General features: G+C 40.7%; 1 protein-coding gene across 3 annotated transcripts; it reads right to left on the bottom strand.

Moving 5' to 3' along the window:
• Positions 1-29,803: 29,803 nt before the first annotated feature.
• CLTA (clathrin light chain A) lies at positions 29,804-54,727 on the bottom strand. Of its 3 annotated transcripts, XM_063455333.1 has the most exons (7): positions 54,377-54,727; positions 42,678-42,706; positions 40,809-40,926; positions 38,361-38,472; positions 37,141-37,194; positions 33,825-33,860; positions 29,804-30,512 (listed from the first exon to the last, which is right to left on the bottom strand). In XM_063455333.1, the coding sequence occupies exons 1-7, from the start codon at positions 54,546-54,548 to the stop codon at positions 30,341-30,343; spliced, it is 693 nt and encodes a 230-aa protein (XP_063311403.1). In that variant the 5' UTR covers positions 54,549-54,727; the 3' UTR covers positions 29,804-30,340. The 3 variants fall into 3 exon arrangements, with proteins under 3 accessions (XP_063311403.1, XP_063311404.1, XP_063311406.1); XM_063455334.1 differs by lacking the exon at positions 33,825-33,860; XM_063455336.1 differs by lacking the exons at positions 33,825-33,860; positions 37,141-37,194 and having other exon boundaries at positions 54,377-54,725.
• Positions 54,728-72,089: the final 17,362 nt, after the last annotated feature.

Below are 72,089 nucleotides of genomic sequence, written 5' to 3'. Positions count from 1 at the left end.
AAGTGTTTTGAAACTTACTGTGTGTAATAATTTAGAACAGTGCATTGTAAGTTTTTTATGTTAAAAAAATACTGTTATCATTAGGAGGTTTGTTCAATAAAATTTGAATTGTACTCTTAATAGTTGATAACATGACAATTATGCTGACTGTTATTTACATCAATTATTTAGGTAAATAAGAAATAAAATTTGCATAATAATTTGGAACAGGGTGTAGTGATAACTTCACTGGCCACTCCTCAGATGGCTGTTAGAGATACTTCCTGGGTCATGGCTGCCTAAAATGCATCCACACATTCAGTATCTCCTCCCTCTGCATGCAGACACTTTTTTTTTTTTTACTCCTTCAGGGCACTCTGACAGCCAAGTCTTGAGAGAAGATTTTTACTCATATTGTAGAAAGAAGACTTCTGATGGTCTGTATATTTTTTTAAACAGGTATTAATTTAATTGCCCCCCCCCCCTTACTAATATTAGGGTAAGAAAGATAGCTTGGATAATTTATTTTTATTATGGGAAGGGGGAGGTGTGGCTACCTTTATTATGGGAAGTGGTTTGGGTGCCACTAGCCACTCAGTAGTAGAAGGGTAATCAAGAAAAACTCCATTATTTGAGTTGGGATGATGGCATCAAGCCATATTTGCAGCCGGTCTGCTGCTCTGATCTGGGTGATTTTTGGATATGTTGTTTACCCAGATCCGGGCTATCCGGGGATGTACGCTTGTTTAAAACACTAGAAAACTATGGTTTTGGGATGGCAATGTTGAATGCAATACGGGCCCTATATGCGAATCCATCAGCCAGGGTTAAAGGACCTAATTTTTTCTCAGAAAGCTTCCAAATTAAAAATGGGACACGTCAAGGGTGTCCACTTAAACCCTTACTGTATATCCTTGCATTAGAACCATTCAAATAAACCAGCACATTAAGGTAAACTGAACTTATATGCAGATGATCTATTATTATCTTTAGAAGACCCTGAACATTCACTGAAAGCATTAATTTCAGAAATAGATGTATATGCTAAGTATTCAGGTTACAAAATTAATTTAGATAAATCAGTATTTTTAACAAAAAATTAGCAAATAAAAGTGGCGGAAGTATATACGAAAAAATATGGTCATCAAATTAAATACTTGGGAATTCATTTCACCTCTTCTTTAAGCTCTCTTGTTGAAAATAATTTTCGGATTTTAATACAACAATCGAATAAAAAATTGATTAGTTGGAAAAAGCTGAATTTCTCTTGGTGGGGAAGGATAAATTTAGTACATGCTTACATTTTACCTAGTTCTATTTCTTCAGGTTAATTCCTCTAAAATGCTCAGAATATTGGCTTAAAGTAATTCACTCTCTATTTATAAAATGGAAATGATTAACTCTAAACACTAAACAAGGTGGTATGAGCATGCCAGATATTTTTTTAAATATTATAAAGCTAGTAGACTTATGCATGCCATGATTACACAGAAAAGTTGTTCCCAAAAAGAGAAGTGGTTTCAAATAGAACAAGATCTATCCTCAAATAAGAACTTACCATCTCTATTCTGGTCATTAGTATTGCAGAGAGAAAATCAAAACCGTTCTTCAGATCAAAAATCTCTTGGATATATTGGACAAATGGAATCATATAAAGAAAAAACTCAATTTAACAAACAAACTGCTGGATTCCTTACCTTAAAAATTCTTGAAGGAAATATCGATAATATAAATCTAAATAACTGGTATAGTTTTGAAATTTATAACATAAAAGATATCATTACTGTAAATAAGGTCAAACCATTCTCTACATTGGTTAGTGAAAACAATCTACCAGGGAGAGAATTATGTAATTATTTAAGAATAAGTGGTGACATTTCTAAGTATCTCCCAAGTAGTAATTTAGAGTCAGTGGAATATTTAGACTCGCTATATAATCAATCTAATTTTAAAAGATACATCTCAAAATGTGTACAAATACTATCAAAGATGAGCGAAGGCAAAAATGACACTGCAAAAAGAAAGTGGGGACAAGATCTAGGTCTAGAACTGTGTTCTCATGAATGGACGTCCTCTCTAGTATTAACTTAACATATTCATGCTTTGACCCTGAGAAAGATACAATATACGATTCACAATAGATGGTATTGGGTACCAAGTACATTAGCCAAATTAAAGAACTGCGTAAATCCAGTTACAAAGTGCTGGCGATGTAGTATGTACTTAGGTACATTTTTTCACATATGGTGGACTTGTCATCTGATAATTCATTTTTGGAAAGAGGTCTTCTTGTTTATAAAAACTAACTAAATGACCTCCATTTGTTTAAATATACATAGGGATTAAGGAGAAAGCGCAGGTAACTTTTTTCCTTAGGTTTTTACTATATGTATTGGAGCTGATGTGTACTGTGGTCGTTGCTGCCGCCCAGGAGTGATGGGAGTGAGCGCAAGACTTTTCTTTTTGTATTTGTTTATAAAAACACTTTGTGGCACTTTAATCTCAATACTGTGCATAAAAATTCTCTCCCTATAATCCTTGACATGATTACAGCAGCCAAATTAATAGTTGCTAGGAAATGGAAAACTGCCAGTTTGCTTCGATGTGACGGATTATATAAACAGATTATTTGGCAATGTAAAATGGAGTTAGGCTGTGCAAGAACAGAGAATTGGAATTCAAATACGGTTAGAATGTGGTTATTTTGGATTAAAAAGTTCGAACCCCATTAATGCTCATATATTGTTCTGCGCATTTCAAGCAAATTTAATAACATGCTTGCGCTGTGTTTGCTTTTAAATTGTCTCTGGTGTCTCTACAAGTGGGATACCAGAGGACAAAAGGGCCAGGAAAGTGTATGGTGCATGTGTTTGGAGCCTGCTTGTGGGATTGCGTGTGTGTAGAGTGTGGCGTGGTATTGTGTAAATAGGTCAATTTAATTTGTGTTTGTGGTGTAATACGTGTGGCTAGGGGCTGTAGCGAGTATGTGTATAGGTGACGTACTGCGTGTAGGGGTTGTAGAGAGGGTGTGTTTAGAGAATGTTGTATGTGTTTGCTGACAAGGAATGTAGTGTGTGTGTGTAGGTGGTGCAGTGTGTGTGTGTGTGTGTGTAGGAGATCTAGTGTGTAAAGGACCCAGAGTGTGTATAGGAGATTGTGTGTGTGTGTGTGTGTGTGTGTAGAGCATTAAGAGTGCATATAGGGTAAGGGATCTAGCATGTATCTAGAGTGTAATGTGTGTAGTGGTGCTGTAGTGTGTGTATATATGTATTTATATATATATATATATATATATATATATATATGGACGTATTGTATGTGTGAAGGGCGCAGTGTGTGTGTATGTAAGAGGGGTGCTGTGTGTGATGGTGTTTTTATCTGCCGTCACATTCTAGGTTTCTAATTTTCTTTGTCTGTTAACTCACTGAGGGTTATTTTATATATTTTATATATATGTATATGTATATGTGCAATTACAAAATAAATAAGGTAAAAAGTTAAGAATAAATGTGCTACTATCACCTATGTGAGTCACTTATTCACATAAAATATAAAACATACAGTGAAAAAAACTTGGATGGTGAGAGCACTCTTAATAAAATTCCACGTTACCCTTATTGCACACTATGGTATATCAATGCTTTAAATATCCTGTTAGTGAAACAGAGAAAAGCACAGCATAGGGTAATAACGTAAAACATTCACAGTGTAACTTATTCTATAACTAGTTACACTCACATGGTCTAGAGCCACTTAATAGAAGCTGGCTCAGACTAGGCGTATATAAGGTGAAAAATACGTGGCAATCAGACTCCAAACTGCTTTTCCTTTGTGGTCCTTCAAAATGTTGTTGCTTGATAAATTTCCAGAATGCAGGAAAATAGTGCAAACAATTTATTGGACACACTTAAAAACAGTTAAAATATAATTATGTCTGTATAGTCCACTTGTATATAGATCAGACTTAACGCGTTTCGGCAGAGCCTTTATCAAAAGTCCTTCCTTCACCTTCCCCTGATGGTTTAAATATCTTCAAATTTGGCGCCTTTTTCCTTCCGTCTTACTTACGTTCTAAATTCCGACGTGGCCGCATCATCCATTTCGGCGTGCATCCTTGCGGATGTCTTTTTAACTTATTGTTTTTAAAAATAAGAGAATATGTTTTAAGATAACTACAATATGATCAGCCATTCTAGCGTTAGTCTACATATATGTATATGTGAAGTTTTCTCTTAAATTGCCCTCTTTAGTTAATTGGAAATACATTTTTACTATGGGCAAAAGCAATAGGATCGGAGAAAGATCCGTCCCTTAATAGATACGTCATGACGTTATGACGAAGACAACGCCATGACGTCATCAAAAAAAGACGGAAGCCGCAAGGATGCACGTCGAAATGGATGATGCGGCCACGTCGGAATTTAGAACGGAAGTAAGATGACATCAAGACGGAAGGAAAAAGGCACCAAATTTGAAGATATTTAAACCATCAGGGGAAGGTTAAGGAAGGACTTTTGATAAAGGTTCTGCCGAAACGCATTAAGTCTGATCTATATACAAGTGGACTATACAGACATAATTATATTTTAACTGTTTTTAAGTGTGTCCAATAAATATGTATATATATATATATATATATATATATATATATATATATATATATATATGTGTGTGTGTGTGCTGTATATGTTTGGGAGTGTGCTGTGTGTGTCGGCGGGTGCTGTGTGTGGGTGTGAATGTATTTTTTATTTACATTTCTATATATTTTTTTCTTAATAATAATAAAAAAATAAGTTGTACCCCCCTCCCTTCTTACCTTTAGCCTGGGAGGGGGGGGGGAGCCGTGCTGCCATGGGGGGATGCCGTGCTGCCATCCTTCCCTGGTGGTCTTTTATGGTGAGAGTGAACTCTAGCCTACAGGCTAGAGTTCACTCTCGCGAGATCTGAGCGTTGCCACGGTAACCGATGGCCAGTGTGGGCCTGCTGTTATGTTTTGTCAAGTAATGAATGTAATGTTATTTCAAATAAAGAAAAAATGTATTAACCCCCCCAAAAATATATATACAGCCTGTCCCTGTAGACGTCGACAATTCTTCAGAATTTAGAGAGCATCAAGGTATACATCCATTGTAAAAGCTCATTATTCTGGTTAATTTATTGCAGCAATAGGGGTCCCCTAGTTACAGGAGATTGTAATATGTTGCTAAACTTGTTTTGTGATAATCTCCCTTTTGTAGCAATAGTGTTATGCCACATACCACACAGTTTTCTCATGCCAAGTTCTTTAGATGTATTTCATCATATTCCTCCAATTTTCTTTGACCTTTTTTTGACTCTGCTCCCAACATAAACCGTCGGTGCAGCCATTTTTCTTCAACAGCTTTATGCAATGAAAAACGCACACAATTGTCACGTCAAAGAGTTTTTAATAATGTGAATTTATTCATTTGTTTTTACAGGTAAATCTTTGTAAGGTGTAAAAAAAAAAAAACATTCATTTATGTAAAATTCCACACTTCTTTAACCTGGGCACCTCCACCTTAACTTCCAATGATCGTTTCCTATGCACCTGGCAGACAGCATAGAGAAAACATACAGAAAAGAGGATAAAGTAAGGAATGTTTCCATTTCTCCTGCTCCTTTTGAATGTTTGCCCTGGTTTTGCATTGACTGAACTGGATTGTGATGTATATTACCAATACATTTAAAGGGGTACAATAGTCACCAGAACAACTACAGCTTAATGTTGTTGTTCTGGTGTCTACTGCCTGTCCATGCAGACTTTTTAATGTAAACACTGCCTTTACTGAAAAGGCAGATTTTACATGACTCCTTAGAAACACCTCCTGTGGCAGTCACTCAGATGGCCACTAGAGTTGCTTGCATGGTCAGTGCTGCACAGTGCTCTTAATGGAGACGCTGAACGTTCCTCATAGAGATAAATTCAATGCTTCTCTATGAGGAAATGCTGATTGGAGCAGCACTACATTTTGCCACGCATGTGCTATAGCCTCCTATTGCTTTCCTACGTGAAAGCATTGGATTGGCTGAGAACATCAAATTTGATTAATTCCGTCAAGGACGCTGAGCGTGGGTTACAAAATTCTTACTTGTCCGCTTGCTACTGGAGAGTGGAATTTAAGACCTTATAAGCAGTAACACAGGGGAGAGAGTGCAGGTGGCATGAAGAAGGGGCATGGATACATATGTACTCCTGTATTCATGCACATATAGCACTTCATTCACACACACACACACACACACACACCCGTATTCATGCTCATATAACCCTACACACACACCTGTATTCATGCTCATATAACCCTACATTCACACACACAGACACACCTGTATTCATGCACATATAGGCCTGCTTTCACACACACACACACACACACACACACACACCTGTATTCATGCACATATAGGCCTGCTTTCACACACACACACACACACACACACACACACATTGATCTGTCACACAGACTACTGTGCACTCGTAGACGCACGGAACCACTACACAAATATTATAAAAGATGGGAAAAGAACCGTAGACAAAGACTGAGCAAGATGCAAGAGATTATGATGAATGGAACATGTGGTTAAGTGAGAGGAAGAAGCCTGGTAATCATTTCCTCACATCTGGTGATTGTGGGCTTAGAACAGAAGGAGAGACCGTTTAATGTTCCAAGCTTTTCACTGAAAAAAACCTGCAAAGTCAGTAGCTCTGGGGTTGGTGGGAGGGAGGGGGAGCAGCAATGGAATTAAGTAATGTGTTAAATGTGTGGGAGAGGAATCTGGGATTATAAGAAGGTGGTGACTAGGGAATTGAAAAAGCTAAGTTTATGGAGAGAGTAAGCACCGCAAGAACTTATAATGCAAGGAGTCAGGTAAAATACAAGGCGTTATCCACCTACATTTAACATTGAGGTTTGTCTGTCAAAATAAATGTATTATTGATGCAGTAGTCTTTAGATACTACTGTTTTTACGCTTCTTTTTACTTGTGTTTTATATTGATGGTCGCTGAAGAAGTCGCCATCGGTGAAAAAAAATTTTTTTTGTGTTTTTTTTTAATGATATTTTTGCACTTTTAATTGCTGAAAATACATTTTGCCATTCATCCTGGAGTTTTGGTTGAAGTCTTTTTACAGAGCATGAAGGCTTTTAGTGTCCAATGAGAGAAACCTATTTTAGTCCCCAACTATATCAGGGGATGCATCCTGAAGCCCTCTATACTGCTTCTGTCTAGTAAGTGCAATTTGATTTTTTTCAGTAGGTACTATCTGTTTAATGGTGTTATGCAATTGTGTTTTTATGTTTTTATTTATTTTTTTAATTTAGCCGGTATCCCTTTGTATTTGGTCTATATATTTCTGTCTGACAGGCTATAGGGGATAGTCTCTGGGACGACCTCGTAAATAAGTTAAGCATTGCAGATATCATACTCATTTATTGTTAACAAGTGGTGGTGTAGTATATTGTTTCTGTTTAAAAATATCTCAAAATATAGATTTACTCTCTCTTAGTGAACCTTTGAAGGGACACTATAGGTATAAAAACAACTTTAGCTAAGTGAAGCAGGTATGGTGTACAGATCTTGCCTCTGCAGTCTCACTGCTCAACTCTCTGTCATTTAGAAGTTAAATCACTTTGTTCATACAACCCTAGTCACACCTCCCTATAGTATGTGACTTGCACAGCCTTTCTAAACATTTCCTGGAAAGGAACCTAGATATTCAAGATTCCTTTACAGCACAGTCTGTTTAATCTGGATTATTTTATCCCCTGCTCTGCCTCCCATATGTGATTAAAGTTCAATTTACAGAGCAGGGGAAAAAAATGTCTAAAGGAAGTTAACATGTGATTAAAAAGGAAAACTTTTTGGGGGGCAAGTGTCACGGGTGGCGGTACAGAAACCGGGACCCCTGAGTGCCTGATGAGAAGTTGGGAGTCTTTAGCGTGGAAGTTGATTATCAGGGTCTGGTGCAGGGTAACCACATGCCCTCTGGTGTTGAGCACCAGCGTTTGTGCGGCCACACAGCGTTTGTGCGGTCCCTGATACAGCTACTGCGGATCACAAGAGCTAGGAAATATGCAGACCTCCCAGGAGCTGAATAGGGAGGCTCTGCAGCAGACGACATGTATCCAGTACAGAAACAAGGCAAGACTAGAACAGGCACCAAACAAAAAAAACAAGACAAAACTAGTAGATCCCAGAACCAGAGAAGGATAGAAAGCTAAACCCAGAACATTAACTATCCCTTACTGAAATAGTGAGTGATATACTAAAGTGCCTGAATAAAAGCAGCTCAACACAAAAAGTGGAATACCTTAATCCACAATAAAGTGCAAAATATAAGAATAAAAAGGTATAAACAATATACCAGCAAGTGGAGCGCTATAATGAATATTAATATAAATAATGAGGGGGTATACTCACCCCTCCAACATAGTGATACAATGTGTCCAAATGTACATACAAAGTAAAACAACAAAAAGAGAGAATATAGTGCAGATGGTTTACAAAAATAAAAAATGAATAATAGTAGCAATTGGTTGAAACCACTCACGTGGGTTGGAGCCTATAAGCTATTGGCTCCGTAAGTGACTCCTTTTTGCTCTTGAGGCAGCAACACACCCCTTTATCCCAAACGATGTTCTCCTTAGACAGAGCCTTGAATTCCTGGCTCTGAGGTTTGTTGGCAATATGCTAATTTATTGGGATAGCATTCCCCACATAGTGTTCCTGGAGGCTAGAAAGGACTATATGGACTGATATAAAAAATAACGATTTATTGTAGAGATAAAAAATAATAAAAACAATATTAAGACTTCTCAAAAGCATATAAGCTAAAAGGTAGAAAGTCCAAGTATAAAAGTCCAAAACTCCAGCTACCTATTTTTTATATCAGTCCATATAGTCCTTTCTAGCCTCCAGGAACACTATGTGGGGAATGCTATCCCAATAAATTAGCATATTGCCAACAAACCTCAGAGCCAGGAATTCAAGGCTCTGTCTAAGGAGAACATCGTTTGGGATAAAGGGGTGTGTTGCTGCCTCAAGAGCAAAAAGGAGTCACTTACGGAGCCAATAGCTTATAGGCTCCAACCCACGTGAGTGGTTTCAACCAATTGCTACTATTATTCATTTTTTATTTTTGTAAACCATCTGCACTATATTCTCTCTTTTTGTTGTTTTACTTTGTATGTACATTTGGACACATTGTATCACTTTGTTGGAGGGGTGAGTATACCCCCTCATTATTTATATTAATATTCATTATAGCGCTCCACTTGCTGGTATATTGTTTATACCTTTTTATTCTTATATTTTAAACCCAGAACATGTACACAATACATAAAGGGAACATTAACTAAACAGGGGCAGGACAGGACTGTACATGGACTGGGATTACAAAATAAAACAAGACAAGATATAATAGGCAAAACAAGAGGAGACATAACTAAGCACTATATATGAAAAGTATGGGGATTTAGTTACATTATATGATCATACATTGCTTAAGCCTGCCACAACGCCAATGTACCCCATATTCGGCAGGTCCTACTCTGCCTAATGCAAGCTAAACCAACCGAAGAAAACACACATAGTACTTACCTGCAAGAAAGGGCAGAAGACTTGAGCAGCTGCCTGCAGGAACACTGAAACAAAAGGAATGGTGAAAAACGGGTGTGGCAACATAAAACAAACATTTAAAGGAAACCTGGACATTGGGAATTCCAGGGACGGATTACAGGAATGAACCCAGAAATACCCAGCATAAAGAAAACCAGACATGGAATTGAAAACCAGAAAAAACGTGAAAAACTAAGCAAGATTGTAAAAAGAGTACTGGATACCAGAAGCCAAGGCCAGACATCTCCACAGAACAGAGCAGGATGTGACAGCGAGATATTACCAGTTGGTATATACCGCTGCCAGCTACTGTACATAAATGCGCGCTCGCACACCCACACACACACACTCTCACTGCATAAAATAACACTTTGCGCTATATAAAATCATGTTTTGTGTGCAACTCACCATTTCCAGTGTGTTTTTTTTTCTGGAATTTTTGGATTAAAGGGACACTTTAGACACCCAAACCACTTCATTTCATTGATGTGGTCTGGGTGCAGTGTCCCTGTCTACCTTTTTTCTTCAATATAAAACATTGCAGTCTTTGAAACACTACAATAATTGCATTGCAGAACTAAGACTGCCTCTAGTGGCTGTCTGGGATTTACTGGACTCCGGGTCCCTTAAATGACACTGGACTATGAGGGAGGGGGAGGCCAGACGGCTCTATAGTGTTAGGAATACAACTTTATATTCCTAATATTACAGATACCTTTTAAGGGCATGGCAAGAAAAGTGTAATGGAATTGGTGAGTTACTCAAAAAAATGATTTCCCTCAATCCATAGGAACCCAACATTAACTCTGAGAGATGGGCATCCAATTAGTAAACCTTCTCCATTCCACTTACGATGACAGACAGACAGAGCCAGGCCAACACAGTAGCTTGCAACTGCCCTAAATTGTGTCAGTGTTGTATTCATTTTACTACTGCATGTAGCTTCACAAAAACGTCTCTAGAACAGACCAAACACCACCAGATCTAGTCGTACAAAATAAAATAATAATGAATAAAAGCAATTGATACCTAATGTTGATTTGTTGCTTATGTCTTATAAACCCATTACTTGAATACAGTAAAAAATCTAATAATTTCTATATGAACTACTAAATACGAGGTATTCTGTTTCCTAGAGCGGTTAGTTTAAAATCATTGGCTTTGTTTTACTGCAAAATCACAATACTTCCTGAGTGGAGCCCTTCATTTTATAGGAATGCTGTAGGAAGAGAGATATGGTACAAACCCACCTATTCAAAACCCATGTTGTGTTCTGCTCATTGTAGTGCATATCGAGAACAATATAAAATAAATGCTTATTAAAGTTGATTTGTGAAATATCTTGACCAAACTACTTACTATAGCTAGTTTAGCAACGGCAAGCATGGAATGTATTACATTTGACTTACACCTGTTTACTTAACTTAAACTCTATGCGTGTTATTAATTTTTTTGACAAGCTTGCTTAATATAAAATGAGGCTACCATTTCTAGGAGATGTACTGTTATGTTAAAGTGAGCCCACTCTGTACAAATAATGTGCATCCCCTCTTCTCTGTTCTGTACCCTACTTAACTCCTGCCTCAATAAAAGAAAGATTGACAAAAAAAAAAAAATGCTTATTCTTTCCAGTAGATGGCAGCAATGTTGGACACATAGCAGTTTTTCCACATATAAATAAAAATTGCGATGACAGGAGAGAGGCAAAATGCATCTATACATAGGTTCTTTTTTTATTGTTTAGTGTGTTTATATTTAGTAAATCTTCAAACGAAAGGATAAGGGCACTCCAAAGGTTCAATTGTAGGCAATTTATTGTCACCAAAATGTGCAAAACAACGTTTCGACCAGTGTGGTCTTTATCAAGCTTGATAAAGACCACACTGGTCGAAACGTTGTTTTACACATTCTGGTGACAATAAAATGCCTGAAATTAAACCTTTGGAGTGCCCTTATCCTTTATTTAGAAGTATTACATTTGGGATTTGGTGCTGAACCCGGATCTGATTGCACCCTGGTTCTAAGGTTGGAAGACTGAGGGGGAAAGTGAATATGCTGTGTATTGTGGAAGATGGGCTAAAAAAAAGCCCTACTGTACATGAAATCACTGTTTTATTGTTCATCTACATACTTATTATACATTCATTGTTTCTAAATAAAAAGCATTTGATATTTTTATGTTTATATTGTTTACATACATTTTTTGATCATTTAATATCTTGAATTATTTTTTTGAAATGTATCCAAAAATATTAAATAATTTGAAAAGCCTGTGCAAAAATATTAAATTGAGGCCATAGATGTTGAAAAACACATCTTTTCATGCAAAAGTTCTTGGATTTACCATCTTACCCACCTAAAGATGCTTAAGTTGTCACATAAAAGTTGCACCCAGAAGTTACACTTAAAATTTCAAATGCAGTCCGAGAAAATATTCTATTCATATAGTCAGACAGGTGTTCCTCTTCAAAAAAAAGGATTTTACTTTAAGTGACTGCATGCTGCATCTACAAGCTTAGTTAGGATTTCCAAAGCTTAATGAAATTCAAAGTGTAGAGAAACGGCTTTTAAATATCAATCCTGCATATACACAATACATAGTGCAGATCTACGATGCCTAAGACATTTAAAGGGATATTCAAAGTGTGTGTGTGCGTGCGCGTGTGCGTGTGCCAGTGAGTGTGTGACACAAGGGGGTAACCACAAAATTAGGATAAAGACACAAAAACATGAAAAAAATGCCAAACAGGGGGTACAATATACAAAAAAGGAAAAAGAGAAAGAAACTGTCTGTAACAGTATGTGTGTGACTGTAACTGTGCATGTGACAGTGTGTCCTATGTGCATGTGACAGTGTGTGACTGTATGTGACTGTCTGCCTGTAACTTTGTGTGTGCATGTATCTGTCTCTCTCTCTCTCTCTCTCTCTCTCTCTCTATATATATATATATATATATATATATATCAATACATAAAAAGCTGCAGATCTCTTGTCTGACGCCTGCACATGTCCTTTCCTTCAAACCCAGCTCAGACTTTCTGTGACTATCAAATTACAGACTTCCCAATGAAAGGTAAGGCAGGTGCTCTGGGCAATTGCCTGCCTCTTGAGTTTAGCTCCAGTGAGTTAAACAACCAGAAAGTAACAAGGCCTGTTTTCTAATTGACAACCAGTGGGTGTTACAAGGTGCGCTCTGCCCTGATGCCAGCTCTTCTGCTGGAAGGGGGTCAGTGGGTATTGCAGTCTCATCCACTAACCCCAGGACCCGGTTGGGAATTTGCTGTGGAGAGGAGGGATCGCCTACCTCCTCCTCCTGGCATTCCTGCGGGGTTAGTTGGGGATCTGGACTGGCCTCCAGCATCCCTGTAGGTTTGGTACAAAGACCGCAGTCCCATCTGCACCATTGGGGTCAGAGGTGCTGTCCTCCTGTAATTGGGAAGAGGGACCAGCTGTCTCCTTTTCCGGTAAATCTGGGTGCTGCTGGGGAGGGAGACCGGCTGTCTCCAATCCCTGTGTTGCACACTGCCGCTGGGGAGTGAGACTGACTGTCTCCACTCCCTGTAAATCTGCCGCTGGGGAAAGAGGACAATATGCTCCTCTCCCCGTAATGCATACTGCCGCTGGGGAGAGGGACCGGCCGTCTCCTCTCCCTATAACACACACTTCCGCTGGGGAGTGAGACCGACCGTCTCCACTCCCTGTAACTCACCCTGCCGCTGGGAACGGAGGACGATACTATCCTTTCCCTGTGACTCTGTCTGCCATGGTGGAGAGAGACTGACTGTCTCTTTTCCCAATAACACACTCTGCTGCTGGGGAGTGAGGCCGATTGTCTCATACACTGCCACTGGGGAGAGAGACCTAACGTCTCTTATCCCAATAACATACTCTTCTGCTGGGGAGTAGGACCGACTGTCCCTACTCCCGGTAACTCCGGCTGTAGCTGGGGATCTGGGCCGGCTGCCCAGCATCCCTGTACTGCCAGTGGAGAGACCTCGGTCCCATCTCCACCTGCCTCCCAGGACCAGTCTATGAAGTCCCCTACTTCGGGTACCTCCGGCTGCCGCTGGGGAGAGAGACCAGTTGTCTCCTCTCCCTGTGACGGGTACTGTCGCTGGGGAGGGATGCTAACATCCTCTGATGTCAAGATAATTAAATCTGTGGACGCATCCTCCCAGATCAATTGCACTACCTCTGCCGAAGGGCCACTGTAAACCTCTTTTCACTGGAGACCTCCTCCCTTCGTTTTAGCCATCAGGAACTCATGGTTTCTCTTGGCTTGTATCTCGATGGTCACCTGGTTCCAGGTCGCCTGAAAGGTCTCCATCAACACATTAGAGTCATACCTGGCCAGTCGCTGCCACACCTCAAACAGAAACTCTGAGGAAGTTCCTTGCTTGCCGGCTCCCACATCTGTGGGTACCTCTGCTAGCGTTGGCCTTAATTATAAATCCACAAACGGTGTCTCCAGGGTGCTTCTCCTCTCATTAGGAAGCCATCCCACTTCGGCCACCAAATGTGACGCACCGCCTGCCCCCGACCGAGTGCCTTTGCCAAACGATGCTCCTAGTGCTCACCGAGGACTCCAAGCACTCCACCAGACACCATCAGCACTGTAGACCCCACAAACTGTTGCAGCTTGGTTGGGGTCTCGCCGTCCTCCACCCACCCTGGACCCAAGACCAGGATCCAGCTTTCAGTGTGTGAACTTCTCCTACTCCAGAAAGTATAGCAGGAACAGCTCTTATAAGAGCTAGTGATTATAATCCAAGGAAGTATAATGAGTATAGCAATCCCCAAAGTCAATATAGCTGTCCCCTCCACACATGAGATGAGGCTCTATGTTGAGGGTGAAGAGGAACTGATTTTAATGGTGCCACACTTGGCCTTTTATGACAATCCCCATGCAAGGGGCACTCCTACATGGACCTTGTGGGGAACTCCGTTACGAAGTCACAGACCAAAAATAACAGTGTTAGGTGATAATTGCGTAAAGCACTATACTAAACTCAATTATTTCCAAACACAAAAAACACACATTTTTACAAACCCCCCAAAATACATTAAAACACATAAAATCCTCACATAGCCCTGATCTGGGTCACCAACATATCCAAAAAATCACCCAGATCAGTTCAGGGGTTCAGGAATTTCCTGAAAGTCATAGTTTTTACCGACCGCACGCATGGTCCCATGCCCAAAACGGTTCCATAGAATAGCGGCTAAGTGCCGCTGGGGGACCGACCGGGAACCGCAAAGTCTTCATGCCGAAAATAGTTCCAGGGCATTCGCAGCTAAATCCCCCTGAAGTCTATTCGCGGTTTTGGTCCATACGAACGGCCGCCAGGGAGCTAGCATTCAGTTCTATGGAAAGTGCCAAATCAGGGGAACCAGAGGGAATAAAATATGGGTCTTTACAGTCTTTGACTTGGCCCGTAGTCTTTTGGCAGAGGCTGGCCAGCAAGCACCCTCCAAGCATCCGTGACAAGGTTCAGTTCGACACACAAGGTTAATTTATAAAACTGCCAATTTCTATTGAAATCTGCACTTTTTGTAAAATAAAAGTATACACATTCTTCACACATAAAGAACTACAGCAAGCAGAAGTAATTTAGGGGTAGAAGTAAATAACACACAGGAGGCTTCTGCAGGCTCTAAACAGCTATTAACTGAGCATGAGATTATGCTGGTCTCATGCATATAAGGCGTAACTTCGGCTGCATAAACAAGCAACCCAAAAGGCAGATGTCACGATACCTTACCTGTCATCCTCGGACCCACGCAGTACAGCATCCTCCTTCACTGAGCGGCACGGCACCTCTGACGCCGGCCGCTCACTCAGAGCGGAATTTCTAAGTTCGGCGCATGCGCGCCACTGCCGTCGGCTGGAAGCCGACAAGATCATGACGCAACCACGCACCCGGACCTTTTGGGGGCGTGGTTTTAAAGCAAAACACACCACACTATAAAAGGGCTGTCTTGACAGCAGTAAGACGCCCTAGTGTGGTTCTTGCTGGTTCCCATAGTGCTCTTTATGTAATATTGGTATTCTCTCCTGGTATTTGACTTTTGGCTACTCTAATTGACTATTCTACTCTCTGGTTCCCTGTACTTTGGCTTGTTAATCGTTATTCCGTCTTCTGTTATCCCTTGACCTCTGGCTATCCCATTTGACTACTCTAACGTGAGTCCGGCCATTCTAAGGTCCGGTATACGTTCTATAGTTAGGTTGCACTCTGCGTGAAGGGGTCACTGTCGTGACATTACACTAGGGCCATGGACCCTGCAGGTGTTAACCCTCTTGGGCTTGGTGCGGACAATAGGTTTGAGGAGTTGGACCATCGTATGGACCAAATCGCCCTCGCCGTACAGACATTAATCAACCGCACTGCTTATCTCCAGCCGGAGGAGCAGACTCCTAGTCTGAGACCCCAAGAACATCCCATGGAAGTGCTACCTACAGGCACTTCCAATCAGGCTACAGCACCTCTCAGGTATGGGGGTGATCCTAACGGATGCAGGGGGTTCCTAAATCAGATAAGCATATATTTTGAACTCCATCCTAGAGCTTACCCTACCGATAGAGCTAAGATTGGGTATATTATCACCCTGTTAGTAGATAAGGCTTTAACCTGGGCTAATCCCTTGTGGGAGAATGACAACCCCATAGTCTTTAAATACACTAACTTTGTTGCAGCTTTCAGGAGAACTTTTGATACTCCAGGCAGAAAGACTAACGCTGCCAAATCCTTATTGCGTCTAAGACAAAATACCCGTTCTCTAGTAGATTATGCCTTGGAATTCCGTACTTTAGCTGCAGAAGTCAGATGGAACGAACAAGCATTCGTAGATGTGTTCCTGAATGGAGTGTCTGATAGAATCCTAGATGAAGTGGCCACAAGAGATTTACCAGATACTCTAGAGGAGCTAATAACATATTTAGCTCATATTGATGAACGTCTTAGGTATAGACAGAATACCAGAGAGAGACCTAGGAGAATACCGGAACGTCTTGCTCTAACCTATCCCTCGTCCGAAACCCCTCCAGAACCCATGCAATTAGGGGCTACAAGATTGTCTGAGACAGAGAGACAATACCGTAGGAGGGAAGGTTCACAAGGGGGACAGGCCTTGGGTGTTATGTGTATGTCCTCCTTCAATGATAAAAAAGATCTCCGGCTTCTTCTACCTATTACTTTAGAATGGGAGGGAAAGAAAATATCCACCCTTGCTTTAATTGATTCTGGGGCTGCTGAGAATTTTGTAGATCTCTCATTCGGGCAGAAAAATACCCTTCCATTCCAAAAAAGATCGGCACCCTTGGCCGTTGAGGCCATAGATGGTAGACCATTATCGATACCTCTTATTACCCAGGAGACCATTCCTCTAGTATTATCTACAGGTCTTCTTCATAGGGAGGTTATCATGCTGCAACAGATAACATCTCCTATTTTTCCTGTAATACTTGGGTTTCCTTGGTTAGTCCAGCATAATCCGTCGATTGACTGGGAAAAGAAGGAGATCATTAAGTGGGGAGATTCTTGTCACAGTAAATGCATTACTCCGATTAAACCAGTAGGCTTAATCAATATACCTACTATGGAACCATTGACCACCCAAATACCCAACCAATATATTGATCTTAAAGATGTCTTTGAACCTAAAGAGGCAGAAAAATTACCTCCCCATCGTCCCTATGATTGTCCTATTGAATTGTTGCCTGGTACTATGCCTCCACGAGGTACGGTTTATCCCCTGTCGATGGCCGAGAATAAAGTATTAGAGGAGTACATTGCCGAGAATTTAAAGAAAGGGTTTATCACTAAATCTTCATCGCCCGCGGGTGCTGGGTTTTTCTTTGTATCTAAGAAAGAAGGGGATTTAAGACCCTGTATTGATTACAGAGGTTTGAATAAGATTACTATCCGTAATGCTTATCCTATTCCCTTAGTGACTGAACTATTTGACAGGTTAAAAGGAGCTACTGTCTTTTCTAAACTAGATTTGCGGGGAGCATATAATTTAATCAGAATAAAAGAAGGGCATGAATGGAAGACTGCTTTTAATACTCGTTATGGTCATTATGAGTATCGAGTTATGCCCTTCGGCTTATGCAACGCCCCAGCAGTCTTTCAGGATTTCATTAATGATGTGTTGCGAGACTTTTTACAAATGTTTGTAATCGTATATTTGGATGATATCCTGATTTACTCTAAAAACATGAACGAACACTATGAACATGTCAGATTGGTTCTTTCAAGGTTATTAGAGAATGGTCTCTATTGTAAATTGGAGAAATGTTTGTTCCACAAGGAAGAAGTGCATTTCCTGGGATATATCATTTCTAGTACGGGTTTCCAAATGGAGCCGAAAAAGTTAGAAGCCATTCAGCAATGGCCCTTACCAGTTGGACTTAAAGCAATCCAACGCTTCTTGGGGTTTGCCAATTACTATAGAAAATTCATAAAAGGATTCTCTTCAATAACAGCCCCTATTACTGCTATGACTAAGAAGGGAAGAAATCACAGGGAATGGTGTACTGAAGCTAAAAGAGCTTTTGATTTATTGAAAGAAGCCTTTTCCTCAGCACCAGTATTAAGACACCCTGATCCTTCTCGTCCTTTCATACTGGAAGTAGATGCATCCGAGTCAGGGATAGGAGCAATACTATCTCAAAGACCTTCGGATGATCAACCATTGCATCCTTGTGCGTTTTTTTCTAAAAAATTAACGGAAACTGAGAAGAGATACGATATAGGGGAGAGAGAGTTGTTGGCAATTATTTCTGCCCTTAAAGAATGGCGATACTTGCTTGAAGGGTCACCCATCCCTGTTACCATTTTTACAGATCATAAAAACCTCTCTTACTTCAGTGAAGCCAAGAAAATGTCTGACAGACAAGTACGTTGGTCTTTATACCTCAATCGTTTCAATTATGTTGTTACATACAGACCAGGGTCAAAAAATACTAAGGCTGATGCTCTATCCCGCCAATATGAACCTGTTACTTCCTCCAATGAAGTTATGTCCTCTTTAATCCCTCATAATCGTATTGTAGCAACTGTCTATGCTAAAGTCTCATCGGGATTAATAGAGATCTCTACATTCCAAGATCGTACTACCTTGACTGCTCCACAAGGAAAACTATATGTGCCATTAACCTATCGGAATAGAGTACTATCCCTCATGCATGACTCCAAAATGGCAGGGCATCAAGGGATACATAAAACCACATCATTGCTGGCGGAACGGTTCTGGTGGCCTTCCTACAAGAAGGATGTGCGTGAGTTTGTCCTTGCTTGTAATATTTGTTCCACTACAAAATCGCCTAAGGGTCGTCCTATAGGACTCCTCATGCCCTTACCTATTCCAGAGACTCCATGGTCAAGTATTGCTATGGATTTCGTAGTAGACCTACCCCCTTCTAAGAACTACACTGTCGTATTAACGATAATTGACAGATTCTCCAAGATGTCTCATTTGGTTCCTCTTTATAAATTACCTACATCATCTGAACTGGCGTATATATTTATAAGAGAAGTGGTCCGTTTACATGGGGTACCCCATAATATTGTCTCTGATAGAGGGCCTCAATTTATTTCTCGTTTCTGGAAATCATTTTGTGGACAGTTAGGTATCAACCTTAACCTTTCCTCTTCTTATCATCCCCAATCTAATGGGGTTACAGAAAGGATGAACCAATGCCTGGAACAATACATCCGTTGTTTCACTTCGGTTCATCAAGATGACTGGGCGGACTTGTTACCATGGGCAGAATTTGCTCACAATCATCATGTCCATGAATCCACTTCACACAGCCCGTTTTTTTATAAATTATGGGTTTAATCCTACAACTTTACCGAGTTCCATTCATTCTACCGGAGTGCCAAGTGTAGATGACACCGTTAGGAACATGAGGGAGACTTGGTTAGGGGTTAAACAAATATGGACTCAAAGGGCTAGTGTGTATAAAGCCAATGCGGATAGGCATCGGAAACCTGCTCCCACGTTCATGATCGGGGATAAAGTGTGGTTAAGTACCCGTAACATTAGACTTAAGGTCCCATCTATGAAATTCGCTCCCAGATTCATTGGTCCATTTCAGGTTCTCAAACGTATCAACCCTGTTTGTTACAGTCTTCGTTTGCCCTCTAATATGAAAATACCGAATTCGTTCCATGTCTCACTTCTCAAACCATTAATTTGTAATCGGTTTACTCGTAATACCCCTCCTCCTCTTCCTGAAGTTGTGGAGGGACAAAACGAATATGAGGTGAGCTCTATTTTGGATTCTCGTTTTTCTAGGGGTAAACTTTAATACCTTTTAGACTGGAAGGGTTATGGTCCTGTGGATCGTTCGTGGGTGGACGCTTCTGATGTGCACGCCCCCCGCCTGATTCGTTTATTTGAAAGGAGGCGTTCTAACCGCCCTGGGGGCGTTCCTTGTGGGGGGGGGTACTGTCACGATACCTTACCTGTCATCCTCGGACCCACGCAGTACAGCATGCTCCTTCACTGAGCGGCACAGCACCTCTGACGCCGGCCGCTCACTCAGAGCGGAATTTCTAAGTTCGGCGCATGCGCGCCACTGCCGTCGGCTGGAAGCCGACAAGATCATGACGCAACCACGCACCCGGACCTTTTGGGGGCGTGGTTTTAAAGCAAAACACACCACACTATAAAAGGGCTGTCTTGACAGCAGTAAGACGCCCTAGTGTGGTTCTTGCTCGTTCCCATAGTGCTCTTTATGTAATATTGGTATTCTCTCCTGGTATTTGACTTTTGGCTACTCTAATTGACTATTCTACTCTCTGGTTCCCTGTACTTTGGCTTGTTAATCGTTATTCCGTCTTCTGTTATCCCTTGACCTCTGGCTATCCCATTTGACTACTCTAACGTGAGTCCGGCCATTCTAAGGTCCGGTATACGTTCTATAGTTAGGTTGCACTCTGCGTGAAGGGGTCACTGTCGTGACAGCAGAGAATTGAACAATTAGAATGTATGAGTATGAATTATACACCAAAAGTACTCCATTAAGTTAAAGTTGTTTTGGTACTTATTGTAGGTCTCTGCACGGCATTCATGACACCGATATCTCATGGCATAGAGAGACATCATAACCACTACAATAAGCTTCAATGGTGATAGTGAGCTCCAACTGGCGATAGTGAGCTTGAACTGGTATAACAAAAAAAAAGATAAAGTAGGACCTGCCAAAGATGCGGTACATTGACGCTGTGGCAGGTTTATGCAATGTATGATCATATAATGTAACTAAACCCCAATTTTTTCCCCCAGATTTAAAAAAACTACCACCAATAAATATATATATGTATATATATATATATATATATACACGGTATATATATTTAGGAGTCTAGCCAACTCCTTGGTTTTGCACCCCTCCCTGTCACAGTTGCCTCATCTCAGGACCATATTTAGCCTTGTACTACAGAGAACTCGAGATGGATTTTTTTTCCTCAAGTAAGTAACTCATTCAGCAGACATTTGGCTGTTAGAGTAGGATCTGCCAAAGATGGGGTACATTGAAGCTGTTGCAGGCAGGTTAATGTAATGTATGATCATATAATGTAACTAAACCCCCTTTTTTGCCTAGATTAGGTGTTTTTAAAAAACTAACAAAATCTGTCAGCACCAACGTTGCTGTTTAGTAGATAAGGGAGTGCGCTGGATTTTCATTTTTATAAAAACAAAGATAAAACCATGTTTAAAGTGTAATAGTTTATGTCATCTAGCCATGGGGTGCTGCTTTGCCCTTTATTCTCAGGATTCTTAGGAATTCACTGTTCTGTCAAGAAGTGCTTGAAAATGGTACCAGGCAAAATGTGGAATTTCTAAGCTTCCAGTTTAAGTATAGGATGGTTATGATTTGATCATCAAAACAGAAAATTGCTCCTTCGCTGTAATGTTTTTTTCTGATTAATCACCACAGCATAATTATGTTCTCACTCTTCTTCCATGAAGGCTGTGGATATAGATACACAGACTGTCTGACAGGGAGTGGGTAGTCCAATTAATACTAATTTCAGAGTTCTGTTTTTTCTGCTGACGGAGAGGAGCTGCCCATAAGTTCATGCAGTCATCGTGCTTAATCTGGAAATGTCTTAAACAATTTTTAGTTTTCATCGATATGAGAGTGATTGTCAAAAACAGCAAAACCAACCCGCCCAAAAAATATTTGCTCAAAGCACGCACAAGGCACACAAAGATAGCATATATTCACAATACCACCAAGACAGTAAATTAACTTGCCTCATATTACAACACGCTATATAACCTCACAGATGATGCAGGAACTATACCACCCCTCACCCCCCCCCCCCCCCCTACTGGAGCCATACAAGATTTCCTATCACGGATGGACCTCCCCAAGTTATCACCTGCAGACCTTGACTCTATCTCCATGCCATGCACCACCACGGAAATTGAGAAAGCAATCAAATATTTACCCAAACATAAAGCACACGGCCCGGATAGCTACACAAACCTTTATTTATTACGCACATATATTACCCCTACAACTAACTATGCTTTTTAATGACTGCTATTCCAAGGGAGCTTTGCCCCTGGACATGCAATGGGCTCATATTTCCACCCTACCGAAACCAGGCAAAGCCCTGACACAATACCAAAACTTCAGACCCATATCCCTGTTAAATGGGGATGTTAAACTATAAGCCAAACTTCATGCAAACCGACTGTCCAACATCCTCCCAAAATGAACACATAATGACCAATCAGGCTTCATACGCACCAAAATAATCCAAATAACCAAACACACATACATACCACATGGGGCATGGGTCTTCTCCTAGCGCTTGACGGGGAGAAGGCCTTTGACAGACTAAACTGGGACTATATGAAACACGCCCTGAGCACTACCAGACCTTTATACCTACTACAAAGTAGCCAACCTGGAGACAGCAGTGAAATAACACACCCCCAGAGGCGTGCTCCAGTGGGTAGACATGGAGAATGCAAAATCCAATAACACATCCCTGGTAAATATTTTGTGGACCCCTAAAACATTACACCCCAGGGGCACAACCCTCTTCCCTACCACAATCCTGGCTCTTCGCCACTGGGACACTCAACGCCCCAGGCAAGGCACGACGCACAAATTTCACCCTCGTTCCCCACTAATGACCCTACAAGCAGTATCACCCTGGCTTTCACAACTCATGGGTCAAACTGGGTATATCCACGCTTGATCAGGTAATGCACCACAATCATATCAAGCCATTCCCAGAACTGCAGAGAGAATTTAACCTAACTCCTCTGTATTCCCATATATGCAACTCAAAAGCGTTATACCCACACATATCTGCTCACATATTGTCCTGGATGACTCAAGCAATATTGATTTTAATATATTGTATGATAGCTGTTGGCAGGCCCCAACCAAATCCAAATCCCTATCTTTGTGTTATCAAACTATTCTTCAGACAGTACCACCAAATCCCCCGGCATTCGTAGCCCAATGGCTCGCTGAGTGTGACCTGCTCATGTCCGACACAGAAGTGTTGTCATCTCTTACCGCCCTCAAGGGAATTACGCAATTTTACTCCCACGTTGAGGCACTGAAAAAGTTAATTTACAGGTGGTACCTGACACCCAATAAACTCCACAAAATGTACCCGTCGGTCTCGCCATATTGCTGGAGATGCGGGGTTGACAAAGGTACAATGACTCATATCTGGTGAACCTGACCTTTGTGGGACGAGGTGCAGAACACCTAACAGGCCAGTAACATTACTGAACCACTTATTGACATACACACTGGGTTATTCCTTAGATACCCTCGAACAACACCGATGTCCACAAAACTTATAATAGCGATCTTTGCATTGGCAGTGAGAAACCTAATCGTGAACCAGTGGAAGCAAACACTATGACCTTTCAAACACCAACTGCTATCCAAAATTCACCAATTCTATATCTACATATCCAAATTGATATTTCCCGAGATTTGACCCACTATACCAGGGACGTGACTCAGAGGAGAAGTCGGGAGACATGGAGACATGGTATGGGTTCGAACAGTGAAAAATACCCTTGCGGTTCCATCACTATATGGCACCAACGTGGAATAATTTCCCGCAGTTTTTATGGAAACCCCTGACCGGAGGAGTAGGCCTGGTTGTTACACTTGGCCACAGGTGGGATAGATATGGCTAATATACAAAGAGTGAACGGATTAACCCGCATGCCACTAATTCTCTCCCCTACTAGTTTGTGATTAAACCATGTCGAATGCCCCATGTAGAGCCCCCCAATGTTACTGTCTTCCTACCAAATAACAGTGTATCACATAATACTGTTTTTATGACACACTGTACCTCGAGACTTGTATTGTATTGTGACAATGCATACCCACCCGCCTACCCCTATCTTTCTCTTTTTTCCTTTAGCAGGGCAGCATAGTAGGCATTGTTAACGGGTTAACAAATCAATGATTTAAAATTGTTTGAAATACACATTGAAAGTTATGGTTCAGTGTTTGCAGATGACACAAAACTCTGTAAAGTAATACAATATGAGTAAGATATTACTTCACTGCAGAGAGATTTAGATAGATCGAGGGACATGGCACTCCAACGGCAGATAGCATTTAATGTAGATAAATGAAAAGTTATGCACTTTGGGGTAAATAACGCATAAGCAACTTATACCTTAAATGGTAGTAAATTAGGGAACACAACACATCAGAATGATTTTGAATTGTTATAGACCACAAACTAGGCAACAATGTGCAATGTCAATTATCAACTGCTTAGGCCAGAAATGCATTGTCATGTATAAAAAGGGAATTAATTCTCTGATGAAAATGAAAATATATTTTTGCCTCCTTATAAATAAACAGTAAGACCACACTTTAAATATGGTGTGCAATTTTGGGCACCTGTTCTAAAGGAGGATATTATGGTACTAGAAAATGTGCAGAGGCAGGCTACAAAATTAATATAAGGAACCTGGTTTTTGTTCATCCTCCATCTTGTTTTTTTGGCTTTGACGAAATTTGCATTCTCTTATCTCCCAGAGGCAGCGGGAAGCTCATATCTGCTTTCCTGTGGTGCCCCCTGGCCCTGTCTTTAGTTTCACCGGTTCTTAGCTGGATTCTTGTCACGGCCTGATATCCACTTTTTGCAATATCGGGCTGCACCCGAAACAGTTGTGTCCTTCATACTGCTGCTTCTGGCCTGGTTCTCTTTGCAGTGTGCTCAACATACTGTGCTGCTCCCTGGTCTGGGGTGTCTTATCTATACCCCTGCCTTGGTGGTTTTTGTGCCATGCCTGTGTTGTTAGTCTGCTGCAGACTTTCTTCTGGATTTTAGCATGTTCCAGACTATGCAGTCTGTCACCCCTGTGTATTAAGGGGACTGTCACTACCCTGAACTTGAGGCCTCTGACCCTTTCTCCTCCCTTGAACCCTGGGATCATGCCCCCTACCCGTTGCCCCTGGGGATGCTGCTGTGGCAATTCAGCACTCCTTGTCTGAAGCAACTAGGTCTGCCATTGGGACAATGTCTTCAACCATTTCACAATCCACTGCCCTGCCATTGCTACAGGTTGATCCAGCTCCCTCTGTGGACCTCCCCACCCCCTCCTGGATGGCCCCTTTGACCCATAAACCCAGCAACCAAAAGTTACAGGCAAGAAGGCAATTGCTAAGACAAACTGGCACCTGCCTCTACTTTGATTGATAGTCACAAAACCCTCCATGACATCCATATGATATGAGTCCATATTAAATGCAAACAAGCCTTGCCACTTCAGGCAGAATAGAGGTAGAAATGGAAAAGTGCTAGACTTCGAATCTGATATTGGGTCTCATGAGGAGGCTTTGATGGAATCAGTCTTAGAGTGTGACAACAGCTGCTACGTATGTTGGCAAATGCCCTAAGCCCAGCCCCACCCCAACACAGATTGAGCATGGCGATTCTAAACCTGGAACCCATGTGGAGGTCATTTTTGATCCCTTAGGGGATGCAATTTTTCAACTGCACCACGCTAGTTCAGCAGAGTCGACCATATTGCTCTGTATTTACAGATAGGCGTCCCCTAAATAAAGTCACACAGAGCTGGCCCACATAAAGTATGCAACACACCTGACGTGGAAACCAAAACTGGTGTTAAATCCCCATAAGGGGCTTGAATCGGCCTTAAAGGCCTGTCAGGACAAGTAATTAGCTTGACAAAAACCCTGCTGGGTTGAAACGTTGCTGTTGTTTTGCTATAAATAAAGCTGCTATTTTGGTTTTTATCCTTGCTGGATAAAGTGCTGGATCAATATTTATTTTCTATATCTGGAAGTGAGACCTAACTGTCCTCAGGTCCTGAGTACCCTGGAAGCCTGGAGAGTGCAGTATCCGTTATCTTTTCTACATGAAGGACAAGTAATTAGACATCTTCGGTCCCCTGACCGTGCTCTTCAAACTTGCTGGTGCTGCCATTTGTGATGGCCGTCCAAATGATCTGCACTTAATGCGGGGATGGGTGCAACATATCATATGCCACGCAGGAAAAAATAACATTTCCCTGGCCATAGAGAAAATCTTGTACAAAAAAATCGCTAATTTGGCTCTAACGGAAATGGGTAAGGATGATGAGAGCTTGTTTTTTGGGAAGTGCTTTATCAAGGACATGTGCAGATATGTAGGGGCTTTCACGGCCCATAAAAAAGCTCAACACTCCATGCGCAAAGTCTTTGCCAGGAGGGTTTCCACCAAGGCTGGCTGTTTCAGGGGTCACTGCGCCAGACATGCCACATCAGGCTCAATCAGACAGAGTTGAGGCCTCACCTCTTCTCACAGAGGTAGCTTTCAGGACATAAGTACCCCACCCCTTCTCCCCGCAGAAGTGATGACTGTTCGAGGGGTTCCAGAGGAACAGCTCATTTCAGATGCCCCTATTTGGTGAGTCACCATCTAAAATGCCTTTCTCTGTAGTTACACGTATGGGGAAGGCCCATCCATCTTTCGCTAGATGTGTCTACTGTCACTTCAGACGCTTGGGTGTTCCAAACGGTTTCGGGGGTTCCACATCGAGTTTGTATGGTCCCCAAGGCAGTTGTGTCCTCCTCATTCTATTGCTTTTGCTTCTGCGCGATTTGGATAGTAAGCTGGATCTCAAGAATGTGTACATCACAGTCCAAACTTCCACAGAGTCCAGGAACTTCCTGCAGTTTTTTAGGAAAGGAGAGAGATGGAGGTTTACCTGCCTGCCCTTTAGACTCTCATCACCAAGTTGTTGCGACCAGTTATGGCATTGTTTGGAAGTGAGACCTAACTGTCCTCAGGTCCTGAGTACCCTGGAAGAGGGTTCAGGCTGATAGAGTAACTAAACATCTTCATCTTGTCACAGCATCCAGCAATCCCCCGGCTACATCTCCAATGGGCTGTGAATCTCCTGTCTCTTAGGATGTTGATTCTGTCCTGACGCTTTACGAGTTTTGGCCTCCGAATGCTGACCTGTTCCTTTGCCAGTTGTCAGCTAAACTGGTGAATTTGCTTTGCGTGGTGCAAGTATGTGTCAGACGTTCAGCTCTGGAGTCAGACACCCTTGCTTTTAATCTGAAAGGCATGCAGTTTAATATTTTGAAACCTACTTAGACCTCCTGGCAGTCCATGATTTACCTGGCGTTCCTTTTGTGCCCGGTCTCTTGTCTTCAGGTATAGAAATACAAGACTGCTTCATAGCGTCCTCATACTTTTCTATTGTTTCTTGCTTTGCACCCCCATTTTCAACCAGTTTCTAGTCCTACCTTTGCTCACTGGGTTCTCTGTGGGAGTGGATTTCAATCGATTTGAAGCCCACTCGGTTTGCAGAGCATCTGCCTCAAAGGTAGTGTCTCTGGGCAGCCGCTAACTGGTCGCAGGAGTCCACCTCCCACGAATTTTACTTTAGACATATCGGTCATATTTTTTCTTCAGTGGTTACGCAGCTTTGAACTCGCACAATATGAGCCTATGTGTCTTGAAATAAAGTTACATGATTTTGACATATCATGATGAAAAGCCATGATTTTATGTGTATTGTCCCACACTTTGAGATCTTTTGCTTTGCTTTTCCCACCCTTGTTTTCTCATTGCCCACTTATGTTTGAGATGTTGCATATATTTCTTTTCATTTCCACATGCAATTTTTATGTTCTTACATTTGCGTGCTATTCACTAGTTAAGTTGACTTTTATTCTTGCATTTGCAAGCTTTATGTTGACTTGTGGTTTCCATTTACTGTACAACCTGCTTTTAAACCATTGGTTACTGCTAATGTTCCTCGAGACTGAGTTATAGACTGATATAGGGGTGGCTATTCATCAGGGCTTGCGTTTGAGAGGTTACATTTAGGTTATTTTTCCTATTGTCATTTAAATTGTGGGGCGACAGTTTCTTGATTCAAGGAGAGATCTGACTGCTTTTCTAGGCTCTAGTAAGCATTTTGTCCCAGTATGCTGCAAAATTGGAAAGCACTTCAAACTGGGTTTTTCTTTGCCTTCTTTTGGATCAACAGCAAAAACAGATGTGAGAAATGTTGAACTTAATGGATGCACACCTCTTTTCAGCCTATGTAACTATATAAACTATGTAACATTGCATCGAGAGGCTGAGACAGCAAATGTGTATGAAAAATCTTACACACAACTAGTGCTTTCACTCTGAATACGATACTGGATATTAAAATCTTGGAAGTCCCTAGTTGTGGTGAGCACAAAAAGTAACAAGAAACCTGGGGGGATCTGAACACTGATTGAGCAGGTCACATGTTCACGGAGCTCTGGATCAGGCACCGGATACGCTCAGCTAGTGACTTTCAAGATTTAGTAAAGATTTGGGGAATAATCAACCCTTGCTTGGGATAGAGCATTGTTGTTTTTGACCCAAATTGGAGGTCCGCTCAGGAGCACAAGGTGGGGTACACAGCCAATCACCACTCCCAAGTCACTTCCTCCATAGAACTATGGATGGATCTGTAAATGCAATTGTGGGGTAAATCTTGTTCTCCGAGCCTCCAGCACGACAAAGTAGCAGATACAGGTGAGGTCACAGTTGGTAAGCCAGCTTTGGATTTCAAGCATAGGCCGCCTGTTTAAGAGACTGCTGTCACGAGTTACAGAACAGAGGGAAGATATGGATGTCCATACTGGGCAAATCTACTGTTACCAGCATCCTATGGCAGTGCCTACCAAGGCCAAAAGCCCCTTGGGTTTTTCCACCAATTCACCACCCACATTTGCAGTGGGTCATTCTATAATTTGGATCCTTGCACAGTTCCTGAAAGGGAAGGACTTGGCCTCTATGAGCAGTTAGGTCTGTGAAGAAAGGTGTCAGCTCTATTACAAGCCTGTGGCTAGTGTGTGCTCTCCCTTGGCCCCACTGCAGTGCTTCAATAATAATAATAATAATAATAATAATACCCTTCCTAGTTTAGGGGTTGGTTGAAAGCCTCTCATCCCCATTTTGTTGCTCACCTTTAAGCATCATGTATTTCTCCCTGAGCATGTGTTTGTATTGTGTGACATCTCAGTGGTTTTACTACTTTTATATCTTTTGCAGTCATTTTGCATTATATTATTCTTTAAAACTTGTGCAACCTACTAGATGTGTGAGATAATGACAGATAATTTAGCTTTTTGTTTATCATGTTTATGGAGCCTGGTGCAAGCTAAAAGGTGGTTTTTTCCTTTTCTTAGAAACACCAATTTTGGCAAATGCAAGTGCATTGGCAGTAGTAGAAGCAGAGGAATAGGGACTGTAGTAGGTGTAAGTAGGGGACATGGTAGGAAACATATGCAGAGGGGAACAGGGGTTGTAGTGGGTGTAGGGGCAGAGGAGGAAGATGGGCTTCACTGGGGGAATGGTGGATAGTCGCTGTAGTGGATGCAGGGTAGATAGTGGGTGGAGAGGGATAGGGGTTTTGATAGTAGATAGTGGGGAGGATGGAGGGAATGAAATGTATTAAAAAAAAAAAAAAGTTACATTTACTAACATTTATTCTGCTCGCCTGCACCCAAGATGGGTGGGTTAACATTACTTTGTTTATTAATCCTCGTTTCATATTCCCACTTTATTATTAGAAAGCACTAAATTATTTTCATACGAAAATGTTCCTTCTGTTTTGCAAAGTAAACATTCTTAATTTTTTTCCCTACATATTTTGCTCAGTTTAGATGTGGAGTGTCTCAGTTTTTAGTGAGGATAGCATAATTTGTAAACAAAATGCATGGTGAATGCCAAGCAAACGTTCTTTTATATTTTTATTTAATTATAGGAATATATCATTTATGATAGGGAGGACTTCCATAGAAGTTGGACATTGACAAAATGTAACCCGGAATACAGAATACATTTGTAATGATGCTACTGTTTGTAGATTGTTCAGATCACTATTACAAGCGTTTATCCACAAATCCAAAACTGATGAGAATTAGTATGATGCAGAAAAACACTGTGAGACTATGACTGAGACATGTTGAGTTCCAAATCTCATGTCTAACTAAGTACAAGGGAGAAATGAGACAGATTTCCAATCACACACAATGATCAATATCAAATACAATAGGTGTTTGGTCCAGAAGATTGGGGTTAGGGAGAGGGGAAAAAGAAAAAAAAAATTGGTAAAATAACCAAATTTCAAACATAGCTCCTCTGAGTACAGCTTAAAATATCGGAAGTGTCACGTTCTTCTTGTGTTCTCATTTCAGCGAACCAGTGGAGCCTGCTTTAGAGAAATCAGCACGGAACGCATGCGGGAAACATCTTTAGCCTGCTTGCTAGACTTGGGGTTAAAGTCACAAAGGCGAGCTACACGCTCCCACTCTGTGCCGGGAGTTGTTTCTTCAACGTCGCTCACAAAAGCTTCCTCAGCAGCCCTACAAAAAGTAGCAAGTAGATAATCAGAATAACAGTTTTAAAAAAAAAATGCTGTAAAAACCTAATGTAGTAATACTCGTACAAATCTAAGTGCTGCAGCAATTAAGATCTCCAGTAACCAAGTGGAATACCAACTAGATATTTAATTTAACAATGGTAGAGTTCCATCCTCCTCAATAAATGTAATTGTTCTATGTATGATGTAGATGGTTACATTGTTAACTCCAAAATGACCATAATGACAAGAAATTGGCACCTGGCAATCCTGCAAGTGTTTTTCACTGCAATGTTCTGCTTATTGTGGCCTGCTAATCATAGATATAGTCAGATGGCAGCATTGCATGACTCATGCGTAGCACACATTAAGTGATCGACTTGCCAACCACCAAACTAATACATATGCTTCAGTCAGCTTCTTCCTTCTACCAGCACCACCACACAAGCAGTGTTAATTTTGGCAGCAAATTTCAATTTAGTTTTAGTCAGTCTTTTGACAAAAAGTTATTTTAGTTTCAGTCGTATTTTAGTCATCTGAATTGTTTTAGTCAACTAAATCTCCATAGATTTTAGTCTACATGACTAAAACCTAATGGGTTTAGTTAAAGCCTCTGTCTCATTTGGCCCTTCCCCAGCCCCTCTTTTTCTCTTTGTGTCCTTTCAGCACCTCTAGGTCTCTCTCTTCCAAAGCCCTGGTCTGTCTCTTTTGTCCCTTCCACAGCCCCTCTAGAGTGCCAGGAAAACAAATTCGTGCCCCCACCGTCATGGCCCCCCTCCCGCCGGGAGGAAGGGGTTAAACACTTACCTTTCTCCAGCGCCGGGCTCCCTCGGCGCTGGGGACTCTCCTCCCTCTTCTGACGTCACCGGCTGAAGGCGCATGCGAGGCAAGAACCGCGCGCGGAGTCAGTCCATAAGAAAGCATTCTTAATGCTTTCCTATGGACGCTGGCGTCTTCAGCGGCTGTCAATGAGACAGCCACTAGAGGCTGGATTAACCCTATTATAAACATAGCAGTTTCTCTGAAACTGCTATGTTTACAGCAGGCAGGGTTAACCCTAGAGGTACCTGGCACCCAGACCACTTCATTAAGCTGAAGTAGTCTGGATGTCTATAGTGGTCCTTTAATTTTGGCAGAAATTTTTGATTTAGTTTTAGTCACAGTCTTTTGACTAAAATGCCATTTTAGTTTTAGTCGTATTTTAGTAATCTGAATTGTTTTAGTTTCATTTTAGTCGACAAAACTAACTGCACACAAGCAGACAAGTCTTTGGCAAAGACACCACGAGTACCATAAGTATTGTGATAGATGCAGAGGCTGTGTGTCACACAAGTGTAGTATATGTGATGGGAACTATGTAGCATAGTACCTGGATCCAGATTATTTTAAACAAGATACTGGTACTTACAACTTGCCTACGTTTGTGGACAATTCTAGCAGTCACAATTTTTGGAAAGTATACTGCCTTATGAAACAGTATGTTAGGACCACTAAGTTGTATAAAAAAAAAAAAATATCTGTTTGGGTCAAATAACTAGAGAAAGATTTCAAAGATTAGGCTAGTTCCTATAAAATATGAACTTTGCCAACAAAAATTGTAAAATTTAAATGCAACGTACAGGTGTTCGATACTAGGACAGTGTGTGCACTAAATATATATTTTGAAATTACTTTTGACATACTACACAAACAGCAGTGAATAGCCAATTTTGTGTTATCTGGGAGAACACTGCTTTAAAGTATACTTCACAAAATAAACTTAAACAACAAGGAATGTCTGCTTAATATACGCTTAGTGAAAGTGGGACCGCTATGTTTAATTTTTGTAATTCTTTTTTTGTGTCTATATTCCTTTTTTTGTTGTTGATACATTTAAAAAAGAGCCCAAATTATGTTGATTTTCAGTTGTAAAAGTGATAAAAAAACCAAAAAAAAAAAAAATTTATTTGCCATAGCATCCCACATTGGAACACAAACCCCGCAATCCCTTTAACATAGGGGTCCACACCAGCACAATAACTGGGGGAATAAAGGTCAGTAAGTATCATGTCCTAAGACACTTATTCATATGCCTATGTCAATAAAAGATGGTGGTTTTCGTGGTGGAACACTTACAAGAGTACTGGGAGTTTCATGAGTAAACCTGACTAACTGGGGACAGATATAGCAGGGAAGCATTGTACTTTATTACTTCATCCAACATAACAGGTTGTTAGCCTTTAAGAAACTACAGTCTGGGGATTTTCCCACTTAGATCTGTGTATTGGCAAGGTCTTACATGCCTTCTATTCCAAATGTTGTTATTGTGCCCAAAGTACCTCTCTAAATTACTTCCACTCACTGCTATCTGCATATAAGGTACTTTTATAAAAAGAATATGTGCATTGAATTTACCTCTGTTTGTTCCAGTTATATTGTCATCATATTACCAGAATATACCTGTATTTCCATCTTCCTTTATTAGCAGGGAGGTGTGTATGTAAGCCAATGTGGCCCTACGGGATATGCTAAGCAATGAATACCTCAGACTTGCTTAGGTTTTTCATACGAGCAAAGCCTTTGAGAATAACCATCAAGCAATATTTACCAAGCATAACCACAGCAAGTTCCACATCTTGATACATGCTACCATTTCTAAACACAGACCCATCAAAACCTCACATTTTTTATATTCGATTTCATCATTAACAAGTCTTTAGGCTACAGGGAGGGAAGAGGTAGGATGCATTTAAAATGATTCAAACCATTTCCTAGAAGAGTTTCTCTAAACCATTCACAAATGAAAACTACTACTTTTGAAAAGACAGGCAAAGCCATAAGGCGAGCTTGAAAACCATTGCTACCAACACAATAGCTAATATCAAGCAGTTAGACTAATTTGGTGCACTATAATCTAGTAACACAGATTTTTACTACACTAGATCTAGATTGTGCAGAAGACCGATTCTGGAGATATGCCAGTTTTTATATATCCAATAGTAGCTCACACTTCGCAAAACACTGCAAATTCGTTAAGCCATTAGCAGTTTGGGGGCTTATAACAAGATGAATAGCAAAAGCAACATGAAATTCAAGAAAAGCAAAGTAAATCTAAAGAAAAATGAATATGGGTAAGGAAGAATTACATTATGTAGGATGGAATTTCTTGCACATTTAAGTGCACAAGGGGTGTGTAGCTACGCATGTTGCTCAAACCTTCGGCACACAAAGGGTTAAGTAAGCACCATCACCTTGGACAGATCACTACACACTAGCACTAATCATTGGACAGACAGGTTTGGGAGGGGAAGGCAGCAGTGAGAAGATTTTACTTAACTGTTCTAGGCTGTAGCAATGATGGTTTATGTTTGTGCTTATAGGTGAAGAGAAGAGGAGGAAAAAAAAAGATATAGAAAATTAACGCAATGTTGATGGTAAGCAGGACATGCAGTTCGACATTTAGCTTGCACAGATTTCCTATGACAATGGCACAGTGGCTGCACATTTAGATGGAAACAATGTGAGTGAAATTCTACTGAATACAATGTTGATCAGAGACAAGGCAACAACATCTAATACTGTACCAAATTATCACAATCCATTTGAATAAAATGTAGTAATTCCTAAATAGCAATCCACCAATGATCAGAGTACCGATTGAAGAATCATTACAGTTACATCTAGAATTCCACCTTTGCAGTCAAGAAATATAAAAAGGTTTTCAATAGTACTCAAGTAAACACAGGTTTGTGCAAGATATCTCCACCTTGTGAACGAATGATAAACCACTGTTTCCATTATCACATGGAAACACTTACTTGACTAGAGGATTTTGTATCTGTTAAAGGAGCGCTAAAGTCATCCAGGTCACTTTATCACAATGAAGTGGCCTGAGTGCAGTAGTTCTGATATTTTAACCTTGCAATAGTTTAAAAAAAAAAAAAAAAAATAGACTGCAATGTATGCAATTTCCCTTCTGCGGCACTGGCAGAGTAAAACTAACGTGAAGCGGAAGCTCCTATAGAAAAGCACTGATTCAATACTTTCCTATGGTGAAGCTTGGATGCACGTGCATCATATGTGCTTTGGATTCCCAAAGCTCCTCTACAAGGAGCAGTGGATTAGATATTGGGAAGCAATGCCTAGAAAGCGTTAAGTAAAAACTTTAAAGGAGCACTATAGGGTCAGGAACACACACACACACACATGTATTCCTGACCCTATAGTGTTAAAACCACTATCTAGTCCCCTTGGCCCCCTTTGCATCCCTGAATATAGTAACATCTTACTTGTATTCAAGTCTGAAGATGCTGCCTCTGCTTGTGAACTTCCTCTGACATCATCAGAAGTGGTGACCTGATCCAATCACAATGCTTCCCTATAGGATTGGCTGAGACTGGCAAGGAGGCAGATCAGGGGCAGAGCCAGCATGATTCAAACACGGCCCTGGCCACTTAGCATCTCCTCATAGAGATTAACTGAATCAATGAATCTCTATGAGGAAAGTTCAGTGTCTGCATGCAGAAGGAGGAGATACTGAATGTTTGGATGCATTTTAGGCAGCCATGACCCAGGAAGGATCTCTAACAGCCATCTGAGGAGTGGTCAGTAAAGTTATCACTAGGCTGTAATGTAAACACTGCATTTTCTCTGAAAAGAGAAAAATACCTGAAGGTAATGATTCTACTCACCAGAACAAATTCAATAAGCTGTAGTTGTTCTGGTGACAATATTACCCCTTTAATTCGCCTCATTTCTTACTGCACATGAGGGAGGGTCCTAAAAATACATAGGAACAACAAGACTATAGTGTCAGAAATATCAGTTTGTATTCCTAACTTTATTTTGTTTCTTTAAGGTGCTTTTGAAGGATTTAACAAAAGCAGTTCAGTTCCAATAAACACTAATAGAAGTTGATGTGACAAGGTGTCAAGGAACCCTTAGAAGCCGGTGCTCTAGTTTGGATCAATAAAATAAAATAGCTTACAGTAAAATGAATTTGTGCGTGTCCATAACACTTGATTTTTACTTAAATTTTGTTTTGTAAGCAAAATATTTGCTTAAAATCGCAACCTTTTTGCCTAACTACTTGCATCTCACCTGCTACAGAGGAAAATTCAACATGTACTGTGCCAGTTGTGCACAAAATGGTACAGTAGATAAAAATACAAATATGAAAGCAACATCTTTTGTGCTGATACATTATTCATGTACGCAGAGCCAATATAAACTGCTATAGCATAAAAGGAACACTTCAACCCCCTTAATCACTGCAGCTCGCTGTAGTTTTTATGGTGTCTGGAGTGCCCTGGTGACCACCACTGTAAATAGTCAGTTTTTTAATGGTTTGACTTTTTGCTTGGGGTCTGCCGGGTGCTGCTCTCCCAACGCCAGAGAGTCGTAAGATACAAAGCAGGAACCACTGTTGGCTCTCCTGAGTCAAGATGTGAGGTGTCAGGGTGTTTTCGAAAGTAGGAGCATGATCCCCCTTCCAAGAAATTTAGTAATGAGACACGTAAATAGGGTCATCACAAGATCTAACTGCAGACATATATATCAAAACATTAGTAGATAATGCAATGCAAGAGAAGTTGCACTTACCAAACTTTCACAAACAGATTACACACTTAATTTTGATTACATTTAGAGAATATAAGCAACATTTACTAACAATGTCACAACCAAAGCAGGCAAAATGAACAGACTGGAACATCTCCATCAAATAATAAAAAGCAGTAGCTCAATCTATCAACACAGCTTTGTCACCTTTGAGACCTTTACATATTTTGTAAAGACCCGCAAAGGTGACAATCATTGTCTGTGTGCTGCCAAGGGTGAAGCTTGTGGAAGATAACTGGCACTGCCACATTCTTTGTTCAGTTCATGGAGTGACATGTGCAAGGTGCCAGTGTCACTGTTACTCTCGCACATTCACAAGAGTACAACAATGAGATATATGGAATATATATATCTCACATTTGTAAATAATTTTAGAGATTAACATAATGGTCAATTTCTTAAAGACTGTTGGCTACAAACCTACTTTGCTTTTTTTGATTGTTTATGAGGAATAGAAAGCTAGATCGGTTCAAAAATATCTCTATATTAACATATATGTCTGCATGAACCTGTGGAGAAGCTCTGCTAGAGAAAGTCTTTATCGATCTATAAAGGGTTCCTGCAATTTATTTACAGCAAATATAAAACACAAACAAAAGTTAAAAACATCACAACACAAGGGCGCTCAATGCAACCAAATAGTTAAAGGAACACTAGTCACCAAAACAACTGTGGGTTAATGAACTCCTAAATTACAGATAATTAAGCAGTGAGACTGCAGAGGCGTGATCTATATACACTGCTTCATTAAACTAAAGTTGTATTGGTGACTATAGTTCCTTTAAACAAAACCCATATCCCCTATAAAAGAGGCATATGTCACTTAAAGTGACTGGAATCCCCATCACATTGTTTATCTTACCTATTAAATAAGGCGATTATGTTTCCCCTCCCCCCCAATACCAATACTATTATTCTCTTATTACTCTTATACTGCTACTTTGTTTTTGTAAATAAAACTTAAAAAGAAAGAAAGAAAACAGAATACAAAGCAAGTACAATGAGCTAGAAGAATTAGTAAGTTTGCAACATACACATAACCAATCACGTCAGCGAAGGGTTGTTTGTAGAAGGCTTCATCTGCCACCCTATAGACAGCAAGAAGTCCAAAGAGAAGGCAAGCAGACAAGGAAAAAGGAGAGAGCATTGAAAAGATGCATGAAAGATTTAAGTAAGTCTGGCAAAGAAGATTAGATAACATGCACAACAAGGATTAGAACATAAGCTTCTACAACACTGGCTAAATAAAGGGGAAATCACAACATTAAAAAAAAAAAATCAAGCCACATAAAATAGTTCATTTCAGTTTATATTTTGATTCATAATACACTGTATTTCTGTATTGTGCCAAAAAAAAAAAAAAAAAAAAAAAAAAAAGCTTTCCAGGAACTTGCAAAGCTCTGCCACATGCGGACCTAAATATTATTACTTGCATAGCCCAACCCTGGATCAGAAGAAAACACAATCAGAAGTTTGTATATGCAGGATTTCCCCTTTATAGTTAGCATCTTAGATCTGTTTTCACACTTTAGTACCTGAAAGGGAATAAAAGATTATAAAGACTTCAGTTGGCACATAAAAAATAAATAAAGCCAAGATCGACTCTTTCCAATGTTTTTTTTTTTGTTTGGTTTTTTTTTTAACTAAAAGCGATTTCACTTTACAATACTTACTAGAGAATAAAAATGTTTGCTGTAACCCCTTAAGAACAAACAGAATAGCAGTGTTCCTTTATTCTAATGCTCAAAGTTTACAAAGCAAACGTTTGAGCTCGACCAAGACTGTAGTAATGCTCATTTAACAGTGACAGGGCAGTATATAGCTGTAAATGCTAAATAAACAGCACATTCCATATTTATGGACTAACTGTGCCATCATCAAATATTGGTCATTGGTCCTTGAGGGGATAAATATTTGGCTTTATGAGGCACTAAAATCTAGAAACATGAAAAATAAAGAGCAGAAGATGTATAAATGAAAAATAAATAAATAAAAACAGAAAATTAAGTGCATGCAGGAACCACTGTCTTTTACGTAACACTATACTGTCACACTGCCCGCGCGGCACTTAAAGGTTAAAATTGACCCTTTAAACACCAATGCTGTGCCCACATTAGGCATTTCTTACAACACCCTGTTAAATAAAGGAAAACTAGTCAAATGTGTTACTTTCATCCAGAAAAGACAGAACTTGGCAGGAGTGCAATGTGCAGTGCACGTGCAGCAAACGCCATGTCTCTTTTAGGATTGTTACCGATTATTTGCTTTGGTCTTCTGTAACAATTCGTCCTGCCTGGCGTACCACTCATCCAGCTCCTTGGAAGCCTTCTCTTTCCACTCAGATTCTTGTTTTACAGAGTTAGCATCTGGAGAGATCACAAACAATTCAGATGTTCAAAATCACTTAAAAGGATGCTACGCCAATTCATTTCAGTACCATCACAATGAAAGGACCATAAGTTCGGCTTACAATATCAATGTGCAATTAAACACAGCAGGGGAGATTTATAGAAAGGGATCACTGTCACTTGTGGGATCTAGACAGTTATGTGAAGAAAGAAAAAAAAAAAAAAAAAACTCCCTTAAGATGATGTGTCTGGTTCCATAAGGTCTACTGGGGGAGATGAAGTCTGTTTTCTGTTTTCATAAACTGTTGACAGCTCATGGGAAAGACAAAATATGGCAGTTGAAGCAGTAAGAAGCCCTCTCCTTGGCCACATTTAAAAAAACAAAAACCAAAACCAAAACAAAAAAACAACTACTCAAACAGGACAAAAGGAGACACCACTATATCTTACATATAACTTTTGTTGGGTTTTTCCAGAGATTCTATGAAGAAAATGGTAAGGACAGCTTTGTTTTAAATAGTCTAAAATAAATAATTTTAGACAAAGTGCTAAAATTAATGGAACTAGCAGGATGAAATTCTTATGGATTAGAGATGCACCGAATTTCCGGCTGCCGAAATTTCCGGTCGAAAATGGGCCAAATGTGCCGAAAATTACACCCCTCCACCCCCAGGGCAGGTTGTTAATTTTTTCTTTTAGCAGCGGACTACCCAACATCAGTTGTCCCACAATAAGAAACGCAGCACAGTGAGCTGCTTTGTGTGTGTATACATATACACACACACTACTTATCTGACCATTAAACGTGCAGTGCACAGGAGTTGTAAACACCAGAGAAAGTAGCGCACGGAAGAAAAACTGGTACAGGACAAGCCATGAGCTGCGTTCTCTAGTGTTTGTAACCCCTATGTTGCAGTTTGCTTTCTGGCAGGTGTCGCAGCCTTGAAGACAGACGCTGCCTGTGAAGCTGTCCCGTAGAGCAGAGGGGAGGACTACCAGCTCAGCTTCCCGACAAGGTAACTCAGCAGCGGGGGTTAGAGGGCCGAATCTGGACAGCACATGTAGAACCTGCAGCGGTTGGTGCTAGAGAACTACAACTCTTATCATGCTTTCTCACCCTTTAGGCTCACAGAGCATAGTCAGAGTTTCAGTTTTAAAACTGCTACCTCTTTGACCTAGTAATAAATTCAGGGCTATTACTTAGCTGTCAATTGTGAGGAAATGAAAGTGAAACTAACCCCTTAAGGACACATGACATGTCATGATTCCCTTTTATTCCAGAAGTTTGGTCCTTAAGGGGTTAAACTGATTTTCTTATTATAGGCCAAATTAGCCAAACTGAAAACTATTTTTTTTTTCTAGTTTAGTTATTCTAGCCTTAAAGGAACACTATAGTCACCTAAATTACTTTAGCAAAATAAAGCAGTTTTAGTGTATAGATCATTCCCCTTCAATTTCACTGCTCAATTCACTGTCATTTAGGAGTTAAATCACTTTGTTTCTGTTTATGCAGCCCTAGCCACACCTCCCCTGGCTATGATTGACAGAGCCTGCATGAAAGAAAAAAAAAAAAAAACTGGTTTCACTTTCAAACAGATGTAATTTACCTTAAATAATTGTATCTCAATCTCTAAATTGAACTGTAATCACATACAGGAGGCTGTTGCAGGGTCTAGCAAGCTATTAACATAGCAGGGGATAAGAAAATCTTAATTAAACAGAACGTGCAATAAAGAAAGCCTAAATAGGGCTCTCTTTACAGGAAGTGTTTATGGAAGGCTGTGCAAGTCACATGCAGGGAGGTGTGACTAGGGTTCATAAATAAAGTGATTTAACGCCTAAATGGCAGAGGATTGAGCAGTGAGGCTGCAGGGGCATGTTATATACACCAAAACTGCTTCATTAAGCTAAAGTTGTTCAGGTGACTATAGTGTCCCTTTAAATATAAAATTCACTGTAAGTTGCTGACAAAAGGTCTAATATTAATACAATTATAGAAAAAAAAACTATTTTAAAATGCATTTGGGGAAAAAAGTAATTTTCGGTTTCTGTTTTCAGCCAAGGGCATCCTGAATTTTCAGTTTCGGTGCATCACTATTATGGATGGAAGAGTTTGTAACTTATTTTATACTAGACTGTTTTGAAAGTTATTTAGATACATTCTTTTAATATATCACAAATGTCAAATCATAACATTTAAAAAAATAAAAATCGGTTTATACGATGTGTTAGCGATGAGTTTGCAATTTTAGAAATATAAGTTATGTTTATAGATTCTGAACACCCCAAAACTCAACACCATAAAATAAGATTTAATATACAGTATATTTTATTCAATTAAAATGAGCACTAACCAAGTACTTCCAAACGGCTTCTTTGTTCTTCCCTCCATTTTCGAATGCTTTCAGGCTCAGCCTGTAACCTATCAACTTGGGATATTGCTGCATAGCTATCAGTTGGTCCATTAGATTCCTGAACAAGAAAAAAAGGCAGCAGTTAAAGGATCACTAGACACACACTAGGTGCAATGTGCAGGTTAGGTTACAGCAAGTTATTTTAGTCCTTAAGGCACTCCCTTTCTGCTTACCCTGCTAAAACTGCAGTGTTATCTTTTTGCTATAGTAAATTATTCTTCTTCTTCCCAGAAAAACATCTGGGGGATGAACTTAGTATGATAGCCTAAAGACCTGCTATCGGAATCACTCCTTGGTTTGGCGATTGCTCACTGCAGAATTTACAAAGCCAGGGAATACGAAGCAAATGCAGGAACTTCAAATATCTTATTGTAATATAAATTTACAGTTTCTGCTATTTTTCCATTTTATACAACAGTTGTTCCCAAACCAGTTCTCAAGACACCCATACCAGTCCAGGATCTAGGGATTACCCATTTGTGGTGTTTTTTTTTTTCCCCATCCCTAAATTCTGGACTGGTAGGAGTGCCTTAACCACTGGTTTGGGAACCATTGCTATATAAGAAACAGTGAACTCCATCCTAGCAGTCCCTTTACTTTATATACATGGTGTGTTCTTTTCTGAAACTGCCGATTCATTTCAAATAATTTGCCTCTACCTAGTAGTATTTTATTAATCTAAGTAGCATATCCTTAAAGCTACTTAAAAAGGGAACACCATTTGCTTGAGGCATCCAACCAAAGCCAGCAAGCGCAGTAATTGGAATGCACTATGAATGCAACATGGCAAAAAGGTTGCAATACAGAAATAGCTGTGTCATGGAGCCACATTTATTAGAGGCTTATAGTAGCTACTGAGGATCTCTTTCCATTGAATTACTCTAAACCCTACAGTACATTGAGTAATGAACACTTTTATAAATTACACAAACTATGCATGCACTCTGCATACATACTATACAACAAGCATTCCTATTACCCCTAATAATATTGTACGGTGTGCTTTTTAATCTAGCATACAGTTAGCAATATCAAAGTTGAACCCCTCACACACAGCTCTGGCAAGGGTAGAAACTTTGCAAAATACAGGTACAGAACAGGTTACTAGCCATCAGTACCAGCCATCAGTTTACAGGAAAGTTCTACTCATCATAAAGCTTGAGAGTAATTCTTAGGACAAACCGTGTGTCTCAGACTCCTGTTACAAAAAAGAGGTTTAAAGAATAAAATAGCCCCCACATACCAAAATGAAATGCTCCGAACTGGAGTGTCCCTTGCTGGTACAAATGGGCCATCCTGTAGCTGCACGCAGTCTCACTAAACAACGTATCTATATAATCCTTGATGCGTTTCCGTTTAAGCGTTTCATAGACTAGTCTGCTTAGTATACAGAACAACTATATATCTTCAGGTCACACAGAGGATTTTTAATTGTAGGACTAATGCCACTGGTGGGAAACAGGTTTATGGAGTTAACTTCTTTTCAGAAGCACAGATTCAAAAAGGTGGTTTAACTTTTATCTTGAACTGAATGGCAAAACAAGTACACAGGACCACAAATTTTAAAAAGGAGGGATATGAGGTTTACGGACACAAAGACACCAATGTGTGTCTCAAACAATCTCTATCTATAATGTTGGTCAGAATCATTAAACTAGCTAAAGACAAGAGCTTAGTAGATAGATCCATGTTGCTGTGGACCAAAGCCTAGACTGGAAATGGGGCTTATCTCAAGGAGGCATTTGCTTTTAAAGTATTTCAGTAAAAACTGACACAAAAATAAAGCAAAACAAAAACACATTTCATTACCTGATAATAGTCCCCATTCATTACAGCATCTGTAAGACAAAGGAAAAATATTTTAATATGTACACAAAAGTGGTAAAAACCTGGCAATAGAAGAATACAGAACCAATAAAATTCTTCAAATCACGTCTTTATTAAATATTACATGAAAAAGCATGACAAAAATTCAAGTGTAAATGAGAAAGTGCACACACACTTTTGACAGCAGGGGCAGTATCGGAGCATAGGATTACTAGGATCAATGTACAGGTGCACAGCCAGCATTCATGGGAGAATATGATATACCCAACAGTACAGGAGGTAAAGTTACTTGATTATATAAAAGGTAAAAGTTGTAACAGTTTAATCTGCACTCCAGGGAAATTACCAGTTTGTATATACAGTATATTTTATTTTTAATCAAGTACAGCAGCAGAAGTTTATAAACTGAAGGTGAAGGAAATACATGCACACACTGCAATATATTTTAATACCTAGATCTGTTATTTGTAGACAGGTAGATGCTGGAATCTTTAAGTAGCCCTACAATTGATTAATAATTTAAAGGGAATCTATAGTGTCAGGAAAACAAACCTCCCCTCCCCCCCCCCCCCAATGCAGAAGGGGTTTAAAACCCCTTCTGTCCACTTACATAGGTCCAGCGTCGATGTTCCTTGGCGCTGATCCACCTCCGCTCCTCCGTAGCCGACATCAGCTGGTGAGGAAGACAATGCGCATGTGCAGCAATGGCCACACTCACATTAGGATTTCCCCATCATTCAATGCTTTCCTATGGGGATTCCGGCATTGTTGGAAGTCCTCATGCATAGCATGAGGACGTCCAGCATCAGTTAGGCGGCCAAAAATCATCTAACGATCCAGAAGTCCCTCTAGTGGCTGTCTGGTAGACAGCCACTAGAGAAGGAGTTAACCTTAGCAGGTAATTATTGCAGAGTATAAAAAAAACTGCAATAATTACCTCTTAAGAGTGCTGGAACACTGCACACAGACAACTTCAATGAGCTGTCCCTTTAATGCAATCTTCTGCGTTTAAAAGGCTTCAACGTTAAAGGGATACTCTTCAAAATAACGATCTAAAAGAAATTATTTGGGGGCATAGATGCTGCCCCTACAATCTTGCTATTGTACACAGTGATGTGGGATACGGTGTCCATCCAATGCTTCTTATAGACTAGCACTGGGTAGGCAGATTGTGGAGACTGCGGAGCACAATCATAAGTCCTTAAAGCATCTGATTCATCAAAAGTCATCTTGACTGATTACTTCAATAAAGGAGGAACAGGCTGCAGTGAGGAGACCATCTTTTACAACAGTTTGTTACCTGAGACTCCACCTAGTTTCCTCTTCCACAGGCTTACAACTTCTAGATTTTGTAGTGCTTCAGAAGCTGGATGCTAATCCTGCCACTCATTCAATGGCTGAGCGTGTCAGCTGATCGCTCTCAGCCAATGAAAGCTTGTTTGTGCATTGATCTATGCACAGAATTGACATTAGCAAGCCTGGAACTCTTATTCTTGGCTTGCTAATGATGCCCTAATAACTATGCTGGAGGTGGAGTTAAACCACAGGCAAACTGTGTTAAAACGATTTGTGCATACAGACTCCAAGCACCATAACCACATCAAAACACTGACGTGGTCATGGTGTTTAGAATAATCCTTAAAGGAATATGTATTTCTGATTATATATCTCCACGAAGAAAGGCACACGCTAGGCTTTTTGAAGAAAATTGTCTTTATTAATAACTCACGGGTTACAGCAAAAATCGACGTTTCAGTCCATCATAGGACTGTTGATTTGGCTGAAAGAACACCATGGCACTTAACAAATGTGAGTGCGGGATCGTGGATAGATAGAGATATAGATATATATAAAAACATGATCTACCCTCTGGCTCCTCTAAACATAGTACAATCTTACCTTTATTCCAGTCTACTGGTAATGGCTCTGCCCTTGATCAGAAGTCATGATCTGAGCCAATCACAATGCTTTCCTATAGTAAAGGATTGGATGAGAATGCCGAGGAGGAGGGGGCAGGGGCAGAGCCAAACCCACACTGTCCAATCAGCATCTCCTCAGAGATAGATTGAATAAATCATGCAGAGAGTGGAGACACTGCTTCAGAAAGTACCTCTAGAAGCCATCCGAGTAGTGGCCACTGGAGGAGTCCCTAGGCTGTAATGTAAACACTGCCTTTTCTCAGTGTTTACTACTGAATGCCTGCAGGGACTGACTATACTCACCAGAACAACTACATTAAGCTGTCCCTTTAATCTAAAAGCTATTCAAATGAAAATATATATATATTTTTTTTTGAGGGTGCGCGTGTCTCAATCATGTAGCCAGAATTTTCAAGATTTCCTGACCTGCAATGAATAAGCATTTGACCTTGGAAGGAAATATGTTGGAAAACTTGCTGGTGTAAGCACCAGTATGAGAAGAGATTTGAGAGAGTGAGGTCAAATTAGGCTCCCCACTGAAATATCGGATAAAAATGCAGCATCACTGCTTTCAATAGATCACAGTTTAAAAAAAATGCACTTAGACAACACAAGGGAATCTTAGAAGCCTGACATTGAAATGTTTAACAGTTTTTGGCAAGCATGGTTCAAACCAACACATCCATGCTTGGACACGGCAGATGTTGGCCCCCTAGCCACAGAGGTAGGTTTTAATGTTATAGGGCCAATCTGTTCTGCAGTATTCTGCAATGTTACTTTATTTAATTTAGTGGTTTCAAGATAAGAGTTATCCCACTCTGCACAACTCTTAAAGGAACACTATAGTCACCTAAATTACTTTAGCTACATAAAAGCAGTTTTAGTGTATAGATCATTCCCCTTCAATTTCACTGCTCAATTCACTGTCAATTAGGAGTTAAATCACTTTGTTTCTGTTTATGCAGCCCTAGCCACACCTCCCCTGGCTATGATTGACACAGCCTGCATTAAAAAAAAAAAAAAACTGGTTTCACTTTCAAACAGATGTAATTTACCTTAAATAATTGTATCTCAATCTCTAAATTGAACTTTAATCACATACAGGAGGCTCTTGCAGGGTCTAGCAAGCTATTAACATAGCAGGGGATAAGACAATCTTAATTAAACAGAACTTGCAATAAAGAAAGCCTAAATAGGGCTCTCTTTACAGGAAGTGTTTATGGAAGGCTGTGCAAGTCACATGCAGGGAGGTGTGACTAGGGTTCATAAACAAAGGGATTTAACTCCTAAATGGCAGAGGATTGAGCAGTGAGGCTGCAGGGGCATGTTCTATACACCAAAACTGCTTCATTAAGAAAGTTGTTCAGGTGACTATAGTGTCCCTTTAATGTACATTATCAGAAAGAATATTGCATGCAAATACACTGCCTTTGGGCATTAGTCTGTGATTGCATGGAATTATTGGCATTTATATAGCGCCAAAGTCTGCAGCGCTTTTAAATACTATTAAAGGCACGTTAACAACAAGTGAGTAATGTTTACAGGTTTTATAGGAACAATGAGCCTTCCTACAGGGTTTAAAAAGACAAAAAAAGAAGGGTAGAGTGAAGGAATGGAACGGACACGATGGGAAAGTAGCAAAATTGGAAGGGGAGAGTGAAATGGATAATGTTAGAGTAATAGTAGTTATGCTTGGAGTCTATCAGCTATTCTAAAGAAGTGGACTTTAAAAGTCTGATTGGGGGAGACAGACTGTTCCATAGATTATAACCACTAGCAAGAATGAGTATAACTTTAAAAATAATGATTTAAATCTTACCAACTAGTGATTTAACCCCTTAAGGACCCATGACATGTATGACATGTCATAATTCCCTTTTATTTCAGAAGTTTGGTCCTTAAGGGGTTAAATTTAAAAGGAACACAATGGTCACCCAGACCACGTAATCTCAATGAAGTGATCTGGGTGCAGTGTCCTCTTAACCCTGCAATATTATTATTATCATCTTATATAGGGCCAACAAATTCCACAGCACTTTACAGTTGGTGGACGAACAAACATGTAGTTGTAACCAGACAAGTTGGACGCACAGGAACAGAGGGGTTGGGGGTCCTGCTCAATGGAGCTTACATGCTAGAGGGAGTGGGATAAAGTGACACAAAAGGTAAGGATAGTTTTAGACTAATGACAGTTGCAAGAGAGGAATCAGTCGGGAGCTATTTACAGTTTGATATGCTTTTATGAAGAAGTGGGTTTTTAATGATTTTTTTGAAGAAGTGGAGACTGGGGTAGCATCTAACGGAGGAGGGAAGCGAGTTCCACAGGAACGGTGCAACCTTTGAGAAGTCTTGAAGGAAGAGCACCAGAGGTGTCTACAGACAGAAGATAGACGTAAGTCTTCAGCAGAGCGTAAGGGCCTAGACGGGACATACTTGTGTATAATGGAGGATAGATAGGTGGGAGCAGCATTATGTAGAGATTTGAAAGCAAGAAACAATTTTAAATTGAGCCCTATATCTTACAGGAAGCCAATGTAGGGACTGACCGAAGGGTGAGGCGTGGGCGGAGCGGGCGGACAGGAAGAGGAGCCTGCCCCTGCATTCATTATGGACTGTAAAAGGTGCAAGTTGGTAACACGTAAGGCCACCGAGAAGCGGATTACAGTATAGGTGAGAAAGGACAGTGGAATGGACCAGCACCTTAGTCGCATCAGGCATTAAGTAGGGTCGGATGCGCGCAATGTTTTTGAGATGGAAGAGGCAGGATTTGGCAATAGACTGGACATGAGGCGTGAAGGAGAGGTCGGAGTCGAAGAGAACACCTAGGCAGCGAACCTCCATGGTGGAGCTGATGTTGGCACCGTTGACTTGGAGGGAGACAGACACAGAAGTAGCAACACTTGAGTTTAAGGAAGTTGGCAGCCATCCAGTTAGAAATAGCAGAGAGGCAGTCAAAGACACTGGGAGAGATCAGGAAAGGACAGATAGATTTGCGTGTCATTTGCACAGAAATTATATTGGAAGCCAAAGGAGCCAATGAGATTACCAAAGGAGCCAAAGAGTTTACCAAGTATAGACAGAGAACTGTAGCAAACCCAGGACTAAACCTTGGGGGTCACCAACAGAGAGGAGTTGGGGAGAAGAAGCAGAGCCAGAGAAAAACATTGAAAGAGAGCAATATCTTGTAGACCAATGTTGCAGAGGATGATCAGTGTCAAAAGCCGCAGAAAGGTCAAGAAGAATTAGGATATAGAGTAGTGACCACGAGATTTTGCACCGAGTAGATCACTGAATACTTTGGTCAGTGCCGTTTCCACAGAGTGCTTAGCATGGAAACCAGACTGAAGCAGGTCTAGCAGAGAGTTAAAAAGATTCCTAATTGTAGAGATCTTGTCAGTGAAGTGAGTTGCAAAGTCTGAGGCGGTCAAGTTAGTAGATGGAGGAGAAACAATAGGGCGAAGAAGAGAGTTAAGTGTGTGAAATAGTCGTTTGGGTTCGCGGGAGAGTGCGGTTATGAGGGTATTGAAGTAATTTACTTTTGCAGAGGAAAGAGCCCTGCTGTATGAGCACAGCATAAATTTATAGTGGAGAAAGTCAGATGCACAGTGAGACTTTCTTCAACAGTTCTGGAGCATTTTTGGAGGTATCGAGTCAGCATGGTGTGCCAAGGTTGTTGTTGGGGGTGCTTGCTGTGTTTAAATGTAGGAGATGCCATGACGTCTAGTTGAGAGGAGAGGGTGGAATTGTAGAAGGAAGTTGCAGAGCTCGGATAGGTGAGGTTTGAGATAGGTAAAAGGAGAGTTTGGAGATTAGTGGAGTAATGCTCTAGGTCCAGACATTGGAGGTTTCTGTGAGATTGCAGACGGTGGTGTCAATTGGGTCTTAGGTATGCTGATGTCAAAAGTCAGCAGATGATGGTCAGATAGAGGAAAATGAATATTGGAGAGATTAGAGGTGGTCAAGAGATTGGTGAAGACGAGATCAAGAGTTTTTTCCGTTATATGGGTTGCTAAGTTGGACCATTGCGTAAAGCCAAAGGAGGAGGTTACAGAGAGCAGACAAGAGGCATCAGTGCAGTTGGGGTTGTTGATTGGGATATTATAAGGGAGTGCTAGATGAGAGGAAGTGGGGAAGCCAGGAAAAAAAGTGCTCAATGAATAGCCTAGGATGACCGGGAGAGTAGCGCTATCCGAGGGGGACAGCCAGGTCTCTGTAAGTGCAAGTAGTGTGAGTGAGTTTGAGATGAAAAAGTTGTGTATGGCTGCTGATTTTAAATTACTGCAGATGGAGCGGGCGTTCCAAAGTGCACACTGAATGTTGGTAAGTGAGGGTAAAGGGCAGGGTATTGTGATGGGGTTTCTGGGAGTGTAATAAAGAGGGGCATATATAAATGTGGATGGGGGGGGTGAGTGAAGTGAGTGTAAGAAGAGATTTTTATACTGAGGGAGAAGGAGGAAATAAAGAGGAGGAGGAGAAGACAGATCATGACTGTGAAAAAGTAAATTGGAATATCAAGAGCAGGTAAAGGTATATCATAGGTACTTCCACTGCACTGACCAAGTAAAACTATGTCCCGTGGCACGGAAGCACCATTGCAAATAATTTAATGGGAAAATTTAAATGTGTGCTCAGTGCTTGCCTAGAAGAGTTTCTGTACCCTTTTTTTTTGAGTTTCTGTTGAATGTTTTAATTTATTCGAATTACTTTTGAATATTCTCTGCTGGAGATAAGTGATATATTTGTAGAAGACATCATAAAGCTTGTTGCAGATTCTTCACATCACTTCCGTACATTTTAATACCATGTTGATAGCTTGATGATGTTATTTTGTTCAACTTTTCTCAATAAACTGAATTAAAAACAAAAGAAAGTATTTCCCAAAAGGCAGCTTTCAAAGTCGACACATTTCAGCAAAAGTGGCACAAGAAAGGATTAACAATGAAACTGGGGAGTTTTGAGGAGGAAATTCCTGTGAGAAAAAAAAAAAAGTTCAAAGGGCACCACCGGAAAGCCGATCCAGCACATTTTGTCAGAAAGCTTCATTTGGGAAACAAATAGAAATAAATCGGAAAACTGTTCTACGTCTGACATCCTCAAATATGAAGTGTTCACATAAGAATAGGCTATATAAACCATTTTATGCAGAGAACTTGCCATGTGGAAGGTTTCTAAATCAACTGGTATTTTAAAATGTGCTAACTCAAATTACATTTTAACTCCAAGGCAATGTTGATACCAATGTTTGTTAAAAAGTACGCTTAATGTACCATAACACCTTATTGATTTGTTGCCGTGCCTTGGTTTCAAGTCAAACATTCGAGCCATTTAACAAAACTGGGGTTCTCCAGCCCAGCCCCTCACATAATAGACAAGATACAGTTCTGCATGGTCTCACAAGCCTTGTACTGTAAAGATAGGCTGAATGCAATGAGGGTGCTTTTTCCTCACCAAATAGAAAGTAGTCACAAGCAGGTCTTGTTATTAATAAAGTGCCAACAAATTCCCCAGCGCCGTACAATAGCTGGACTAAAAAAACAAGTAGTTGCAACAACGCAAGTTGGATGTACTTAACTAGGAGAGTGCTGCCAGTTAAATTAATCTTTTCAGTGCTGTCAGTGCCATACTGGCCTGAAAAATGACCCCTAAAAGTGTTGCCTCTTTACTAGAATTTTATTTTCTGTTGAGTCAATGAAAATAAAAACTTAAGCTTTATGGTGTCCCTCCACCATAGTTCCTAAATTCCAATTCCATGTACAGGAACAGAAGGTGTTAAAGACCCGGGTCAAACGGGTCAAACAAGTTTACCTTCTCGATGGAGTAAGAAATCTGTTTAGTACATGGTGTGTGTGCGCCTAATAATGCTTAAAGACTTCATTAATGTTACAGTAAAAAGAAAGAGTGGGTATTCCAAAATCTCTATAAAAGGTGTCAAAACCATATACATGAATAGTGTTCCCTCCCCCCCCCCCCCCCCCCCCCCCCCCCCCCACACACACCTTGGTTATTTATTGTGTGTAGTTTTAACGGGATTTTAATTGTACGTTTGCACAGAGTAAGCCCCTGAGGAAGTCTTCGCAAAACATGTGGTTCGAGGCTGATTTGGAACACACGGTGATGTTTTTGTAGATGCTGTGCATGTTGTATATTAATTTACGTACAATAAACGGGTGCGTTTTATAGATTAGTGATTGTTCTGCCCAGCAATTTAATGTGTAGCAATATAGGGAATCACGATTGTTGATGTCCATCCACTAAGACATCTTTATACAGACTGCCAAGCATTTATATTCAACCGTTGCACTCCACTTGTCTCTGAGTACAAACAATTGCTTCTATTGGAGCTTTAATCACCAAAATGAGCAATATATAAATTATGAAATAGTTACATTGACTGTGTTGGAATTTCACTTAGTACTTTTCCTATGCTTGACAAAAAGGTGGAGCCGGCACTAGTGACATCTGAAAGAAAAAGGTTCTGTCTTTAGAGGATCCTGCTGTGTTGTGGGATACTCTATAGACCATGTTTTTCTTCTGTGCATGCGCTAGAGTACAACGCTGAAGTGGACTCCTGGCAACTGAAGCGTCATGGGGTCAAGAGGACTGGTAAGAGCATGGCAGGTGTTGCAAGGAACATGTTCAGGTAAGTATAACTCACCTTCCCCGCAATAACAAGAAACACAGCAAAGCCACTGTCGGGGGTGATTGTAAATTATGCAAAGACCACACACGATGACAGAGCCGTTTTTTACTGTTACTGTGCTATACAATGTAAGTTTTGTTCCTTCTAGGTTTGCTAGATCTCTATATGTTGGTATAGTTTTAAAGTTAAGTAGTATGTCACTGGAAAAGATCCACTAAATAAATATTGACACTGGACTCTGCTATGTACTGTTGAAGCAATTGGAAAACCACTAGCCAGTGTAATGGTCAGCAGTAAATATATTTGCAATTATAGAAACATTAAACAATCCAAGCCCCATAACTAAACCCACTGTTGAACTTATGGCACCATAAGAGTTACTGCGGCATCCTCATATAATGTTATCACAGTTTGCCACTTACATGGGGACCAAACTACTTCCAGTCTTCTCAAACAGTGGAGTGTTGTCAGTTTGGTGCAAAATCCAGCCTCTACGGTTTGAGAAGGCTGGATGCCTATAAAGGGTTTGACAGGTTATGGTCGGATGGCATCAGGACTTTAGTGGTTATGGTGCTTGGATTGCCACTTAAAAACAAGACTTTTTCTGATGTATTTATAAATAATTATGGACAACGAATGCACGACAAACATTTATAAAGATTATGTGCCAACAAAAATTAAAGCGTTTCCCCCCCCCTCCACACAATAAGGTGGAGACCATTCTAGTGTGTTTGGCTCTAAAAGATAAATGCCATTTCTCAGCTCGTGGCATATGTTTGCAGCATAATCATCTTGAACCATTTTTGTAAAAAAAAAAAAAAATTATCTAAAAAATAAATATGTGCTTGAACAAGAAAAATGCACATAGGGCATCTCCACTTCCCAAGTACATATAGGAAACAACATTTTCAACTCCAACAGTAAAATGATTTATAAATATTAGTATAAAATGACTGTTTATGTCTTTTAGAACTTTGCATTGGAGCATAGAAAAAGTTAATCAGGAGTAAAATGTTAAAGCCTTAGATCTTTGGTTATGCAACACGGATTTTTTTTATTTTTTTGCAAATGTCAAGTCTGGCTGGTTTCATACAAAAACATATACACAGGCTTGATTCACTTTTAAGCTTGGGAGCGGCAAGGGGGAGACAGACATTCCCACTGGTTTCTTCAAGTAAAATCTGTTAATCACTTCCTACTGTGAGTTTTAATGTGTCGCATAGTGATGGAATTGCAAAACAATGCCATGCACCAAAGGGTTCCAAGTGTGAAAGAATATCAGTTTGTTCTTTCAACATAAAATGTTTAAAAAACAAAAACATATATAATATGAAAATAATCTTGAGCCAAGGTAAATCAGCTGGTTAGATCAGTGGTAACAAAAAGGCTACCCAACTCACAAGTAAGTGTCCTGGGGCAAGACACCTAATGGTATAGCTACATCTACCTCAAAGTCATCATAGATTGTAAGCTCGTTTGAGCAGAGCCTTACTCAGGTCTAAATATCCCTGTTCAAGTAAAGTGCTGAGGAATATGTTGTTGCTCTGCAAAAGCCAATGATAATTACTTCACTTTCAATAATAAATATTTCCCAGTTTAACAAATTAACTATGCCTATTGGCCTAATCAGATTCTGAACAATATGTGTAGTCAAGATTTTAAAAAAAAAAAAAGTAACTAAAAACAATATTAGGCTTTCCTCTCCCCACAAACTAGCATTACAAAATTCCAGCAATTTAATTTGAAATATATAATCAAAACCATTGGAAGAATACTTTTAGCATGGCTATTTCATGAATCCATTACATTTTAAATAACACATGGTTACTTATTGCACATTCTTGGGTCATGCAGACTGATTACTCAGTAACTACAAGTAAGATTTAGGCGAAAACATTTCTGTTGAATATTTCTCACAAATTAACCAGCCCAATTAGTTCTGAGAGCAGCATACATAAGAATTCAAAAGGCATTTTAGGATTTACCAAAAAAAAAAAAAAAGTATATTACTAGTTCACACTTACAGGGATTAAAAAGGACCACTAAATGCACCAAGACCATATAATTTAAGTAAAGTTGTCATTTAAGTGCAGTGATCCTATAGTTATAGCCAATCAATGTAAACACTGCTGTGTTTTGCAGGGTTTAAAAAAAAAAAAAAAAAAAAAAAAAAAAAGCACCTCTATGAGGAGCACTGAGTTAGCCGAGATAGCGATGCCTCCAGGATGACTTTACGGGAGGCAGAGCTGGAAATGGTGGTGCATATGGTAAGGGCTCTAAACTAAATAGGAACTACCGTGCTATAAATATAGGTTTATATTCTTTAATGTTTCTTTAAGTCATTTCCAAGAAACCTTACTTTCAAGAGATGTCAATATTAGCTAGAGTTGAATGGATAGCACAATCAGCTCTTACATAAATATTACAAGGGTGGCCTGTAAATAAGCCACTCAAATATCCACTGCACAGTATGCTGATAGCTTAGCTACATATCCCCTAGGACTGGCCGAGAAAACAAGGCAATATGTTACGCAAATCCTGGTGATTAACAGCACGACAATGGGACATCTGGGGGAGGGCTGTATTTTTCTTTTTAGTAGCACTGGGCAAAAACCATAATGAGGAGAACATTCAGTTTTTGTAGTTTATCACCCATTGACTTGAAATGTTCACACACTGCTTACAACAGTTATTCCACTCTAAAGACATCAACTCAATGTCAGGAGTGCTCTCTACATGAACTGCAGCAAACCCCTCCCCAGCACAGCTCTGAGATACCTGCTGTGGTACCCACAGTCTGAGGATGCACCTGGAACTTTGCAGTGTGACCTTTTACCTAGAGACATGTAACCTTAGCCCAGGCAGCCAGGCTGGTTACTGCTGTTACAGTATATGAATGGCAAGATATAGATATAATAGACCCATAATAGATATAGATAACACGGTCTGACATCCCTTCATGTTATCATAAGCCGTGCCGGATCCATGGAAGGGGTTAATGTCCTACTAGACAGACAGACACTCAGACACACACACAGACAGACACACACAGACAGACAGACAGACAGACACACACACACACACACACACACAGCCAGGCCGGCCTGTCACATGACACTCACCCACAGCACCGTCCACCGATACCGGCAGCTCCCCGCTGTCCAGGATGCTGAAGCCCTCGTCGTTCTCGATGCCGGCGATCTCGCTCTCTTGCTGGGCCAGGAAGGCGGCGGCCGGGTCCTCCTCGGCGGACACCCCATTACCGACTGAGTCAAACATGTCGAAATCCGCCATGCTGAGACCGGCAGAGAGAGGGAGGGACCGAGCTGGCGGGAGCGGGGTGCTGGTAAACCCGGGGAGAGGAGAACGAGCAGCGAGATCACCGACACACAACCCCCTCTGCTGCTCAGCACAGCCGGCGATTAGCCAGTGATGGGCACCGGAAGTGACGCGCACCGGGATTCAGGAAGGAAGAACGTACCACGTCATGGGGAGGGGGGAGCGGAAACTGCATGGCTCTGTGTCAGCTGAATGCAGGCGGCCAGGGGCAGCGGGGATAATGCTGAGATAACCCATCAGGGATAGCTTTACTAATGTGGGGGCAGGACCACCAATACATGTACTTAATCACTTGTATTAATTATCAATACCAGTTATTAGCAATGGGTATTAGTTATCAATGATATTTATTATGAGTGTCAATTATCATCAATGATCAATATCAATTATTATAAGTGGGTATGGGTTATCAATGTTATCATCAGTGGGTATTGGTTATGGAGGGATGAAGGGAAGATAACCTGTCTTGCTCATTCATTTAGAACCGACTTGCACAACTTGGCAGCAAGTAGGAGCCAAAATAAATGGACTAAACTTTTTTTCTAGTGTATTTAGGCCTCACTTTACAAGTAAAGATATAAAATTACTTATAAAAATACAGATAAACACACACACACACACTGACAAGCATACAGAGACACACACATTGACAGACATACACATACACACTGACAGACATGCAGATACACACACTGACAGGCATACTGGTCAAAATATACACTCTTATAGTCACCCTCCAGTTTCCTACCTTTTGGGTGCAGCAGGGTGGCTTCACTGGTTTACAGTGTGCTGGCTGAGACTGTTTGGAGTTGGGGGCTGACTCTTGCAACCTGCACCCCCTCCTCTCCAGCAATCTCCTCTGTCTTCCCCTGCCCAGACCCCCTCCTGACTGCCTCCCCTTCTCAATTCCTCCGATGCTCCTGATAAGCAAGGCAAGACCCATTGAGTGGCCATAAGTAAAGGAGACACCTTAGTGTGCGGGCCACACAAAATCCTTTGGTGGGCTGTATGTTGTGCAGGTCTGATTTATAGTGTTGATACCGGAGAAACTGACGGAAGCCAAGCACAGAGAGATGGACACAGGTTTCTTCAGGAAGGAAGAGATTCACCGAACGGGACTCAGAGGGACTAATGTCACCAAAATACAACAAGATCTGAGCCCCAGACAATAGTGTAGGCTCCTTATATAGGCATGTAACTCCTCCCATAATAAGCTCCACCCACACATACTCTTACCCAATCAATCGAACAAGAACTAACTTCCTGTTTGACCACATGGCTTGCCCAGCACAATGGAGGAGGGAAATACTACATCCGGTATTCTCGCACATGCTCCGTACACTACTGATTGTATCTTTGCCACGTGCAGCCAACCGACCGATACACCAGTATATGCACGTACACATGCCACGTGGTAATCTCGGCCTACTAAATTTATTTTTACCGAGATTCCACCACATTCCCCCCTTTGATGCCTCTGATATTTTCACAATTCCGGAGGCATCACTTAACCATAGTTTGCATATACCTCAGGTTGCCATGAACCAGACCAGACTTTGCGACTCCCTAAAAGACATGAATCCCTCAACATTCCTCTTCCTGTACTGGTTCTCCCTGATTTAGAGCCTCATATCTATATTTGGCCATTATCTGTGCAGCAGCCTTTCTCTCTGCTATATTTTCTATAATGCCTTGCACAGACCTAACTACCAAAGGAACAAGACATGGTAGGAGAAGACACAGCATTAAGATTAGCATGACTCCACCTACCAATGCCTTAAGTCCTCCAAACTGCTCATACCAATTACCAAACCAACTACTTGGATTATACCCTTTCCATACCTGAGTAGGCACATGCGCTAGTTTAACCATATGGCTAGTAAGCTCAGCTATTGCTTGCCCTTCATCATCTATTTGAAGACAGCAATTGCTTAGGTTAAACTTCCCACATACACCTCCCTCTACTGCCAATAGGTAATCCAAGGCTAATCTATTTTGGTAAACGTCTGTCCTCATCCTAGTATTATGCTTCGCTAGGAGATTGAGCGCTTGTGATGTCTCATTGGTAATTATCTCAACCACTGCCTGTAACCTTATAATACGGTTGAGCATATATATTGGGGTTCTATATCCAAAAGTACCATCCTCTGCCCATGTAGCTGGCCCACGCTGGGGAGGCCATTCATTATCTTCCCAGGTACCTATCTCTAGGGGGCCCCTTTTCTTCCTATGATTCACATCATATACTTTAACTCCCAAAGTCTCTCCTGTTTCAATAGGCAACAAGAAGAAGGATGGTTTGAGCATACCTAACACACATGCCCCTTCCCAGTCCTGTGGTAACTCCGAATAGGCTTTCTTACCACAGATCCAGTACAAATTTGCCGGGGCTTTCCAACTAGATGTGATAGATAGATCAAACCACACGTCCTTTAAATTGGCATAACTTGCAAACGGGTTAGGTGGTTCTGAGACATTTGAAGCCGACCACCAGGTTGTATTCTTTGTATTATCATCATAAGCTTTTTGCCCTAGACAAGTTAATTCTCCTACAGATGTATTAAACATTATTCCTTTCCTTGCTATGCAAACATAACCTATAATGGAGGTCTTTAATCGCCACTCAGATTTACCTCTAACACTCATTTGATAATCAGCTTGAGAAGATATTATTTGTTCAATTGTCTCAGAACCAGAATACATTACCTCCTTTGCTTCCCAGGGCCATTGGTCTCCCATGTTAGTACCTCCACACACATAGCAGTTGGTCACATTAAGACTACCAGCAATACTCTCAGCTAGATCAATAAACAGGTTTTTAGCATTATGGGGGATCTTATTTTCTACACTCATCTCTTCATAAAAAGAATGGAAAACCTGATGAGTTTGGGATGCCACGGTATCGGTCTCTATCCCTATAAATAATATTGTCCCAGGATCCAAACCCGTCCCATATATCTGAAACCCAAATAAGTTTCCGAACCTATCTATAAATTGTTCAGGATTATTAATAAGTATATGGACTGGGTTACACTCCATAGACTTAAAATATGGTTTGGTAGGCAACTTAGTAACAATCATATCCCTATCTACTGTCTGTCCCCAAGTTGCCCACCCCACACAAGACCAATATGGACAATAATTATAATCCCTATCTGGGCATTTTGGATTTACATACTTGTTTTTACTACTGGGACAAATATACTTATCATTGGACCCATACGTTCTCTCCCACTTAAGATCCCCGCATACATTCCACGGTTTTCTACCACTTGATATCGCCTTACATGCATCAAATAGCAGAACACCCGAAGAATGTACGGTTTCTAATACTGTTTTATTTATTAGGGTCCCCTGTGGGTCTCCATTCCGGAGGGTCAACCAAATTGTACGGGGTTGATACTCTGGATTGAAGCACTTAGGTTCTCCTACTCCTAAATGGCATACACTATAATCTACACCTAGATACATATCCTTTACACTCATATTGTGAATGCCAAATAAGGGTCTGGGAAATATGATTACCTGTTTTAGTAGTCTTAATGCAAACCTCACAGCTAGGTGTGTCGGTACCTCTACCTTCCTGAATAATTAAAATCACAAAAATATACATTATCAAAAGCATTTCTTTCGATGTTTTCATCCTCAGTCTTCGTCCGTGCGATGGCACCTCAGCTTCCAGGTGGTAAGGGCTGCAAGGAATGGAGTTCTGCAGGTCCTCTCTTCCCTTCAAGACACCCTGGCTATGACACGTGGGTGTAAGGACATGAAGGGGTGCTGCCCTGCAACAGCACTGTCCCTTTAAGTGTGGGAACCAACTTAGCAGAGAAATAATGCTAGGACACGATAAATGGAGTAATAAAGAAAATGTATTAAGGAAAACCAAAAGGATAGATAGATTATATATATATATATATATATATATATATATATATATATATATATATATAATATATACAAAACAAAATATGACAATGCCACAAATATATAAATATGTACAATAACCCAATATATACAATAGAGCAGGCAGAGTCCACGATAGTCCTAGGCAAAGGTAAAGGCTTAGTCAGGGTAGTGCAGCCACCAAGTACTAAATGAACATCAAGGGGCAAAGCCCTAAGCAGGTCACACAGAAATAATGCAGCAAGGTCAGAATCACTGGAGAAGGAGTCTAGGCAGGAACAACACTGCAGGCGAACACTGGAACAGGAGGCACAGGACACAGGACCAGGCAGAGACAAGAACACAGGACCATAAGGACATCGGAACACCGGATCAGGAAACACAGGATACTCAGGATACTCAGGATACTCAGGATACTCAGGATACTCAGGATACTCAGGATACTCAGGATACTCAGGATACTCAGGATACAAGACACAGGAGCAAGGAGCCAGAATTACGGGAACCAGGAAACAGCAGGTACAGGGTCAAGGATAGAGGATAATGTTCTGACAGGGAGTGAGGGGAGAAACCAGAATATATAGGTGCTAAACAAGGGCCAGGTGTAGTGCCTAACGAAAGGAAATGAGAAACAGTGCCAAACAGAAAGAGTGGTGAGTGCGAGTACTGCACGAGGGCATATTGACTAAGGAGTGTCGTGACAGTGGGTAAGTGGTCAGGCTTTATTATGGCCGTCAAAACACTCACTTGCTGATCTCTTTAAACACACTTGAAATCCCGATATCTCCTCGTCACTCCGACTGAGTCGTGCGCTTTAACCGGATCTTGCAGGGATTCTCTGGATCTGTTGTAGCTTGCCAAGAATCTACTGCTGCTGGTTTAACCCTGGAGTGATGAATCCACGGAGTCACTTCAGCCACCTTTATAGCTGTAGGGGTAGACAAAAGAACAACATAAGGACCCCTCCACTTAGGCCCTAACGGTACACTGTTCCACTCTTTAATCCATACTTGATCTCCTGGATGATAACTATGAACAGGGGGATAAATATTCACAGGTAATCTATCTTGTACCCATTTCTGTACCTCCTCCATAGTTTTACCCAACTCTACAACCTGCTGCCGGGTAATTCCTTCTCCCAACTGACTCAAATCCCCCTTAAGTTACCAAGTACGGGAGGTGGACGCCCATACATGATTTCAAAAGGTGAGAGACCCATCCTTCTGGTAGGTGTACTACGAATACGCAACAGAGCTATGGGCAAAAGAACATTCCACTTAAGCTGAGTCTCTTGACACATCTTTGCCAATTGGTTCTTAATAGTTCTGTTCATCCTTTCTACTTTACCAGAGCTCTGAGGTCTATATGCCGTATGAAGCTTCCACTTAATACCAAGCATATGAGTCAGTTGTTGTAGGCACTGGTGAACAGGCTGGACCATTATCCGATCCTATAGAGCATGGTAGTCCATATCGGGGTATTATTTCTCGCAACAGGAATCGTACAACTTCTCCTGCTTTCTCTGTACGAGTAGGACATGCTTCTACCCACCCTGAATAGGTACACACAACTACTAGTAGGTAGCGATGTCCACCGGATTTAGGCATTACAGTATAGTCTATTTGAAGATCGGACATAGGGTGTCCCCCCCATATACTGGACTCCCGGTGGTTTCACTGGTCCTTGCCTTGCATTATTCTTGGCACATATCACACATCTTCGTGCAATGGCTTGAGTCAAGTTGGACAATCTTGGTATATAGAAATGTTTCCTGAGAGATTCTTCTGTACTATCTCTTCCAGAATGTGTCCCGTTGTGATAGTTTTGGACAATTTCTACCGCTAGTGATGCTGGAATAACTATTCTCCCATCTTCTAACTGATACCATTTGTTCTCCAGGTACTTTCCAGATTCAGTCTTTAACCACTCCTCTTCTTGAGCTGTATAAACTGGAGTCCATTGAGACAGTGGAGTCGGTATAAGAGCAGCTATATGTTCCACATATTCCTGTCTTCCTGATTCAGCGGCACGCTTAGCTGCATTATCTGCCATCCGGTTTCCTTTAGTTACATCACCATCTCCTCTCAGATGCGCTCGACAATTTATGATACCGACTTCTTTCGGTTCCCATACTGCTTCCAATAGTTGTAGTATTTCAGCTGCGTACTTGATTTCTTTACCCTCTGAATTCAATAGTCCTCTTTCTTTAGACAAAGCTCCGTGGGCATGAGTGGTTAAAAACGCATACTTGGAGTCCGTGTAGATGTTCACTCTTAAACCTTCAGCCAATTGTAACGCTCGTGTGAGTGCAATTAGTTCTGCCTTCTGTGCCGATGTTCCTTTTGACAATGGCCGGGCTTCTATCACCTTGTCTATTGTTGTTAATGCATATCCTGCATAGCGAATCCCTTCTTTCACATAACTACTACCGTACGTATAGTACTGGACATCAGGGTTCTGGATGGGAAAGTCACGAAGATCTGGTCTACTTGAAAATACTTCATCCATCACCTCTAGGCAATCATGTTGACTCTCAGTAGGTTGTGGCAAAAGGGTAGCTGGATTTAAGGTGTTAACAGTCTCTAAATGCACTCTTGGGTTTTCACACAACATAGCTTGATACTTAGTCATGCGGCTGTTACTAAACCAATGATTGCCTTTATAGTCTAGCAACGTTTGTACTGCGTGCGGGACTCGCACATAGAGTTCTTGACCCAGAGTGAGTTTATCAGCTTCGGCTACCAGCAGGGCAGCGGCAGCTACGGCTCTTAGACAAGGTGGAAGACCACTGGCCACTGCATCCAGCTGTTTGGACATATATGCAACAGGTCGTTGCCATGATCCCAGGTACTGTGTCAATACTCCCACAGCCATTCTTCTTTGCTCGTGTACATATAAGTAGAATGGGCGTGTATGATCAGGTAGACCTAATGCTGGGGCACTCATCAAAGCCTTCTTCACATCTTCAAATGCCTTTTGCTGTTCAGGGGTCCACAGGAAGGGATCGTGTTCTGTACCTTTTATAGCTGCATAAAGAGGTTTCGCCAATATCGCATAACTGGGAATCCATATCCTACAGAAGCCTGCTGCCCCCAAGAATTCCCGCACTTGTCTTCTATTCTTGGGTATTGGTACTTGGCATACAGCTTCTTTTCTCTCTGGCGCCATTATTCTTTGACCTTCAGAGATATGGAATCCCAGATACTTGACAGTTGGCAGACACAACTGAGCTTTCTTCCTGGACACCTTGTATCCTGCCTTCCAGAGAATGTGTAGTAGATTGTGTGTTGCTTGCTGACATATTTCTCTTGTGACTGCGGCTATCAACAAGTCATCTACATATTGTAATAATACACACTCTCCTGGGATGGACTTGAAATCCAGTAGGTCTTGACTTAGAGCTGAACCAAATAGGGTAGGTGAATTTTTAAACCCTTGGGGCAGTCTTGTCCAAGTCATCTGGCGTTTCAAGCCCGTTACAGCATTTTCCCATTGGAAAGCGAAGATACATTGGCTTTCTGCGGCAATTCGGAGGCAAAAGAAGGCATCTTTGAGGTCTAAGACTGTAAAATAGGTAGCCCCGCCCGGAATTAAAGCATGCAGGTTATACGGATTGGGCACAACTGGATGTATACTGACAACCGCATCATTGACTGCTCTCAAGTCCTGCACAGGGCGATACTCATCTGTACTGGGCTTTTGAACAGGCAGCAATGGGGTGTTCCAGGGGGAAGTACAGAATTTTAGGATACCATACCGTATGAACTTATCCAGATAAGATTGAATATTCTTCTTAGCCTTCTGCGGGATATGATATTGCCGTAGGCTCACTGGATAAACCCCAAGTTTTAGTTCAATTTGAATAGGTGGAATATTGCGAGCCAGTCCTGGTGGGTTGTTCTCTGCCCAAACTCCTGGTATGTTGAATAAGGATTCATCACTCTTAGGGTTTTGGCTAGTCAATGCTGTATAAAGTCGCCACTCTTCTTCCTTTGGTACAGATAATGTCATAATACCTGAAGGTCCATTAAACTTTAAGGATGTTGTTCCATTTGGTAGGAACGTTATCTGCGCTTCTAATTTTGATAGCAAATCACGTCCCAGCAATTGGACTGGACATTCAGGCATATAAAGGAATTGATGTTTCACTACGTGGCCTCCCAATGCACATTGTTGACTTTTAAGAACCGGTTTTGCAGCACTTCTTCCAGTTGCTCCTATTACAGTAATAGTTCTTCCAGATGGAGGAGCAACCAGATCAGTCACCACCGAATGTTCAGCACCAGTATCAATCATGAATGCACTCCTTTTTGATACTTCGACCATAGGCTCCGCTCGGCCAAGGGGGATGGAGCCCGGTCGGTATCAATAGTCATCCATGACCGTGTCAGCCAATCCTACAAAGTCCCTATCTTCTCTATCGCGGGACCTTTGCGCTGCGGGATAATATCTGTCTTCCCTAACACTACCTCTGTCATTACCATTACTCCCTCTGGGACCTCCTCTACCTCTCGCTCTACCTCTAAAGTTTCCATATCCTGCCCTGGGTGGGTCTCTCTCATACTGCTCTCTTTTTGGACACTCGCTTCTCCAATGCCCTTCTTCTCTACAGTAAGCGCACTGATTCCTACTCAGGGCTTCCCTATTCCACTTGCTATCGCCTCTATCCGGGCCCCGTCTATCTACGCCTGCGATCGCTACCGCTAGCATATCCGCCTTTTTACGCATCTTGCGCTCTTCCTCTTTCTTACTCTCTGATTCCCTATTCATATAAACCTTATTAGCTACCTCCATTAGTTGGGTGATGGACATTCCTACGAACCCTTCTAACTTTTGTAGCTTGCGCTTAATGTCTCCGTAGGCTTGGCTGACAAAGGCAGAGTTTATCATTCGGGAATTCTCAGGGGCTTCCGGATTAAAGGGGGTATACAAGCGGTATGCCTCCAATAATCGGTCATAAAAGACACTAGGCGCTTCATCACTTTTCTGTATCACCTCAGCCGTCTTAGACATATTTATGGCTTTCTTCCCTCCGGCTTTCATGCCAGCAATTATAGCGTCTCTATAGGCTCTTAAATGAACCATGTCTGCGCCATTAACATCCCATTCGGGATCAGCATTAGGATAATGAGTTGCGGCCCATGCTGCTGGATTAGCTTGATTTAATGTACGAGCTTCTTCTTCCAGCGCTTTAATGGCCGCTTGGTTTATCCTAGTCCTCTCCTCATTGTTAAACAATGTCATTAATAATTGCTGGCAATCAGCCCAAGTTGGATTATGCGTCTGGACTATTGAGGTGAACAGGTCGGTCATGGCTTGTGGTTTGTCAGTATACGAGGAATTATGGGTTTTCCAATTCAAGAGATCGGTAGTTGTGAATGGGACATATACGAAGACTGAGTCAGCATACACCATTTGACCTACATCATTAAGGTATGCTGATCCAGGAGTCAAACAAAGTGGCATCTGATAATGTTTAGGTTTTTGGGTACCGGTCAGTTGTCGGGTTAGTACAGGGCTTCGTTGAGGGGCGTCGGTTAGGGGTTCCAGTCGAGGGGTAGTAAGGCATGGGGATGTGGAAGCTTGATTGTGGGGAAGGTCGGTGAATAAAATATTCCGAGCCGGGCTAGAGGAAGCCTGACCGGAAGCTTGAAATGGCGCCAAATCAGGATATGTGGTTTTAACGGGGGTTGGTACCAGAAGGGGAGGTTTAGTAAGGAGGGGGATGGATTCTGAGCTGGAGGAGGAAGTAGATGGGGACAACGGGGAAAGGGGTGTAGAACTTCCTGTATCACTTCCCCTTGAGGAGAAGTAAGGGGGCGGCATAGGGATCTCGGACTCAGGGGGCGTAACCATGGCCCTAGTGGACAAACAAGTCCTGGCCACCATGAGGCGACATTGCTCCTCGTGGCATATTCGGACCCATCTTGGCGAGTCGTTTACGGCCTGCCTCCAACAATCAATGTATGGAAACTGTCCGTAAAGTTCAGGCCTACCTGATACAGCCACGTGTACACGCTGTACCAGATTTGGATCCAAACTGCCACGTGGCGGCCATGCGGCAACCAAAGTAGGCCATTCCCTAGTACACAAAGTGATCAAACGTGTAGGAGACATTTTAACCCCAAAATCACATACTGTAAATCCCTTTTTAAAATTCTTTATCATACAACCTAAGGGATCTAAAATCGTCGACTCCGACGCGCCCATACTTATCAATGGAACGTCGTTTACAACGAATGCTATACACACACTCTATTCAACGGTCACACCCGTTCCCTCGGCAACAGCACCACGTGGTACAGTTACTAAGTGAAACGTACACAATAAAAACACTCAGGGAATTCCCGTACACACACAGCTGTTACACCAGTCACTAAATAATAGATACTATGCCCTTTGGCGAAACTATACCGTCACCCACGCTATAATTCCTATATATGAATTTCCCGTCTATAACATACCCCAGTAACATCGTCTTTACAAACAGTAGTTACAGTACGGTTAGCATAGGTCAAGTACAATTTAAGGTCACAGTACAATTAATAGTGGTTATGGTGTTAGACATGCAATAGACGACAATTATTAGTATTCATATACAGTGTCAGTAAATATACAGGGTTATGGTACCGTGCACTATAATACAGCTACACACTATTAACACTCTCGCTAGACGGCAGAGCTCACGCTATCTAGCAAGATATACACGCTACTAAACAATCTTTAACACATATACAATCCAAACTAATCTATTGGCCAGTACCTTGATGGACTACCTAAAACTATCTACATCCGTTTTGGTTAGCCACACTGCCCAAGCACCACATATAGCGAACTAGAGGGCGGAATTTACAACAGAACCCTTTTAGTCTATCTACTCTATCAAAAGTCTAGTGGGTTCCAAATTTACACGCCTTCCCACTTAGCCAAGATAGGTTGAGAGCTAGCGGACCGAATTTACACAGACGCCGCTTAGTCTCCCGGTCCCTCCGACCTAGCGAACAAATTGTACACCCTAGAACGCTAGTCTAGACAAGACACCGGTGTCCGGCTAGGGCTATTTACACAGAACCCCGCCTGACTCCAAACCAAATTAAACGGTCTTACTAAAGAGCGTTCAATTGAGCGGTGCACCTTTGCTCCTTCCCTCCGACAGAGGGGGCAGATTCCGTACACAAATAACCCCTTATGGGCCTACCGCACAATCGGTATACCCCTAGTGGGTCCGCCGTCTAAAACAGCGGTCGTCTTACCTCCTCGTTCCTGAACCTGAGTTCACACTCATCGACGGGGACACCCCAGCACTTACTACGTAGAGGCCGATGATCTCCTGGACAACAGACCAGTGGCGCCGAGACGAAGGGAGGTCCACGCAGAAGTTCAGGGGTGCAGCCGTAGAGAACGTGGGCAAAGATAGACCGTCTCACGCCATTGTGAAATCATTATTTAGAAGTGTACTAATTTTATTTTTACTATCAAACATTTATTAGTGATTATCGCAAGACCGCCTATTGTTCATTTACTATGTGGGTATATGGATACCTGGGACCAAAAAGGCGTCGTCCTATTCCTTCCTGTGCCGTGAACTGGATTAGGTCTCACTTCCCTGCTCCTGACAACTCTTACATGGGGTTTCGTTATGCTGATGAAGACCCCATTGCTGTAGATCTCGTTTAATGGACACCACGGGTCTACACTTTGTGGATTGCAAGCTGCATACAGTTGCATTCATTTGCAAACCTTTCACCATTCTTATTTTCTCTTTTCAATTTTTTTGGGGTTAAAAAAATTTATAATGTATATGTAATTGAGTTATTATCCAACAAACAAATGAAATAAATTAATTTGATACAAAGCATCACTTCGAATCCATGTTTGCATCCGAACACTGATTTTACATTCGGTGCATGTAATTCATAGTCCATTGGACATATACCAATAACATAATCCAATGAAACACAACGTCTAATTTGTTTTTGAATTATTACTGTGTTATGTGTTACAGTTGCTGTATTACGCTACAACAATACATTTAGTATGGATTGTACTTTTCCTAAATTAACAATTATCTAAATACAAACAAAAAAATAACAAACTTTTTAATATTATCCATTGGATCTGACCTCTAATCACATGTTTCTGTTTCTAATTTTGCCAATAATTATCTTATTCAATATTGCGAACAATAGAATAGACTTATGCAGGCACACATACAACTTCTTCAAAACAAAGTTGTTATAGTGCCATGATTTCAATACAGGAAATATTATGTTCCCTCCTGCCCCAGTCTCTGCTCCTCCCTTGATTTCATCCCTATAATGAATTAATAAATAAAAGGACAGTGCAGCTTGCTACCGAGCAAGGACAACACAGAATAAAATAGCTGAGAATGCACATCCACATTTCCATTTTGCTAATGATGTGGAATAGGTAGCTTTACGACAATTAGTAAGATGTTTAGTCACTGATTGCCTAAGGACATGTCTACATTTATTAATTTTTTAGTAATGACAAGTACAAACGTTGTTTCTCAAATTTGTTTTAATCTCAATAGTGTATTTCGTCGACAGGAAATTCAAAACTCGTCAAATGAACAAATAAACAATCATTCCTTCAATATGTGTATTAACACTCAATCACTACAGTTTCAATTATATCGAAAATATTAGTTCATCGATTAAATACAATTTATAGTCTATTTCAAAATGTAAAATTATCATTTTTAAATAGTTCTGAACAAGAGATAAACATAATTCTAAAGATGAACTATAGTCTTTTTTGTTGAAAACGAGAAACATGTTTCTTTACTAATTCAATGGTGGATGGACGAGGGGTTGACGATATGTTTGAGGGTAATAGACATCTCTGGGACTCCCAATTTATTTCAAAGTTATCCAAAGCCAGTTTTAGTACGTCTTCCACCATTGGAAAAATATGATCAATAGTCGTTTTCTCAAATATTTTTTTACTTTGCCAAGCTTTGTTTCTTTTTGAAAAGAAATGTTTGAAACGAAAATCTCCAATTTGGCCACTTCCCTTCATGGATTTCTGGATTTTGGCTTGCTTTCTGTCCACATTGGCATTGTGTGCAAGCACAGCCAATTGTGTCCTGGCTACCATGCCGACCATTGCGAAGTGCACCCTTTTTGGACGATATTTCAACACAAAGCTGTGAAAAACTTCAAGTGAGCCTGTGTGACCAAATTCAACCAAATGTGGGAAGTCGTTCAATAATTTATCATCCTTCACATAACTGCGCAGTTTTGCATATGCAACTCCACCGGGTTTGAGCCATTTTTTTTTTCTTTGTGCATTGACAATATATTCTCCATGATCACACTTCTTGAAATGTGTTGCGGAGTCCCACTGGTGAATATCTGAGATATGATAAAGGACCGACTGCCATTTCTCCATTAATAATTGAGTACTTCCTTCACAGGATGAACATGCTGCCCACATGTGATTGATTATTGATTTCTGCCAGGGTACCAACTCCTTGTACAGGGATTGTCTGCATATTGCTGACAGTTTCGAACGCATGCTCTTGCAGTAGTGCCAGATGTCAAACTGATGATTAATATTTTTATATTTTTCACGCATTAATTTTCTTATGCTAGCTAACATGTCTGTCCATTACAAGTATTTGTACAATCAGATTTTCATTCAAAATGTGATCCATGCAATGTGTGAATGCCCTTGCTTCCATTGCAACTGAGGAAGTAGTTTCACTTACTTGAATAGTGTTGCACTCAATGATTTTCTGAGTACTCTCCTCTAAAATTGAATAAGTGTAACTGAAACCAGGGCTATCACATTGGCCGTCTCCGGCAAGGCATAGAACTTTGTCCTTCAAGCTCTCAATCATGAGACTTTGTCTTTGCTGTGTGTAGTGATGACTGATTACTGGAAAAATAAATTTCTTTTGATAGATATAATGAATGGATTCAGAAATGAATGCAATACCAAATATCTTGAAGAATTCTTGAACCTTAGTGAAATGTGAACCACTGAAGAGAACTGCTGAGCTTGCCAATAAATTTCCGCATGCACGGTTGCCAATCATGGGCTGGCTTCTCCACTGTTCACAACGATGATTATTTTCACAAATTGTATGAAAAACAAATAAAGTACCTGAAATTATCTTTTCAGAGCGAATGACAGGTGCATCGCATGCTGGAAAAAGTTTACAGGTATGGAATTTCAATAATAGTTCATCCAGGCATTTTTCAAATACAATAAATTTCTGGTCAGTGACATATTCCTCAGTCGAGGGCTCTTTATCAAAAGATTGATCGCTATTGTCTGTATATTCATCTTCGGGAATGAAATCTGGATCATTTTTGTCCAATGGCGTCAATGTAGAATCTATGAGAGACGCTATGGATATAGTTGAAATTTCTGATAATGGAGTATCCTGTATTCCAGCCAAAGTAGCATCTTTCGATCTGGTTGGAGACATAAATGTATCCATTCCAGCATTATTCTTAATTTCTTTGGGACCGTATTCAGTGATGTCATATGGCTTTTCAAGCTCTATTTTGTTTGATATTTTGTCAATTGTATCCCATTGTTCTTGAGGAACAGTCCATGTCCATGCATTGCACGTTTTTATTAAATCCCAACTGGATGTTGAAACAGTTTTCTTATCAATTTGTATATCTGTTTGGATTCCTATGTTTTTTTTACCATGGTGTTGCAAAGTTCCAGTACCTTTGCTACACATTGGCACTTTGGATGTGTTTGTTTGACTATTATAATATTGTTTTTTCAAAGGCAAACTGTATTTGAATCCTTCCGTGTAGTCATGGTCCATGACCATTGTCTTTTCTTCTGCGCCACTTTGTTCATCAACATGTGATGCAATTCCACATTTTGATATTTCATTGTTTTTGTCACCATCATGAAGTATGCGAAGTGTTTTTGGTTTTTTGAAAATAGTTGGTTTGGCCATTAACTTTAATTTCCTACGCTTTACTTCACCGCTGTAAACCATTTCAGGCTCAAAATGGTCTGAACAAATCCTGAAAGTACATTTATCTTTTTTTTTTCAATTATTAGTGTAATGGCAGCTTCAATATCTTCAAATTCGTCTCCACTTGCTAAAAGCCATTCTTTTATTCTCTCAGGACTCCTTGGGAAACTAAAGAATGTGCAATTTGTTTTTGTTCCTTCAAGACTGTTTCTGCAGCCCATGACAAGGCACCTTGCCATTTTTGATCTAATTAAAGATAAGAAGGTGGACTTTAGTTAATTTTATGATTTAATTAAAATTCAAAATACCGAATCCATAAAATACTAAATTGTATTTCAAATCCTAAAGTTCACTGTTGTCTGTGTAATTGAAAAAGCACCATTTTCCCCAAATAATGTAATTTTTTTGTGAATAACAGGATTTGCCACCAACACTTCAGCCCACCTAATTGGTCCGCTTGTCGTGTCCTTATTGGCCTTCGTAATTCAAATTTTTATTTTGCATTTCACGTAAGAAGGCAATGTCTTAATTTCAGCACTAAGTATGGCTCCAGCGGGTGACTACAATACATCCATTAGAACCACAACATATGTTTAAAAGAATATTTGTTACAATAACTGTTGCTGGATGTCCTTACGCTCTGCCTTTGTATTTCAAAAGTCAGATTTCCAGCCAAACCAAAGCATTGGAACAATGTATTTATATGGGAAGGTCTAATTTGTAAACCCTCCTCAATTCAGTTTGCTCGGGAGAGGGCATGCCGAATCATGTCATTATCAGAATGGATGAGACTTAAACAGCACTATACCATGCTCCTGCAGCACACAGCAAGCTGGTTATGATTTAATTGCATCCTCTAAGACCTGTATGCAGAGAAGTCTACGCTGCCCATCTCCCATGCCTATGCTGAGAACTGATAACCGCATCAAAGGTCAGCATGAGGCACAAAGGCACTTACAGCAATACAACATGACCAAAACCCAAGTAAAAATGTTATAGTGAAGATGTTGAATGATCAAAAAGCGGCATGCGCAATTAATAAATCCCAGATATAGACTATCAGCCGTGAAAAACGACATTGCCTATATCAATCATACTTCCACCACCGATTTTGAATTGAATATCCCGAATGCATAAACAATGTTGATGATGACATGATGTGTGCTCTACCAATGTTCAGGTCATTGCAGTATTTAGCACATGGGTGACATTGCATTTGCCTTTGACAGCACCTACAAGGTTGTTGTCAATAAGAAAAGGCAACCACACGCCCTTGCAAATGCATGTCCATTCTATATTCCAGGTGAACCAGAGAGGTGGAGACATGATGTTGAGGGTGGAGCAGGAGCGTTTACCCCTGTGCTATTCCAGCACAGCTGTCTCACACGCACCACAGTGATAACATAGACAAAAGATAATGCATATACTGCTTACATCCCTACAATCTATGGTGAAATGTCAACCAACATAGACATAGGCACGATAACATGTAATCCCTAAAATATATGTTGTTGGTAAAATGACAAAACATCAATCTGAGGCATTCCCTGCTCTGGTGCATACGTCTATGTTTGGTGACGTGGACCCGAACATAGACAAATGCACCAGAGAAAGGAATTTCCTTTACTCATCAATTAATGATCAATTTGTTATAAGACCAGGTCATAGAAAGTGAACTCTGTTGAGTAGTGTGGAGTGTCTATTTTATATATGTGTGATGTATTCTAAAAGAAGTAAATCATTTCAATATATATTATACATATATAATGCATTTAAATGATTTAATTCTAAGTGTACTTTGATGGATATCTCAAATTACACTTATGCTGAAATCATAGATGCAATATATATGCATGATATATTCTAAATTTAATTAAATTAATAGGATCAAAAACACTGAGCTCAACCGCTGCATCCACATTCTCCTCCTCTGCAGGCAGGTAAATTATAGCAGAGTAGGCACTGTTGGGTAAGCAGGTGCATACTCTGCTATAACAGCAGCATGTACTTGCGGCTTGTCAGTACACAAAGACGGTCCTTGTGTGACGCAACTTTGACATGCTTGTCCTCGTGTGTCTTCTATTCACAAATATATTGTTTGATGGTCTGAAATGATATGGTCCAACTTCGGAAATGTCCCAAATGGGACACGGGTGCATGACTAACAGTGTGAAATCAAAATAAGGAACAGCGGAATGTGCATACTCCAAATAATATTTTTTAGCACCCTGACACCCCAACACACCTATACATGTATGTTATCCTTGTGCTCAGGTGATGATGCAGAACACATAGGGCTGTTTTTGGACAGTAACCCTCAAACTTCTACGTACATTGATACTTTAAAAAGCTATGTGACTCATATGATCACCAATTATTATTTATATGGTTTAATTTGATGTAGATTGTTGGTACAATGCCTGCATGAAATTATTCAAAAATAACACATGGTTCAGATCTTCATTTGTCCTTATGTTTAACATATATACTTGTGAAGATGTTGTTTTGGGTTGATGACAGATGTCGGTGTTACAATGTGACTTTTTATACTTTTCATATATTTATTTTTGGACATATCAAAGTGCTACATGTGCTTATAGCCCTGTAATCTTCCACATGAG

This window comes from Pelobates fuscus, chromosome 5, assembly GCF_036172605.1.
Source record: "Pelobates fuscus isolate aPelFus1 chromosome 5, aPelFus1.pri, whole genome shotgun sequence".
NCBI lineage: Eukaryota > Metazoa > Chordata > Amphibia > Anura > Pelobatidae > Pelobates > Pelobates fuscus.
Note: the sequence above shows the minus strand (reverse complement) of the source record. Positions and strands in the feature narration are given on the sequence as shown.

Coding starts and splice junctions, on each gene's coding strand:
- CLTA (XM_063455333.1), bottom strand. CDS start 54,548: ATGGCGGATTTCGACATGTTTGACTCAGTCGGTAATGGGGTGTCCGCC. Junction 37,195..38,360: donor AAGACCAAAGCAAATAATCG/GTAACAATCCTA, acceptor TGCTGTCTATAG/GGTGGCAGATGAAGCCTTCT. Junction 33,861..37,140: donor GCTGACGTGATTGGTTATGT/GTATGTTGCAAA, acceptor TTCACCTATAAG/CACAAACATAAACCATCATT.